The sequence below is a fragment of the Lonchura striata genome, chromosome 13, assembly GCF_050655825.1.
Source record: "Lonchura striata isolate lonStrDom1 chromosome 13, ASM5065582v1, whole genome shotgun sequence".
Taxonomy (NCBI): domain Eukaryota; kingdom Metazoa; phylum Chordata; class Aves; order Passeriformes; family Estrildidae; genus Lonchura; species Lonchura striata.
This window is the reverse complement of record NC_140715.1, coordinates 15,155,066-15,223,714: the sequence shown is the minus strand read 5'-3', so window position 1 is coordinate 15,223,714 and position 68,649 is coordinate 15,155,066. Positions and strand designations below refer to the sequence as shown.

The 68,649-nt window shown below is 49.3% G+C and overlaps 3 protein-coding genes and 1 long non-coding RNA gene across 7 annotated transcripts; 3 read left to right on the top strand and 1 right to left on the bottom strand.

The window, feature by feature from the left end:
- Nucleotides 1–13,557: 13,557 nt before the first annotated feature.
- MFAP3 (microfibril associated protein 3) lies at nt 13,558–23,780 on the bottom strand. The gene is made up of 3 exons (XM_021552215.3): nt 23,713–23,780; nt 18,897–19,369; nt 13,558–17,558 (listed from the first exon to the last, which is right to left on the bottom strand). Exons 2-3 carry the CDS (start codon nt 19,174–19,176, stop codon nt 16,813–16,815), a joined length of 1,026 nt encoding a protein of 341 aa, XP_021407890.1. The 5' UTR covers nt 19,177–19,369; nt 23,713–23,780; the 3' UTR covers nt 13,558–16,812.
- A 59-nt stretch (nt 23,781–23,839) lies between these two features.
- FAM114A2 (family with sequence similarity 114 member A2) lies at nt 23,840–33,943 on the top strand. Of its 3 annotated transcripts, XM_085591427.1 has the most exons (15): nt 23,840–23,936; nt 24,441–24,575; nt 24,701–24,906; nt 25,120–25,216; nt 25,658–25,753; nt 26,063–26,175; nt 27,127–27,261; nt 27,428–27,586; nt 27,941–28,064; nt 29,031–29,110; nt 29,714–29,842; nt 30,058–30,197; nt 30,925–30,997; nt 31,540–31,593; nt 32,320–33,943. In XM_085591427.1, the coding sequence occupies exons 3-15, from the start codon at nt 24,703–24,705 to the stop codon at nt 32,416–32,418; spliced, it is 1,503 nt and encodes a 500-aa protein (XP_085447553.1). In that variant the 5' UTR covers nt 23,840–23,936; nt 24,441–24,575; nt 24,701–24,702; the 3' UTR covers nt 32,419–33,943. The 3 variants fall into 3 exon arrangements, with proteins under 3 accessions (XP_085447553.1, XP_021407900.2, XP_085447551.1); XM_021552225.3 differs by lacking the exon at nt 24,441–24,575 and having other exon boundaries at nt 23,840–23,888; XM_085591425.1 differs by lacking the exons at nt 23,840–23,936; nt 24,441–24,575 and having other exon boundaries at nt 24,691–24,906.
- Nucleotides 33,944–36,772: 2,829 nt separating this feature from the next.
- LOC146766189 (uncharacterized) lies at nt 36,773–40,059 on the top strand. The gene is made up of 5 exons (XR_014958330.1): nt 36,773–36,905; nt 38,936–39,014; nt 39,109–39,227; nt 39,673–39,729; nt 39,886–40,059. It is a non-coding gene; the product is annotated as an uncharacterized LOC146766189 (long non-coding RNA).
- Nucleotides 40,060–49,113: 9,054 nt separating this feature from the next.
- LOC110482747 (LON peptidase N-terminal domain and RING finger protein 1) lies at nt 49,114–62,615 on the top strand. 2 transcript variants are annotated; one of them, XM_021552211.3, is made up of 12 exons: nt 49,116–49,574; nt 53,195–53,313; nt 53,736–53,858; nt 54,067–54,192; nt 54,833–54,968; nt 55,748–55,841; nt 56,975–57,089; nt 57,721–57,842; nt 58,241–58,399; nt 58,877–59,039; nt 59,122–59,268; nt 60,380–62,615. In XM_021552211.3, exons 1-12 carry the CDS (start codon nt 49,211–49,213, stop codon nt 60,563–60,565), a joined length of 1,854 nt encoding a protein of 617 aa, XP_021407886.2. In that variant the 5' UTR covers nt 49,116–49,210; the 3' UTR covers nt 60,566–62,615. The 2 variants fall into 2 exon arrangements, with proteins under 2 accessions (XP_085447550.1, XP_021407886.2); XM_085591424.1 differs by having other exon boundaries at nt 49,114–49,574; nt 58,877–59,268.
- Nucleotides 62,616–68,649: the final 6,034 nt, after the last annotated feature.

Below are 68,649 nucleotides of genomic sequence, written 5' to 3'. Positions count from 1 at the left end.
ATTGGCAGGCGCTGGGACCTTCATCCCCAGCTGGAATTGTATTGCTCATCACAATTAACCACAATGCTGAAGTCCCTCAGCCACACATGTGCCATTAGCTCAGTCTGGAGCTGCATCCTCGCTGGGCACTTTGGGGGCACCCTGTCCCCAGCCTCCAGCAGGGAAAGTTCCCACTTATTGCTGCAGCTGATTTTCTTTACTTCATGCAGTTTGCAGCTAAATGGGATTTATTTTGTGCATGTCTGGTGGGGGCTGCTTCTGCACGGAGGGAAGGCACCGTGCCAGCAGAGCTGGGGAAGCCAGGGGCAGCCCCAGCCTGGTGCTTGGCTGTGGCCATGGCGTGGGGAAGAACAGCCTGAGCTGGCACTGCCAGCCTGAGGGGCTGGGAGGGGCTGTCCTTAGGCTTTGCTGGGCTGGTGACATTTCTCTGTCACAACTCTTGCCCTCACCACGCTGCCCTTCCCCGCACAGCTCACCCCAGTGACACGGGAGCCTTTGTTACAGTCTGGGCTTGGGGTTTTTCCCTGATCTAAAGCAGTTAAACACCAACTGTGGCTCATCCTGGTGGCGTGTTTTCATCTGGGATGGATCTTCTTTTAGGGAGAGAGCAGAGAGCTGAGCATACTCTGACAACACAGCTGGTGTTGGTTTTATTTCCTCTTAAGTCTGAAGAGAGTCTCAGACTTCAGAGACTCTGTTCCCACTGGGGCACTTGGTGGTGATGAGGAGTAAACTCCTGGCCTCTGTGTTTGTGTTTCCCACCTTCAGATGTGACTCAAATCCCAGTGTCACAGACTGAGCCTTTGAAAGCACACAAACCTCCACCCACAACGTGTCCTTCAGCTGGAGACTAATTACTAATTAAAAATTATACTGGACATGCCAAAACTTTACAAGGCTTCAGAAAGTGATTAGACAAATTCTAGGAAGAAAAAAAAATCTATCAAGAGCTATTAAGCATCAAGACAAGGGACCCAGATGGGAGAAGGCCAGGAAAATGTCCCTCTAGACTGTCTGTTCTCTCCACTACATCCATCCACTCTTCCAGAACCAGTACTGGGATGCTGGGCTAAAAAGACCTTTAATCTGGCCCAGACATACTAATTTTGAGCTTCTCCCTCTCCTCTCCTCTCCTCTCCTCTCCTCTCCTCTCCTCTCCTCTCCTCTCCTCTCCTCTCCTCTCCTCTCCTCTCCTCTCCTCTCCTCTCCTCTCCTCTCCTCTCCTCCCTCACTAGGGATTATTTCAGGGTCTGTGTGCTGTGCAGAGCTCTTTGCCATCAGCTTCTGGAGGGTTTTTAATCAAGAGCTGGTATCTCTTGGTGCTGGAGCAGAATGTCAGGCACATCTGGAGTGCTGCGTAGAAGCCTTTGGGATGAGGATCTGTCATAGGGAAAGCAAAGTGTGGCTCTTCAGACAAAAACTTGTTGAAAAGAGGAGAAAAAGGAGGCTGGAAGAGACTTTTCTTGGTTTTCACAGCTGAGGCTGGCATGCAGGAGTGACAAAGCCTAAAAGCCCACAGGATGCAGCTGGGGAGGGCTGTGCCATCAAGCTGCACCAGCAGCTGGCTGGGGCTGGGCTTCAGCTGCTGCTGGAGAAACCACACCACAGGAGTGATGGCTTTTATGTTAGATGTGGGCTACAGAATCAGGTATCCACTGAGCAGCCACCTCAGGTACACTTCAGTACCATCTTCACTTCATTTTATATTGGATAAACCCTTGGTTCAGTCCGTTTCCCCCAGCTAGAGCTGTTAGCCTAAATAAAACCCTGCCCTCTTCCTGGCTCCAGGTCCTGCTGTCTTGGTTTCAAGCCCATCACCCTGCCCTGCCAGAACCTGGCAGCACAGTGGGATGCTGTGCCCAAAGCCACCCCTGGCAGCCTGCCATGCCCCCAGGAGAGGCAGTGTGCAAATCCCTTTGGTGCCCAGCTCCTGTGGATCCCCCTGCCCGTGCCTGCCCAGGGCTGCCCAGCACTGCACTCCCCAGTGTTACTTTTTTCCAAATAACTGAACCCCTCCTGTGTCCATCCCCCTTTGGAGGGTGAAATGTGGGTCACACAGGTCTGGTTCACTGCCTCTCCCCTGCCCAGCTGGGAGGTGCTGCTGCCTCTGGGCTGCCTGTCCCTGGCCCTGTCCCAGGAGAGGACTGGGGATGGGGAGAAGTGAGTGCCTGGCTTCTGCTTCTCATCTGGGTTTGAGCTGTGATTCCAGCACACAGCTCTGTGTTGGGGCAGTATTTCATGCTTGCTGGTGTTGGCTGATAAACCTTTGATTTTCACTTCTGGGAATAATAGCACAGTAATGAATTATATTCACAAGAATAACTGTAATAGTCATAAAACCGCAAATAGAAGAAAATTGTAAATCAGTCACCCCCTTGTAATGTGCTTGCTTCATCTGAATCACCCTCCCTGGGCAGATTATCAATTTTATTTGGCTTTTCCATCCTAAACTTTTATTAAGTGGGGTGCCTCATGCGTAAAGATACCGAGCACAGGCCATATGTTCCAGGGATTTATCTGTTTACTTTGCCTTCCTTCCCTCCCTCTCCCCTCCCTCTCATGGCTCTCAGGACCCACAGGCAGCTGACCTCGGCCCATAAAAGACACATGTCCCCAGTGTCACTTTACCTTTATTATGCAAAAAAAAAACCCAGGCTGTCAGTGATGCAGAGGCCTTCCTCTGTACCATGCAGCATTAGCCAGACCCTGCAGCTTGTTTAGACTTCCATGTAATTAAAACAGAAAGCCATTAGCATAGCTCCAGGGTAATCAAGAGGACACATCCTCAACTCCAGTGTATCCTGGGCTGTGGCACGAAGATGCTGCTGCTCCCAGTCCATGGGACAATGCTCATCCTGAGCCCTGTGGGTAGGTGGGACAGCCCCTGGGCTCAGAGAGGGGTGGGAGGCAGCAGGGAAGCATCAGGGGCAGGATGGTGACAATTTACCAATGTGCTGGTGACAATTTGCCCCTGTGCTGCTGGGACTGAGCAGATGGAGAGTGCAGCTCTGAAGGCAGAGCCATGGCAGCAAGTGCTGTCTGTGTCTCTGCTGTGGCACTCCCTGTGTTTTATCCTGGCCATGGAGGGAGGCAGCAGCAGACAAAACTTCTGCGCCCAAGTTTCTTCTCTTGCTGGGTGCTGCACGTTAATTTTTAGCAAAGTCTTCATCTTCTCCCTTTCTGTTGCAGAATCATATTTTTAAAAAATCCCTTTCTTTTTCCTCTAAAAGCCAGCTGTTCATGCCTTTTTCCTTGTCTTCTAACCTCCCCAGAAATCCTCTGGTTTCAGTTGTGTTCAAGGGGTGCAAGGCTGGCACACAACCAACTCTAAATCAATGCTGATGGGAAAGAGGTGAGAGCAGCCCAATGAGCTGGGGAAAGGTGCAAATTCCAGTCAGCAAAACACAGCTGTTGGGTTCAGTGACCCTTTTGGAGGCAAGCTGCATGCAGGAGTGGAGTTTGCTTCAGCTGCATGTGAACCTGCCAGGGCCTGCACGCTATTTCATGGCTTTTGGAAACACCGACTGCAATTTTCCATCATAACACAGCAGGGGAAAAGGGAAAAACCACAGACCGTGTGATTTATGAGATGCTTCTCTTGGATTTCCATCTGTGATCTGAAATTACCAAGCAATGTAGAAACCCCAAATTGTTGCTCCAACTGCTCCCATCGTGGGTGCTTTTGCCATGATTTTTCATGCAGCTCTGGCTTCTCCTTCCCCGTGCCCAGCAGTGCTGGCTCTGGCCCCTTGCCCAGCAGCAGGTTGGTTTTGTGGTTCACGATGGTCAGAGCATTTTGGGTTGTTACTGATGGCCAGTGGAGCTGAAACCATCTGCACCCATCAGGGACTCTTGGTCAGTCTTTTTAGAGCTTAGCAGGACCTGGAACATCTGTTGAGTGAAGGCTGTGCTGGAGACCAACATTTTCTGCTCTGGCAAATAGCTCCTTGCAAACTCAGGCTCATTTGGCTGAGCAACAGGGTCTTGGCAATCACTGGAGCTGTGAGTTAGTGCAGGCACCACCCTGGGCTCATCCTCCTGGCCCTGCACACGTGGGCATTGCCTGGCTTGTCATGAATGCAGGCTCAGGGGTGACCACAGAGGGGTCAGGGGGTTTTGTCCAGCTCCCCCATTCCTCCTCTCATCCCTTCTGCTGAGGGGCTAGGCCAAAGCCAGGCTTGTAATGTGGTTTTCTCAGTCTTCCTGGAGGGGCTTGCATTTTCAGCCTGGAGCTAGCTCAGATCAGCAGCCCTGCTCCTTGTTTGGGCTTTTCCAGAGCTCCTGTTTGGCCTCATCTAAGGAAAACCAGAGCCTGCCAGGCGTGCACCATCAGGAAAGCTCCAGCCCTGCTGTGCAGCTCAAACTGTTCCTGGCTTTGGCAGAGCTGGAAATCAGGCTGAGAGCACCTGAGCTGCAGAGGTGGCTGGGCAGGGGCTGGGTGGGGGACAGGCATGGGGCACAGGGTCACTGTGACTTGTGCAGGTGCCTCACTTGGCACCCAGCACCAGGCATTGCCTGCACCTCTGGGATCCAAGAGGCTCATCAGGGGGAAGAACTGTCACTGGGGCATGGAGAAGGGAGGTGGGAGTGGGAAAGCTTGAAAATACCACAGCACCTGCTGGCAGTTCAGCCCAAGAGCTCCTCCCCAGAGAGGGTCTTGCTTGCATTTTCCAGGTGATGGATTGAGATGTGCCCTCCAGTCCTCTGTTTCCAGAGATGCCAGAGGCTGGGGGGAGCCCATGATGAGAGCATGAGAGCAGAAAATCCCTTGTGGGATCCCTGCAGGGTGTGTGAACTGCCCTTGGTCCTCCAAAAAGCACTGTGGGAGTGAGTTGTTGCTCATGCTGCTTCACAGCACTGCAAGGGGTTGGGACAAAAACCTCACAGGAATTGGATTTTAAAGGCAAGTTCAAAGTTCAAAAGTAGCTGTAATAGGAACAGAAATCTGCTCTTTGCAGCCAATTAGCAAGGCTGTGAAAGCAGCAGGAGCATCTCATGTTTTGACAGCATTAAAAAGGCAACAAAACTAAACAGTGTGGATTGAGCGTGGCACCCACAAGAGCTGCTCAGAGCCCATCTGGTGGTGGCTGCAGCAGCACAGCAGGTCCTGGGACCAGCAGGGTCCCAGCAAGGTCCCAGCAAGGTCCCAGCAAGGTCCCAGCCTGCCCACCAGAACCAGCACCCCTGCCCTGCCCTGGCCTGCCCTGCCTGGCTGCTGTTGGCAGGAGAAAATAACACATTTTTTGTTGACTCCACCCAGAGCAGTTTTGTGTGCAAGGGTCTGTGTTTGCTCCACGTTGTCACTTCTTTATTCTTTTTGGGTTGGAAAATTTCTTGGGTGGAAAGGACTGGTTTTGGGCTGTCTCTGTGCAGGGCAAGCAGCATAAGGGGATGTTCTGTCTGCCTGGCTGTGCTTGCATGAACAGATGAGTATGCAGCTGTTTCACTGTCCCAGCAGGGTGAATCAATGAGTCTTTAATTAATTTATTAATAAAATAATTTTAATTAGTTTACATTAATTATTTTAGCAGGCTTGGGGAATCACACAGGTCTGGCACAGTATCCAGGGTGTCACCTAGGGAGGACAGAGGAGGGGGATTCTTCCTGAGAGGGGCTTCCCTGTGTGTAGGGTGAGGGATGCTCCATTGTCCTGAGGATGCAGGAGACAGGTCCTCAGGTGATTCCTTTAGGGCCTGTGAGACACTGAGGCTCCCAAAGAGACACATTTTGCTTCTCTCTTGCCTGACAAATAGTGAAAGAGTCCACTTTTGCTGTCTGGGGCTCACACACACAGAGTGCCTCTGGGACCTGCTCATATCAAGAACCTCTAGATGCAATCCTGTGGCAGCCCATTTCTCTCTCTCTCAGGATTTTTTATAGAGGTGCACAGAGAGAAATGAAAGAGAAAACAATTTCTATTTCTGCTCCTTGTTTTTCTTGTGTGGGATGTGTTTGGAGAATTGTTTACCTGGGGTGAGTGCTTGGTTGGATTCTGGTGAGGATTGTTTGAGCCTGGTGGCCAATCCAACCCACCTGGGGCTGGACTTTCAGAGAGGGTCACGAGTTGTGTTAGAGATACAGAGTTAGAGAAAGTAGTGTGCAGTTTTAATAGCTTCCTTTATATAGTATATTAATGTATTTTAGCATAGTGATAATAAAGAAATCACTCAGCCTTCTGAATTGAGTCAGACATAGCAATTTCTTCCCATTGGGTTCGCCTGCATTTACAACACAATCCCCTGTGTCATTTTTCTGAAAAGGGGCTGATGTGACCACCACCGTGGCCAAGCCAGAGGCTTTGGGAGCGGCACTCGGAGGCAGCTCCGGGGCCAGGCGGAGCCGGGCTGGGAGCGCAGCCCCGCAGCAGCCGCGGCTCCGGGGCGGATGAACGGGGAGCACCGGGAGCGGGCGGGGAGGATGCTCTCGGCGGCTCAGCGACCCGCTCCCTGCCCAGGGCTTCTGTTCTGGAGGTGAGCACTGGAAAGCAGCTCCCTCCTTCCCTCCCTCTACCATCCAAGCCAAAAAAAAAAAAAAAAAAAAAGCGGTGACAGCTTGATTTAGGGCTGGATAATGAGACAATTGTGAGGAGGATGGGTACAGCGGGAGCCGTCGCTTGCCAAATCGTTTGGCTTAATTGATCAAATATTTTTATGCATCGTTTATTCCTTTAAGGTGACCACAAGCCGCTTCTCCTGCAGCTCCGAAATGAAAAGAGCGAGGCTGGAATTCACCCAGGCTGAGCCCGGTGCGACAGAGAGGGCTGGGTGGCCCCGGGGACCCCCCGGCCACCGAGGGCTCGCCTGGCAGCGGAGCTGGGCGAGCGGACCCGGCCTCCCCAGGGCTCCGGGGCAGCTCCGCGGGTACCACCGGCCCGGCAGGGCTTGTGCCAGCCGGGCTGGGGCCGCCCGTGAGCCGTGCCCGCGGCTCCTGCATCCTCCGTGCCAGGGAAACACCCGGCGAGCCGGGGCGGGCACGGAGGAATGGCCAGGAAACGCGTTCCCCCTGCAATTAAGGCGCTGTGATCGCTAAATACTTCAGTCAGAGCTGGAGCGACGGAGGAAAAAAAAAGGACAAATGGAATCCGGTGCTTGGCGGCTGTGAGCTCCCACCCGCCCGGTGCGGGATGCCAGGGTGGGGATTGCTCTCGGTGCGGGCAGGAGGGGGGCACACACACAAATTCCAACCTTCTCCCTCGGGTATCGCTGCTCCCTTCAGCCCCGGAGCCCCCATGTCCCTGCAACCCCTCCTCCTTCTCCTCCTTCGGGCTCAGGCTGGCTCCCGCGGGGGTTTCTTCGCCCACCCAGGCTTTAACACGCGGGGTGTGGAGAAAAGCGGCTGCTGAGGGTGCCTGGGAGCCCTGAGAGCTGGGCTGTGGCTCCCGGCGGAGGAAGGGCCGGCAGGAGCAGCCCCATCGCTCCGGGCACAGCGCTCGGCTCCGTGCTCGCAGCAAACCAAGAGCTGCCTCTAGCGGGGCTCCAGGCGAGGAGCTCCTGCCCGGCCCGGCCCTGGGGATGTGCCTGGCTGAGGTGTGTCCCCATCACCCAACAACGGCACGGAGAGGGATCCCATCCCCATCCCCATCCCCATCCCCATCCCCATCTCCATCCCATCCCCATCCCCATCCCCATCCCCATCCCCATCCCATCCCATCCCATCCCATCCCATCCCATCCCATCCCATCCCATCCCATCCCATCCCATCCCATCCCATCCCATCCCCATCCCCATCCCTTCCCCATCCCATCTCCACCTGCATCTCCCTTTGCTATCCATGTTTCCCTGGTCTCTGGCACGGTGCTGCCCCTCCTGCCACTGTCAGCTCAGATCCTGGCTCCAAGCTCACCTGTGTGTTCTCATGTTTGGATTCTGCATGGCACATAAAAACCTTGGCCCAGGCTCCCTTTCAGCTGAACAAAAGAAAGCCTTGGCTGCTGAGATGAGAGCGGCAGCAAAGGTACACCTGGCACTTTGCTGCGTCACTCCAAGGACAGTCTGAGGGAAGAAAAGCACAGGTGCTCCCAGGAAAAGGAGAGAGCAGCAGGGATGGCTGGCAAAGTATAAACACGTGGAACACGTGTTCTCCTTTCCAGGGGTGGGTTGACTTGGTGGCCTGGGACTGAGGAGAATTGGTCTGTCTAGTTGTCCCCATGCCTGAGGGATCCTGCTTAGCCCTCAGCACTGTCCCCTCACACCCTGTGTCCTGCACTAAGTGTTGCTTGTAGGTAAAACCTTACAAAGAAACCTTCCAAACCTTGTAAAACCATGGCTCAGGCCTGCTGCTTTGGCTAAACAGAAAAGGATTCTGGGAAAGTGGCTCAGCTGAATTAGAGGGAGGAAAACAAGTCACGTAACCATTGTGTGTTCACATCGTGGTGTGTGGTGGTTAGATGAATGATGTTTGTTATGATTTAAAACCATGTAGCTGATAACAGCTAGTTGCTTTAAAGGTGGGTTTTTGCAGTATAGCAGCTCTCCTTTGCACCTGCCTGGGGACCCTGTGTCACTATGGACCCTCACCTCACATCTAAGGACACCTTTCCAAGCCAGGGGATGCTGGAACATGCTCTGGCTGAGGGCTAAGAGATGGGTCAGCTCATGAGTGCAACATCCCCAGGTGCTAATTTGGACTCTCACAGCCACCAAATTTTGTTTTCTCTTAGTCAAAAACCTCCCCATCACAAACCTCCCCTATCTGTCCTCTTGCTTCACCTAGAGAATCAGCAGGCAGAAAACCTCCTTGTCCTTCTGGAGCTCCTGGCCAGGTGAGCTCCACCAGCACCCATGGGAAGTAGAGATGTCCTCTCCCACATGCTGCTGATCCTCTGCACTTCCATCTTTGTTCAGAGCAAGTCAAGTGACATAAGATTGCCTTGATCACACACCCAGGGGTGCTACTCTAAACTTCTGTGCTTGAGGAATGAGCAACTAGACTGTGGGGCTTCAGAAGAAGGCTGGAAATCCTGGAAACATTGGAATTGAAATGCAGGGAAGAAGACAATAAGAGGTGAATTGGCAGCTGGGGCTGACACTCCCAGCCCAAAATCACAGGAGGAAGAGGAGTTGGCCTGTGCTCCCTGCTGCCAGTCAAGGAAGGTCACTGTGGTTGAGGCATGTCAAGAGAGTTGCCATCCTCTATGACCACTAATGGTATTTGCAGTTCTGCATTTAAAGATGATGATAAAGGTCATCAAACTGTCAGGAACAAAGACAGATGGGGAGCTCCCTGGAGGCAGGGAGGGATTCCCTGCTTCCAGTGAGCAGCAGTCATTTATATTTCACTTGCACTATGGACTCAGAGCAAGGAGCAGAGCAGAAGTCCTTTGCAAAAACACAGTAGGAAGGAGCACAAAGATGTGCTCGGACTGAATTCAGAGACTGAATTTGTCTCTGTTTGAGCTTCTAAACCTTTTAATGCCATCTTTAGACATCACCAGGAGGTATTGCAGGGGTTATAAACTTTTCCCAGAAATTATTTTGATGAGCAGAAGTCTCTGATGGGATAACAACAGGTAACTTCCTGCAGCCAGGTGCATTCTTCCCTTCCTTGTCCTCCCTCTCAAGGCTTTGATGAGGTCCTTGCCAGCAGCAACTGCAGCTCTTTAGATCTATCTGAGCTACAAGGTTCGAGGTTCTTTCAGAAATACAGTCTGCAACAGCAGTGATGGAGATGAAGGAAGGGGGGAGAGGTGTGAGGACTCCCAGGTGCAGAGCCATTGACCTTGGCCTGCCAGCCAGATCCACAGCTCAGGTCTTTGATCCAGGCTGTGGATCCAGAGCTGTAGAGTGGAGACCTCTCTCGCTATTCTCTGAATTCTCCCTTTGTCACAGCTATGGCACCCCTCCTGTCTTCTGCCTTCAGATGTTGTCTCTTTTCTCCTCTTACTTTTGTGTGCTGTCACGCTGGCAGCGGGGACAGCTGGCAGTGGGGACAGCTGGCAGCCTTTCTTCCTCTGTGACACAGAGTGATCCAGCATGGGGCTGTGTCTGTGCTGATACCACATCCATGCAACCCTGTGTTTGCTTTATTTCTGTGGATTTAAAAAAAAAAAACCAAGATGCAGTAAGAAAACAGCCTTGCTCAGAAGAGTTCTAGCAGTTAATTAGTTTCAGCATTGCAAGGCCCACTGCCCAGCAGCTAAAAATCATCGTGTTTGAATGGTGAATTAAGTCAGCCAAGCAATAAATCAGAGCAACAAAACAGTCCCTTTAGCTCAGAGAAGTTCTCTTTCCCCAAAACACTGAGAAATGGCTTTTTCTGAGAGCTCACAAGGTCATCGAATTAATAAAGCATTTCAAGTAATCTGTGGAAGTGAAGTGACACCCTGCTGCAAAAGATTTGCTGTTAAGGCCAACTTTCTGTAACAGAGTGTGATGCATATAGGATTTCCAAAGCAAACCTGTCCTCTAATTTAGGACAGTTGTCCAAACTCCTTCATGTCTGTTCTGGTCCATCGTCTCCCTCCCTAGTCATTATTAGGAGAGTTAAGCTTGAGAAAAACTCAGAAGAGAAAAGAAAACTTGGGATTCTCCCATTGACCAGGCAGGATACTCTGAATATTTTTGTGCATTAAAGTGAAGACACCAAGGAGAGAAAGTGAATGAAATGCTAAGAATCTCTTGAGATAATGGTGGGACAGGCTCATGTGCTTTGCAGTGGCTGCTTTCCATTCCCCTACCACATATAAATACAAAGCTGCACCCAGAATACTGGAGCTACTCCTTTGATATGAACAGCTCTGGTGCCAGGGACATTTCCATCACCCAGCACAGACAGCAGGAAAGTCCAAAGCCCAAGAAGCATCACTCAGACATCCAGGTATTAAATAAACAAAAGGAGTTTGACTTTCAGTTAAATTCTGCCAGCTTAGGCTGAACACAGAAGGATCTCTCCAGGCAAGGCAGGCACATGGAGCCAAGTATGATTTGTGCTTCCCTCCAATTCCTTTCCTGCATGTTTGGGGTGGCCCTGATTTGGGCTGCAGATGTAGCAGCAGTAGGCATGGAAATGATGAGATGGGTGATGCATTAAGAGATGCTTTGTGGCAGATATTAGGGAAATCTTTCCAGTAGTCTGGAGGGTTTAGCAGAACAGATTGCCTGGGACATGCCAGCAGCTGTTTTTAAGCCAGGATGGACATCTGTGGCTGAGAACATGTCCTAGGTGGCCTCTCATGCTCCCTTCAAACCCAGGGCTGTTCTCAGTGTCCTGATCTTTAGAGCAAGAGAAAGTAGGACAGGACAGAATTTTCACTTTCAGCTGTCACAGATTGCCCATAACAGGTCTTACAGGAGAGCAGGGAGCTCTCCTCATAGGAAGGCAGGAGCAAGGCAGGTTATCTCCAACCCCTTCAGTGTAAGTTTGTGTAATGGCAGCCTCTGCCTTGCACTTAGAGCCAAGTATGTCCCTTCACTTTCCACTGAAATGGCTTTTTGCACATTTGTAGAACCATTTAACATGAAATATATACTTAATAATATGGTAGCACGAAGAGGCACTGAATAGGACAAACATAAAGAAGAGATAGCAATAGCCCCTGCAATGTTGTGTCCACTGGGTCCCTTCTCCACGAAACCCTAGCTCAGGTTCCATTTGCCTTGGATCCACTCAGTACAAACCCCTCCAGAGAGTGGCCAGTGGCAGAGCTCTGCCCTCCCAGCACCACGGCTCACAACGCCCTGCAGGCAGCTGAAATCTGAGGGATGCTCATCCCTTCATCCTGACAGCGCTGGCATCCAAACCCTGCAGCAGCAGGACGTGGCTGCAGCCTCTGCACGCTCGTTGCCATGCAGCAGGACCCCAGTCCCATCTGGCTGCAGATGGATGGACACATGTGCATGTGCTCACATCCCCACTGATGGAGACATCCCCACTGATGGAGACATCCTCACTGATGGAGACATCCCCACTGATGGAGACATCCCCACTGATGGAGACATCCTCACTGATGGAGACATCCCCACTGATGGAGACATCCCCACTGATGGAGACATCCTCACTGATGGAGACATCCCCACTGATGGAGACATCCCCACTGATGGAGACATCCCCACTGATGGAGACATCCCCACTGATGGAGACATCCTCACTGATGGAGACGTCCCCCAGCAGCCCTGACGCTCGAGTGTGTGCTCCGCGTTTGGGGCAACAGAGGATTTTTCTCCCATTAAATAAATAAAAGACGTTCAGTGCAACTTGGGATAAAGCCATTCTAATCCTTTTATTCTTTCCAAAAGGAAAATGATTCCATATTCAGGGCACTGTGCAAACAATTAATTAGCCTAACGCAAATGAAAGGCCTAATTGCTTGGCATTATTGCGCTCATTGGCAGCCAGGCATGACCAAAGAATAGGTACTGTTTTACCAGGGATAAAGAACAACTTCCCAGCTTTTAGGGCTTTTTTGAAATTTCAACATCTAGCAGAACCATTTTTATTTTTTTTTTTTTGAATGATGGTGTAATTCTCACTTCCACATGCAAAAAAGCTGGCAGTATTTGGAGACATCTGAATGAGCTGCTATCCAATTAAAAAAACAGAAGAGAAAAGAGACTCAGCTGGTGTGAAATGACCTGGCTGAAGGGAAGTCGATAAAGCTGTAACTTGCCTGAGTTGAATGACACCATGGCGTCTCCAGCTGGAGACTTCACTCATAGAAATGCTGTAACATTGAGAAAAAAAAACGTGTTTTTTAAGGCGTGCACCTAAAATTAAAGTACAATCATCCTTAATGCAGTTCCCTTTGCAATGATCTGTTGTTACCAGATGGAAAAGTGCTCTAAATGGATGCAGATGAATTTGTTCACTGTGGATAGGATCATGAGGGATCAGATTACAGGAGCTTTAAAAAACTGAACTGTTATCATTAATGCATCTCTCACAACAAGGAGATAGAAAGCAGATGCTGACTGAGTACTGACCTAGTCTGAGGAGTATGGGTCCAATAATTCTTCCTTTAGGCAGCTGATTCTCATGGGAAAATCCCCAAATATTCAGCTGTAATGCCATTCTCTGCCCTGTGCAGAGACTGGCAACCAGAGGGTCTTCTTTAAAAGCAATCTGGGTGAATTCTACTCTCATTCACACTTGCACACCCCTATGGAAGGCACTACAGAGAGCTCCTCAGCAAGGTGGATTTTTGGAGTTTGGGGTGAGGGATTACAAAAAGAAAGGTGCTTACAATATGGAATAGTACGAGCCTGTGAAAAAGGTAAAAACAAGTAAAACAGATTCCTGGTTGAAGGTTACACACACAATGTGAAACAAAGAAGTAAAGGTTTGAGGGCCTTCCTGAAACCATTTCAGGTTTGCACCTGTTTGTATATGCAGCTGGGAACAATTATTAGATGCTGTTGAAGACTGTGAGACAAAAAAAAAAAAAAAAAAAAAAAAATCCAAAGATGTCATAGCAGGAATGGTCCATGGTCCTTCAGATGACTGAATATCCCAATAACCTCTGTCAGGCTGATTAACAACATTCTGCTGAGCTCAATACAGCTGCTATGTAATCTTAGGGAGACAGGCACTCCTCACTTGTAAAACAGAAAATTCCAGCAGAACAATTTTTTTTTTTTTTCAGTTTATTTTGCAAATCTACCAATTCATTTTATGAAAGTATGAAATCCTATGTGGTTACATTAAACAGTTACATTACAATCCAGGTAATACAAACAATCACTACAAAGTTAGTTTTGGGTACTCTTGGATAACAAGTAGATTTTATATTTTTTAAAATAAGTCACAAAGAAGAGATAGACTAGCCTTGTGATTGTCAGAGACTTTAGTTTAAAGCAAGGAAACCACTGTAGATTCTCCTCATCCTACAAAAAGCCAAGAAACACTTTCAATGTTAATGTTCAATTAAATTCATCAAAGACATTAAGTGCACACATCTACTCTCAGGGTAACAAGAATAGTTCACAACTTGTTTGGAAACTGGTGTCAAATTTCATTCTCTGGAAATCACTTTTACCATTTAACATCACCTTCGTCCTTGCTTTCAGGTCCATAAAAATCCTGTAAAATGCACAGAGCCCCAAATCCTCCCTAATTGAATTCAGTGGGAGTAGGATCAGTTCCTCCATTCAGAAAGTATTCCTGATATACTGAAATCCTTACAAAACAACCTCCTTCCCAGGAATGAAATTCATGTAAGGAACAAAACACTGTGGTAATTTAGGAAAACTTTCAGCTTTGCCATCCAGCAATTGGCACTGCAACTGCATTTCTGAGGACTTTATGCATGGTCACTCTTTCCTCTCAGCCAGCAATAGGATGTATGAAGACACCAGGAAACTGTGCTCAGTAAGAACTTGGAGCTACGTAAATAAAGTATAAAATCAAAAAAGAGGTCAAATCAGTCTTGAAACTGCTCTCCTGGCACTCATCTGACACACCTCCAGTGTCATTCTGCTGCCTGTAAGCTGCCACTTCTGATGTGACATCTGTCAATCACAACGGCTTCTTAGGAAGCAATTAAATAGTTTAGATCTTGTAGTGGCATCTCACACTCTGTGTGTATTTAGGGGTAACACATCCATATGTTGCATATCATGCAACAGTTCCAGAAGCAAGGAGAGCTGTTTATAGGGAAATAAGGCAGGTGCAGCTACATTCTGATGGTCTGTGGCACAAAGGAGATTGAAGCAGATCATTCTCTCTTGTAGCCTTCACCTCTTTGGACCAGTGCATCCTAAAGGGTGCAGCCTCCCAAATCTCCCCTCACACATGTGCAACAAACCTGCAGAACCCACTGCAGCACAGAAGTGAAGCCAGCAGCTTCCTTCTTCTAAGAGAAATAGATATTTATCCACAGAGTATCTTTTAACACTGATAACATCAAAAAACTTTAAAGAAACCAGACAGGTTGCACAAAACAACAAAATTTTCACCCGGGCATAAAGTGCCATCAAACTATGGAAGCAAAAAAAAGAAGTCACTGTTGAGGCAGCTACTCGAAGTATGTACAGAAGGTTTTATTCCCCTGAAACAAAGTTTGCTACAGTCTTGTAAATGGCACCAAGCTGGTGGGAATGTTACTGTAATAAAGGCTAGCAATTTCCTTCCTGACTAACACTACTCTTACCTGACAGGCCAAAGGCAACTAGGGTGATTTAACTGGTGGCTGACTGCAGGAATTTCCCCAGAAGGTAGTTTAGAATGGTAATAGATGCTGTCATTTCCCTGTCTCTGATATGGTAACTATAATTCATTCAGCCCCTTCTTTCTGGGCATGTATTACCACAGACAGCCCCACCCTGCTATTACCACTGTGCCTGCTTGTTTTCCACCTCTACTCATGTAAATGTAATGTCAAATCCTCTTAATCCTGAGCAGTTCTCCAGAATCACTTGTTAAACTGACATTTCCGTAATAATAAGGAAAGAAAAAAGAGTTGTGTGAAATTAAATGGCACTCCTGTTGCCAAGCTGTTAAAATTATATGGCAATATGCTTCCAGTAGTTGTAAGAAATTAATATGTGGAGTGCTTACAAGCTTTACATCTACTAAATCTCAACAGGATATAAAATGCTATTTAAGTCATACAAATGTTAAGGAGGAAAAAAACACAGCACCAAAGAGTGGAAGAAGAAAGTAGATTCTTGTCTGCACTCTGATTCCTGAAGGCTGGATCTCTACAGCTGAGGAAGCCAGGTGGGAGATCCTTGGTGAAGTACTTGTGTACATATGCCAGCAGCTGCAGCTCTCCCTTCTGCCACCTCTGCAGCCACCAGGCTGGGCTCCATCAGTGAGTCACTCCCCTCCTGCAAACAGTGGCTGCCAACAGCTCAGCCAGCCCCCACTCTGCCACTGCCTTCTGACAGGACCAGCTGGAGCAGAGCGACTCAGTGTCACTGCTTTTCACCTGCTTTATTATAATGCTGTTCAGGAAGATGTGCCTGAGACACCTGTCTGTAGATGATGAATTCATTTCTTAGTTTTGCCACGATGTGATTACTGTCATCCTTTTCTCACCACAACGTCAAATACAATATAAAACTTTGGATTTTCTACAGTGACTGAAATCAGCATAATGAAAAGCCAGGCAGTGCCAGAAGTGCTGTCACTGCTCCTTTCTGTGGGACAGGACCAGGGTAAGGCGCTTTGGCAATCAGCACCAAGTTTAAGCAACAAGTTTTTAAAATACCCACAAGTTTCCTGTAGATGCACAGAAAACTGAGACCTCCTGGTTGTTCTCTAAGCTGCTTTGAAACTACAACAATTCATTTAATCCAGCAGCAGATCCTGGTACTATTTTTTTCTAAGTACAGTACATTTTGATAGCAACACAAGCATGTGACACAAAACAGATTTGTTCAAGCTCACTGTGGTTCTGATGAGCTACACGCACCAAGAGGCAACTCAAAAAGAGCACAGAACTCAATTCATCAGGACAACAACACCGACTCAAAGGAATTTCAGCACAACTTTGTGAAGAAAGAGGGAGCTCACAAAAGAAAAGTTCTTATTGCAAGTTGTACTGCTCAGCTTGGTCACTTCTCACTCAGATCTGAAGTATCAAAAGCTACCAAGGAGCCAAGGACAAAGAATTCCTGTTTTGCAACTATTTTAAATATAGCAAACCTGCTTTAGAAAGAAAAGCCCCTGCACAATATTCCAAAGGGCTTTTTCTAAGCAGACTGGAATTGTTAAATCAACACTGACAGAAAATACACACTTCAGAACTACTTCTGGCACCTTGCAATTTGGAAAACTCTTGTGCACACGGGATGAGGCAGCTTGTTTGCAGACCCTTTTCCCACAGTACCCTCGGATCCCCCGAGCTTCCTTCCCCCGCTCTGTGCATCACCGGGCTCAGCAGGCGCCTTCCTCAGCAGGCACAGAGTGGCAGCTGCCGTGAGACACGGTGTCGATGCTCTGCCCCTGGGACTGGGGGTGGATGGAGACCTGCACGGCGATCTCCTGGCCCTGCTCGCTCAGGGAGCCATCGTCCGAGTCCGCGGCCGGGGAATCGCTGCGCTTCATCTCGGCGCTGCCGGGGAACAGCGCGGCCTGGGCCCCGCAGCCGGGCGGCTGCTTCTCCTCCTTGCCCACCTCGTCGGGGTCGTCCACCCGCACGGCCTCGAAGATCTCCTCCATGAACGCCCTGCAGTTAAGGATCAGAGGCGGCAGGGGAATGCTCCTGGCGAGCTCTTCGATGTAGCGAGCAAACTCCATGGTTTTAAACTGAGTGACTTTGGCCAGCTCGAGCGTTTTGGCAGACGTGATGATGGGGATACGCTTGGCTATCTCGAAAGCCTTCTGCAGCTTCTCAGCCCCTTCCGTCCGGAAGAACTCGTTGATGGCCTTCTCCGTTTTGCGGAGGTGGCTGCTCATCATGCACAGGCGGGTGATGTTCAAAATGAGGGTGATGGCAAAGGCAACGAGGCACACAATCATGTAGTAGATGCTCATGTCCCCCGAGGTGAAGATGACCCTCAGGGTGACTGTGTAGTGCAAGGTCTCGTTATGATTAATGCCTGCACACGTGTACCGGCCCCGGTCAGCAAAGCTGACCTTTGTGATGTTGAGGGAATTATCAGCAATCCTCCACCGGTCATCTGCAGAGGGGCAAGAAATAAACAGAGCTCATGAAACAAAAATCCCAGGGTAAACATCATCAGGAGTCAAAGCTTGGCAGCGAGCAGTCCACTTCTAGCATAGTAACAGTACACCAAGGACTGAAATGTCCTTTTCACGCTTGTGACACAGAAGTCATAACCCACTTACCCATCCTACTGCTTAATGGTAAATTATTCTGCATGCTTGCTACACTGCTTTTACTTCCTTCTCTCATTTGCACTTTCCAGTGTGCTTCTGTTTTTTTCTGATAGGGATCCTAATTCTTAACTAGGGCTTCTAGCCCTATGTTGAAAGACTGTCCTCTATAAAGTCTAATTTTCCATACGTTCAGAGTCAAAAGTCAAGTGACCCATGAAAAAAATCAGTCTGTAAATGGCTCTGTTGGCAAAAGAATCCAGAATTTTCTTGAGACAGTTTTCTGCTGAGCATGCAGTGCTGACATGCAAAACCCAAGTAAAAGAGAAATCAATACAAGAAGCTTTATACAGCATTTGCTGTGCATTTATAACTTAGGGGGAAAACTGTTTTCATAACTCATTTCTTCTAATTACTCTGAACTGTTTTCATAACTTATTCTTCTAATTACTCTACTTTGAACTAATCTCTAGATGGTATTATAACTACAAAAAGGTTACTGAATACTTAAAGCAGAAAGATGGCCTCCAACAAGATCCTATCAATTAGTTCGATGACCTTCATTAATACTAATAGAGAAAACCACAAGTATCTCTAAAACATTTTTTTAAATTAAAAACTGCAGGGATAAAACTGTAAGAGCCAATAGCTAGGAAAATATATTCCCCTTCAGTTCAAAAGGGTTAAATAGCATGAATTCCATGCTATTGGCCATTATATATTGTGTTACTTTCCACAATCTCACTGGTGCATAAACCAAAAAATACATGTATTAAGTATGTTTTAAAACATATCCTGTAACAAAATTAAAGCACAACTGTCAGCTCAAAAAGGTCAAAAGCAAGTTGTGGAGAATTGTGCTTAATTTGTGCATTTGGAAAAATATAATTTCAACCAGAGCAATAATAAATAAACCCATCAGTTAGTATTGGGTAAGATGAAGACTCATTTCTTCTGTACACTGTGAACACTGGGATGACTCTTGAACAACATCATTCTGTGGGGCACCAAAGCAGGGTGGATGGGCTGGAAAAGAAGTACTCAGGTGTAATTCCCATGCAACATTTCAGAGGGCAAAGGACTTTGTTTTGCTCTCTCCTTATCTCCCAATTGTAAAAATGGTTTTCCAATACTGTTTAAAAGGGGAATAGTGATGGATAGAAAACAGCAGGAAAACTCACCTTCATCTTTTTGTTCAAGCAGGTGTCCTCTGGAGTTATACCAAAGGATATGTTCATACTGGCTGATGTTCAGTTTACATTCAATTAAAACACTGCTCCCCTCTTTGGCTATGATATCATGGTGTGCTGGAGAACTTATTAAAGCTTGAGACACTGCATGAAGTGATGCATTGAAAGACCTAAAAGCAACTGTCCTGTTAAAAGCTACATTTTCCACTGTGAATCCAACTGAAAGACCAGCACTAACAGTCAAAATTAACAGGCAATAGCTGAGCTTCATGGAAGGCTAGTGAAAATTCTTCTTTCATTTAATTTGAAGAAATGAGGTCGTACGATATTAAGCTGTCTGTATTGCCCTGAGATAGGAGAGGAGCTCTTGATTTGTTCTGTGATGGAAAATGTCTGGGATCCAAATGCACTTTCAAGACCAGCAATATTTGAAGTGGAAACTGGAAGTAAAACTGGAAGTAAAACTGGGAAAAAAAAAAAAAAAAGTCAGTAAGTTTATTAACGACAGCAAGGTTACCATGTATTTAAATTTAATTTCCAGTAAACAGATTTCAAATATCATAATATAAACTGTCAGCTGAGAGGTTCCAAATCAGAGCTTTGCTCAGAACACAGTGATAAAATGAGGGTAAGAAGGCATTAGCACAACCTCCAGTCCACTAGATGTTCATCTTCCCAACCAAATAATCTCTGGAACAATAATCATTAAGGGGGAAAAGGTTTTACAAAAAGAACAAATTGTTCAGACTACTCGAAATGCACAATTATCTTTAAAAGTGGATTCTGCATTTGTTACCAGAGAAAAAGTGCTTTCTTAATAGAGGAAGAAAAGCAAGAAAGAGGATGTAATTTCTGCCTCCCTCTCCACCAACATCTAAGTGCTTTTAAGCCCTGGTTTTCTAAAGCCAGTCTTTCATTTACTACCCAGAGAAAAAACAAAGGATACACACACACATCTGATTTTCAGCATTTACATCTATGATGTAGGGGCACAACTGGTATTAGATGTCTAAATACTACATAATATGATTTAATTACTTGGGAAAAGTCTCCTGGTTGTTATCTTATTGCCAGAAGAGGAAGTCCCTTTCTGAACAGCAGGACACTGATGTCTACACATATTTCCTTTTTAGCAATATCTCTTGCTGCTGCTGCATTTTCTAAGTCTGCTCTCTGTTATTCTTGTTTGTTTTACAATGAGCTCCTGTTGAAAATCTTATCGGCCACTTCATCCCAGCAGCCATACATTCTTCACTGTCTTCTCTACCCAAACTTCATAAACTGTGAAAAGATTGTTTTGTCTAGGGACTCTTCAAATTAATGTGCACAAAAGATATTTTAAGACATTAGGATACAGCCTTTATTTTACTGTCTTTTGCATGCAAGCCAGAATAAAACCAACTTGCAACAAAATGAGATGACACTGATAAGAGACAATCTGTAATCAATTTTCCTGGAAGCCTGATTCAAGAAAATTTCTAATCCAATATATGTTCCCTGAAGTTATGATTCCATCTAGACAGCTCCAGAGCCTTAAAAAACATTTACAAAGTACAGAAGCCACAAGCTTAAATATTATCCTAAAAAATATCTCACTTCATACCACTGACTGTGTGACTTCAAATTTATCATTTTTTCTTTTACAAATAACAGATGTTAGTGGAAGGGAATTTCAAAAATATCACAACACAAAGGGACCCATTTACTTAATAAATAATGCAGACACTTTTCATCCTTCTAGAATTACCAGTTAACACTAGCTAAAGCACTTCTGAAAAATAATGTAACATGCATAAAACTAGGTGATTTCTAGTAATTGTCTTTCATCAGAGACAAACTAAGCATATTCAAAAGGGGAATTCTGCTGATGCTATCCAGACTGGGAATTTTTTTCAGTGAAAGTTAATTTGTCGAAGGTCAAACCAGATTCCAGACTTGACATCTGATGAGAAATGTGTTATCTGACCCATTTCCATTTCTGTTGCAGCTATTGCCAAAACCAGTTTAACAAAGAAGGCAAAGAAGACAGCTGCGTCCAACTCTCCTTCAAGCTTGACTAACCAACTCACCCACTGAATCCTGCAAGAGAAACTGGAAAACAGGCTCCCTACTTGTTTCTCTGTAAACAGCAATCTCTTCATCTGCTGCCTCCTTCTTCTTTTTTTTTTTAATCATTGGCCCCACTCTGTTTTCTATCATGCCTCTTGTTCTTTCATTTAAGATGAGACTAGTGCAGAGAACTCAATTATACCATTGTGCTGGAGGAGCTACTTTCCCACAGCTAAACAGTTAAAACCACTACCAAGGCCTCTTTCATTCCTGTTTTTCACCAGCTACAATTTAGGGAAAGTGTTACTGAGTCCTGCTGCCTCTGAAGAAGAGCATCCCATCCACAGCAACAGCACAGGTCTGAAAAAAAAAAATACTAAGGCTGCTGTTGATCAGCAACTATTCTTCTGTTTGAGGGAGTGGTTTTAACCTTCCATTTTTCAACCCCTGGTATTTTCAGAGTGTTTCAGAGCCTGCAAAAGGCTATCGACACTGACCTGCTTGTTTTATGCAGGCCCCACAGAGACAGGCTGTGGACTGGTAGTGGTTTGTGGACCACTGACATCTGGGTTGCTTTAAAGGTCTGTCACAGCTTGTGGTGGCAAGTGAGGTGCTGTGGTCCCAGACCTTCAGCAGACACCACCCTGTGACCCAGCTGCCTTCAGGCAAAAATGCACTTTTGCATGTAACAGACTTCACAGAGCCTGATGCAGTTAAAATTGACCACAGTCCTGCAGCAAACACAAACCCTCATCTTCACCCTTGAATCACAGGCACATTGTAACTTTCAGTCTTCTAAAACAATAACATCCCAACTCATACTTTAGATTTATTAGAGAATAATCCCAGTGCCTCTTGTACTTTGCCTGTGCTATTGTAATTTTAAATTATTAAATTTGAATTGTTAAGGTTTCCAAGCGTCTGTGACGTCTGTTCCTAAATGACATTAGGAATTTCACTCATTTATTTAACACAAGAAATACTCAGCAACATTTTCCCTCATAAGAATAATTATCTTCAGTAATTGCATATGCTCTCCACTATACTTGCACTGAGCCTGCATAATGCATAAAACATTGGTGACGGGTCATTTAATTTTACTATTAAATTCTTCGAGGTCTGATTTATTAGAAATTGTTTGTCTTTTGGAAAAGCCATTATTGCTAAGCAGACAATGATCTCTCACTGCCGAGTGCTGGGAACAATAAAATGATTTGCAAAATCCATATCCTTCATCCATTGCACTTATGCAAAACAGCTGCTAAAGAACCCAAAAAGGATAAAGCGTGATCAGTGCCAACATCACAATTCTTCAACAAAGTGTTAAGCTCAATCAAGATGAAATGTGCCAGAATAGAAACTGGCTGTTTTACAACTGAACTTGAAGCTGAACTCAACACATTTAACCTTTATTAAACCATAAGTTGCAACAACAAATATCAGTGGAAAGATAAAAATCTGTAATGCATGTGCTTGTATGAGTCATCCTTGGCTCCTACCCTGAAGAAGTGTATTTGTGTCCAACTTAGAGCACTCTAAGTAGTCCCACTGAGGTCACTGGAAGCACTGATAGTACTTAAAATTACACACATTTATATGGCACAGCAAAACTGGGGCCCAAGAGGTTGCAAGTTATATGGTTTTACATTCACTGCTTATAACATCACTTCATACCTGGAGGAACGTGAGGCAATAAACCGAGACACACCTGACAGAGCACAGGCTGCTGATGTCTTGCAGAAATACCATTTGCAAGCCCCCTCTGACCCTCTGTCAAACCAGGGAGGCGCATTTTGGCAGAGCCCTGCAAACAGGAACTCTTGGGAAGTTTATGAACACAGACAGCATACAAGAGCCATTCCAGGTGCTCCCAGCATGGGAGAAGCTGCAGGGAGGGCTCACCCATGGCCCAAAAACCAAGCTAAGGGGCAAATCCACAGCACCCCAGGGCCAGCCTCGCTGCTGTCTGATGGGGTTTGTTGTTTTCCCTTGGCTGCCCGACAGGACACAGTGTTTTGCTGTGCTTATCCCTTGGCTGACACCTGTCACGGGCTAACTCGCCACGACATGGCATCAACTGTGCACCAAAACAGGCTTTTTTGTCTGGTCAGCTAAAAACGACCAGGCACAAAGTTTCACTTAACATTACCCTGTCCTCACAGCCCCTGAATGCTCCAAGTTCCCTGGTGGAAAAGCCCTGGTCGCACCTGGTGGCAGTGGGGCACGCACTGCAGCCGAGGGCACCACGAAGGGTGTGGTGCCACTGGGGCACGACGTCATGCCAGAAACACAAACAATATTCTGAGTTGGAAGAAAAGCACAGGGATCATCCAGTCCAACTCCTGGCCCTGCTCAGGACACCCCTACAGTCCCACCCCGTGCTGGCAGCGCTATCCAAACGCTCTGGCAGCCTCGGGCCCGGCCCGTTCCCTGGGCACTGCCAGCACCCTTTGGGGAAAACCTCTTCCCGATCGCCAATCTAACCCCCTGGCACAGCCCCAGCCGCTCCCAGGGCCGCACGAGCAGGGCTCGGAGCTGTCTCTCCGCTGCCCCTCGGGAGGAGCCGCAGACCCGCCGAGCTCTGCCCGCAGTCTCCGTCCTCCGGCCTGCCCAGAGTAACCGACCTCAGCCCGTGGCTTCCCCTCGAGGCCCCCCACGCCCTCGCTGCCCTCCAAACCTTCCCCTATTTCCACGCCAAAACAGCGAGGCAGGCCGCGGCCCCGCGGCCTCCCCCTCCGCCCCGCCCTTGCCGGCGAACCTGGCGGTACCGCCGCTCTCCCCGGGACGAGGGCGCCCGGCCCGGCCCGCCGCTCCGCCGCCGGCCCCGCCGCCCGGACGCGCTTCCCCGAGCCGAGCCGCTTCCGGGGCAGCGCCGGGGCCGCTCTGCGCCGGCCTGGCTCGGCCCGGAGCGCGGGGCCGCGCCGAGCGCCGCCGGTGAGGGGCGGCACGGGGACACGGCGGGGGGCTGTGGGCACCCGGCGGGTGCGGCAGGAGCCCCCGGGGAGGCTCGGAGAGCTTGGGGTGCCAGAGGGGCGGCCTCAGGGGGCTGTGGGGCGTCCCGGGGAGGCGGAGGCACAGAGGGGAGGTGGGGAGGGTGCCGGGGGTCGCGGTGCAGGGGCACGGCCCGCTCCCGGAGCTGTCGCGTTCCTTCCTTCCCTCGAGGCCATTACCCCTGAGCGCCCGGCCGGGCACACAGCGGTGCCACCGCGGCGTGCTCCCGGCGACCCTGCGCTTCTCGGCTCGGCCCTGCAGGTCGCTGAGCCGCAGGTGCCGCCGAGGCCGCTGGAGCTCATCGCAGCTCCCGGGGTGCCCTGCTCATCCCCACGTTCAGGAGTGACCCCGGCGCTGCCTCCCTGCCCGCTCAGCTCTCTGATGCTGGCCCCTACACTCCTCACACCAGCCATGCCAAGCGATTTGTTTTCACTTTTATTTTGGTGGGGCATGTAATGGATTTAATTATCTGAGGCCTTTTCTACCGTCTATTAGTTTTTCAGGGTTAGCAAACTGGTTTATTTTCCTGTGGAGAGGGTGTGTCAGTCAGATAAAGCCACGTGTTCCTGTGGGACTTTAAACTTCCAACTGTGCCATTTTGGAGTCAGACGTAATTTGGTGTACACACATGTGGGTACATATGGCAACATTGTTGTGTTTAATTATTTAAATCACCAACGTGATGCTCTTGAACTAACGTCAAAGTGCGAGGGAGTGATTATTTTATATACTTTGCTTTCTATGAATGTTTGTAGTCATGTCTGAGAAAGACAGTTGTGAAAATCTGAAAGATGAAACCTCTTACGAAGCTGAAAATGAACAGAAGACAGAAGAGCTTGGCTGCTCTGAGAGCAATGAAGGGAGAGAACAAGAGACTGTGCCTGTGACTCGGAAAAGACCTGAACCCAAGCCCCCAAGCCAACCTGCTGCCACAGAAAAGCCTGCAGGTGAAACCATCAAGGTATGTTCCTGTGCTTGCTCAGAGAAATGGGACTTCACATTTCATGGCTTTGAGCACAGGAGATCTCTGAGCATAAGCCCCACTCCTTTCTTAAAATTCACATTGCTGTTCTCTGAAATGAAAAAGCTACACAAAAGTCACATGTCACAGATTGCTTGTGTTCCTTTCCTCACCATAATGCCTGCATCACTCTTCTGTTTTTCTTCATTAAAGGTCTCAGATCCTCCTGCAGTTCAGACAGGGTGGGGCTACTGGGGAAGCTGGGGGAAATCTCTTCTGTCAACTGCGTCTGCTACCGTAGCTACTGTAGGTAAGGCTCTTTCTGGTATTTGATAAATATTTTAATCATGTTTTGTGTCTCAAGCTGGTGCTTTAGAACTTGTTTGTAGAGAAGAGGATTTCAGTTATAGCAGCCATTATTGGAAAAATGTCAAGAGAATTGTTCAAGTAATGGGAAAAGCTTGTACCAAAAGGTACAGTGAGATTGAGGAGATATGCAGAGACAGAATTACTTTCAGGTTTTTAAGGTGTTTGTGTAATTTTCACCTGGTGTTTTAAACTAGTATTCTGCCAGTATTTACAGCCTTATTTAAAAGCTAAGATGAAATCTAGGTTCATTACATTGGTAGGTGAGCTTGATAGAAGGAGGTTTTAGTGCTGGTTAAACTGTTTTGAACAGAAGGAATCTGGAATAATAAAAAAGAATATGCAGTTCTAATCCTGTTTTTGTTCTGATTTCTATCTTCTCTAGGTCAAGGTATTTCAAATGTCATAGAAAAAGCAGAAACAACCCTTGGGATCCCCAGTCCTAGTGAAATCTCATCAGAGTCTAAAGATGCTGCAAGAGGTCAGTTTTGTACTGCATAAGAACAACCCTGGAATGTTTTTCACAACATAATGAGCCCCAAAATAACATCACCTTACTCTGCACTTTGCACCTTGAAACTGATAATAAAATCAGTTAAATAATACTCTCTTTATTAGTTCTGTTAGCTCTGAAAAGTAGAGAGGAAAATAATCTGAATTGTAGGTTGTAGGCTTGCTCCTAACTGATATTTGGTGTCTGTTGATATTCTTCACTCTGTGGCTGACAGGAGCTTTTTTTTTTTGTTTGTTTTGTGAAGTCAGGAAGTTAATTTTTTACCTTCTACTGCAGGTAGTGAGAATCCTGCTGCCAGCAATGCTGATGCAGCTGATGACGGCAGCTCTTTCCCTATTGCTGGGGCACTTGAAGTTTTATCAACCATCTCTACTGCTGTCCAAAGCACAGTGAGTGAGTTGGGAATGCAGGAGAAAATGAGTTTAAGGGAGCTTTGGGGTTTTGGCCTTTGATCTGAAACATTGCAAGAAGAAACTTAATTTTGGCATTTGTGGGATGCATGGTGATGAACTCTTTCAGCCTTCAGACAACCATTATCCTGGGCCTTGCTTCTAACTGGCTCCCAATGTGCAGGATATTATGAATTTTGATATGTTGGTACCTACAAAATGAATGTTGGTACCTAACAAAAAAATCCTAACAGTGGATTGTGCAGAGCATGCATTTCTGTACGTGTCACCTCTGTACTCTGTCTTTCCTTTGGCATAGTCAGCTAAATGCAGGGTCAGACTCATTCCTGGAGTATTTCCACTGATTTCCACAGAACTAGAGGTGAAATCCATTCTCCTCTTCAAAAAACCTATGTGAAACTGGCTCAGTTCACTTGGAAATCAGCTTGCTCCTGTGACCATGAGAAATGCACTTCAAAGGAAGCCATTACCCTTAGAAACTGCTTTTGTGATCTGCTGTCTTGTCAGTTTGCCTGGGAATCTGAAAGAGCTGCAGATGGAAAGCTGGCTTCTGTTTCTGCTTTTAAGGCTCGAACAAAAGTTAGCAGTCAAAATCCACAGGTTTTTTCATTGGAAGGATGAGAACTGAATACTGCAATGTGCTGAGACACAGCTTGTTCACAAACTAAAAAAATGTATTTCCCATCAGATTGCTGCAGCTGTCTGGGTGCTGTAATAAGCTGTTGGGTGATAATGTGTTGTGGCTCTTTCCATGTCCTGCTGCTCTCTTTGTGACGATTAGGGTTGAATTTAGGGTGACAAGGACCAGTTTGGCTTTTATGTGAGTGCCCAGCGTAAGATTGCTGATAAAACCCTCCCAATTCAATTTCTTCCATTGTGTAATCTTCTCTGAGTTTTTATATGCTGTCTTTATCCAAATCTGATTCCTAGGGTAAAAGTGTTATTAGTGGAGGTCTGGATGCTTTGGAATTCATCGGGAAAAAGACAATGGATGTAATAGCTGAGGGAGACCCTGGATTCAAAAAAACAAAGGGGTTAATAAACAGAACCTCTACATTATCTCAGGTACAGCACTTCCCTATCAGCACCTCATTGATTTCTCTCATCTCTTCTCCCTTCTTTTGTGGTCCTGTCATTAAGCAACCATTTTTTTGCTATTGAGCCAAAAGCCTTCTCCTCCTGTATTCTCTATCTCCTGGCACTGTCACGAGGCCTCTGCTTTCTTTTTCAGGTCTTACGAGAGGCAAAGGAGAAAGAAGAGCAGCAGACAGCTACCGAGGTTACCATGGCTACTGAGAAGAAAGCCCATTATGGGTTACTGTTTGATGAGTTTCAGGGTCTTTCGCATCTGGAGGCCTTAGAGATGCTTTCCAGAGAGAGTGAATCAAAGGTAATGGCCTTGAGCATTTTGCTTTCTATTTTGAGTTCAGCTGAGCAGGGGGAAAAAGATTAGAAGTGTATGTGTATACGTGTAAAATCAAGTGCTCAGAACTTGCTGTAAAATGATTACAGACCTTCACTTTGATCCTTGTATTAGGATCTGGTGTTTACCTTGGGAGCAGTTCGTCCTGTCCTCAGCTCCTAAAGCCATTCCCTTTACTTCAGCCAGTCTCAGTTTCTGTAGCTCTCCAACTTCTCAAAAGTTACTCTCCTCACACCTGCTGGTTTGCTACCTTGGCCTGCATTTTCCATCCTGTTGGATGGATTTATTGATTCTCTCTTTGGCTGTACTGTCCCTAACCAGGTGAAAGCAGTTCTGAATGCCCTCTCTGGAGAGGAGTTGGACACACTGAAGGAGGAAATGGAACAACTCAAAGAAGCATTTTCTTTACCTGAATTCTTTGAAGAAGAAGAGGAAGAAAAGAAGGGTAAGAGAGCCCCAGATTTTGAGAAGAGATGCTGGTCCTTAGTGCAGAACCAGCCAGCCCTGATCAGTAGCAATGGGCATGAGGCCAAATTGAAATTATTCTTTAGCTGGGTGTTTAATCCTAAAGCCATTTCTGTCCAAGGGCATGACAGCAGCACCCTTCATCTCTGAGAAGCTGTGCAGTAATTCTGTAGCAGGAATGATTTCTTGCCAGACTAGGGTTAGAGTTGTTTGACTCATGGGCAGTTCATACAACTGACCCTGAGTCAAGATGCTAATTTAGAGAGAGAGTGGGTTTCCTTTACCAGGAAGGGAAAACTCTGAACAGAGTTGTCCAACATGTGGGAGAGCAAAAAGCCTTTTTATTTGTTTTTTAAATGAGAGTTAGCCACACAGAGCAAAAGATTCAAAGATACCTTTGCACACAAGAGCCCTGATTCTTGAGAATTACATGGATTTAAATGTAAATTTCTTGCATTGCTTTTACCTAAATGCTCATCAGGGAGGGCTTACACACCTGCACTTGCTATCATTCAACATTTAATGTATCTTTTATATTTGCACATAATGGATCTCACATCTGCTGTGCCATATATAATAGGAGAACCATAGGCTCTAAGTGATATTTCAGACTCTCCAAGGTGATGTGCAAGTTGGTGTGTTGTAAAAGGCTGCCTCTAAAAAAATAAAAAATAAAAAATAAAAAAAGGCGGTACCTTAGCTACAAAACCAGAATTGAGAAAGCAGGAACTAACCTTCAGGCACTGATGTCTCCACCTTTGCAGAACTTACCTTAGAAATTGTGTTTGAAAAGACTGGGTTTGATGCATTCTTGCCTGAGGTGATGATTCAAAGAGAAATAAAGGAAACAGTTGACAGACTGGTGCAGAACTAGTTGTGCACTGAAGTGCTGCTTATTCCTGAATCTGTCGTTTGTGTGGATTCTTTAACCTTTCCTGTCCTTTAGGAGATGAAGAGTTCACAAAAGAAGTAACAGGGCTGTTTTCAGAACTGCACATCTCCTCCACGCCAGACAAGGTGATCACGGTGAGTTATTTTCCATTTTCTAAAAGCTGGAGAGTTTCCTCACAGGAAGAGCTTCTCATCACCTGCTCTGCTTGTGAAAATATAAAATGCATGAAAACAAGTCATATTTTGCCTACCATTTTGTCAATAGTAGGCAAAAGAGATGGGCCTTTATGGGGAAGCATCATGTGAGCCTTCAGTTGCCACAGTGAAGAAACCTACAGTCATGAACTGAAGGCCTGCTCTTGGTACAAAGCACCTCATTTTACTATGTTCAGGAGCTGGTATGAGGAAGAGTCATCCTTTTTGCCATCATTTCACTACCCTTCAGATCCAGCAAGTGGCAGCAGCATTCTGCAGACATGTTTTTAAAGCACCTCTGGTAGTTCGGTCTTGTTGGTAAACTCCAGTCCCTGGTGCTAGAGCCTTCAACTACATCAGCCAAACGTCTGCAAAATTCTGAAGGCATTGGGATCGTTTGTCCTGGTTCTTCTCAGAAGCTCAAAAGGAGTTGTAGCTGCTTCTTTCCTCTGTAGCTTCTTCTTTCTGCTTCTTTCCATTGTCTTGGCGTGTGCATGGGGGCTTCATTTCAGTTATTAAATATTATGGCACATCTTGCTTCAGGTGAGGACATCTGCTCATGAGTGGATAGCACGATTCAACAGCAGTCTTGCTAAAGAGGAAAAAGAAAATGAAGAAAACCAAGAAGTAGAATCCAGAGATGGTGACCAGGATGCTAAGAAATCAGTAGAGGTAACTGGGTAATCAAGGAAAATAACATCTGCCTGCAGAGTGTTTTATCTGGCTGCTGAGTTACAGTTGTGACTCACAGGGTTTATGGGTTTCTATTTTTGTGTGGGTTCTGAGGTCTGAAAGGGCAGTGATAGTATGTTGTGTGATTGACTTGTTTTAAATAATAAAAGCTACTAGTTTTTGTGTTGTATGCAGAATTTTTGTCACTCTTGCAGGATATTCATGCATTTGCCATAAGAAGCCTGGCAGAACTGACAGCCTGCTCCATTGAAATGTTTCACAAAACTGCAGCCTTGTTTCTCTACGGTCAGAAACAGGAGGTGACAGTCACAGACAGAGCCAAGTCCCTGTCACAGTGAGTGCATCTCTCAGTAAATGGATAGCATATAATTACTGATTAAACTGTCTTATAATTCTTTGGAAATCCTTAAAATGCAGGGCTCTTGAATTCTGCATAGGTGTTTAAATTTGGGAATTGGGCAAATCTGTGAATTTTTGATGGGTGGCATCATTATGTTCCAACAGAACTCAGCTGTCTCTTTGCAGCTTAAAGGCATTTCTTGATAAGAAAGAGGAAAGTCTTCTTGAAAGCTTTGTGTAGCCTAGAAGAACATTTGCATTAAGCTTGTGCTAGTCAGTAGGCAGAGATTTAAAGCATGACAAAACAGTTGTACAAAAGTGATTCCTGATTACCTCTTTAATAATTTAGTATGCTTGGTACAGGAGATGGCAAAATTACTGCACAGGAGACAGTTGGCATGTATCTGAAATGTGCAGTACTTTCTAATTCAGAAAATGACACTTGCCAGTAAAAAAAGGCAAGTTAGTACTGTTCCTTCTGGAATGGATGTGTGTCCTCTGAGTGCTCTTTAAGATCTTCTGCTTTAATTATTTATTTCCCCACCTTTTCCCTCTCAGTTTTATTTGGGGAACTTCTGAATCTTCATACACGGTTTATATAAATTTTGGTTTAATTTAACTTAGTAAGCATAGAAGTAGAGTATTTATGTGTTAGAGGAATGCTGAAAGAAATTTAATCTTGAGGATTGTCTTTACTTCGTTGTTTTCCCTTTCTTCCACAGACTGACGATCATGCTCTGCAAAGAACTGTCAGCTTTCTCTAAAGAGTTCACGACATGCTTAACGACTGCAGGGGTAAGAGTTACACCACAGTTCTTAGGAATGAGATGTGGTTATTTGCTAACAGCCTTGGGATCTTTGCCAGGAACTGCTTTTTGTTTTTGCAAGTTTATATATGCAGTTTTTAACTTGTGAACTGATCTTTTAGGCCAGGGTTCTTCAAACTGTGGCATCTGAGCTTTTGAGAGCCTGGCACAGAGTAGGGGTGGGAATTGATGCTTACAGTGCTGAGGAGACAGAGGCAAATAAAGTTTGTGAGCCTTTTGTGGATTTTCCAAAGCACTCTGTTCCTGAAGATGCTATCTTCATCTCTGGATTCCTCACTTGTTCCCAGTTCATTTGAAGATGTGATGTGTACTCATACCTGACCTGTGCTGGGCATGTGCAGGTTACTTTGTTCTTATTTGCATGTTACAAGGCTGCTAAGCTTGTGGCTTAGCTTTCCTCTAGTTAAGGGAGCAGTGGTGGTTTTAAACTTGCTGAGGGTTTAGCTTTATTTTGCTTGAAGAAATGTGATCAAATTTTCAATCAGGATAATATATGTCTGATCTCTGCAGGTCAAAGAGAAAGCAGATGTGCTTAATCCCTTAATCACTGGAGTGTTTTTGGAGGTCAGTTATGCTAATGTTAAAACTTTAAGCTAATACTTTAAAAATAGATGTGTTGGTTCTTCCCACTTTAGGATCCTTATGCATGCCAAGTTCTCTAACCCATGGTCTAAAATTGTGCTTACCTATCTTAATAACTTGAAAGTTTTGATAAATGTCTGTAGATTTGCACAAAAGATGAGTTACGTAGTGAGGAGTTAGTGTCAGCTCACAGTTATGATGGGTCAGGAGACACATATTAAATTCAACAGTCTGCATTTTTAGAATTCAAACGTCCAAAGTCAAATCTTAGACAAGTTCAGAAATTGGCATACAAGAGTCCCAACACTTCCTTACTGTTAAATTGGTTCTCAAGCTTGCAGAGCTTGGAGGTGTGGTAGGAAGGGGGTGTTTCATGTTCATTTGTTCTTCCTTCCTGCCACAGCATGCTCCACTTAGAAGTAAACACTTTTCTTCTCTTGCTGAGAACAGTATCCTGCATTTGGATTGCAACTGATCTTGTTTGGCAGTCTTTAAGCTATTTGCTTTTTTTTTTTGCCTACTGGCATAAAGCCCCTCAAAAACTTGACATAAAATTGATTTCTAGAATGAAGCCTTTAAAATCCAGCAAGCACTAGGCTTTTGTTTTTTCTGTGCAATAATCAATGCTGTTCGAAATGAGTATGTGGTGAGCAAAGCTGATTGGTAGCATGGCTATTTATGTGTGTATTCTGATTTTTGTTTTCACAGGCTTCAAACAGTGCTTCCTATATCCAAGATGCCTTCCAGCTCTTGCTGCCTGTACTGCAGATCTCTCTTATTGAGGCTAGAACGGAACTATCACAGTAATAAAAATCCTTCTAATTAAGAACTTTTTGACCTTCCCACTTCGTAGTTTCCATGCTGGAGAATGATGTAATGGCTCTTATTAAAGGGAAAAAGATGAACTCTGCTCACTGCTGCTGCAAGAATGGTGATTAAGTGCAGTCTGGCAATGACAGCTCTTACAGCACACTGAGAGATGTGATTAGCATAGTCCAGGCTGGTGGACAACGTGACAGACTTAAAGTGCAGATTGCTTCTCTGTTTCGTGGACTGTCTGTGTCTTTTCACTGAAATCTCTCTGCTGTATGTGTTAACAAGCTCTTTGTGTTCACAGTCCAGAGAGCTTCTCCATTGCTGAAGAGAGGAGTAGCAGCTGGCTAGTTAGTTAGCTAAAATCATGGTGTGATTTTTAAGTCAGACATAATTGGGTTCCTGATAGCTCTGCATTCGTGTTGGAGTGAATATTAGATAGGAGGTGTAAGAAAAGGTAAATTTTTGTGATTATGAACCTTGCAATTCCTAGACTGGGCAGAATAGAGCAGAGAGGATTCCTGATCCAGCTGGTGCTAAAGAGAAGCTCAGCTTCCTGAAGATGTCTGTACTGACTCAGGGATGTGGGACAGGGACTCTCACCAGGGTGCTGTTTCTCATTCTCTCACACTGTGCTTGCTTCAGCACGAGCTGGGAAAATGCTGATCTGGCCCTGAGAATGCAGGTACTTGCCTTTATAGCAATAAATGAGAACTGACTAAAAGGGATTGATTTGTCTTTGGGCACTTTAATGAGAGAATTCAGCAGGAGGATTCCAGTTTTTGAGTGCAGCTTGACATGTCAGCCACAGCCTGTTCACAGACTCGCATACTGCTTGTCTTCTCTTTCTGTGGAAAAACACTATAATGCAATGCTCCTTCTTGGAAGGTATCTATTAAAGTAGGGAGAGAGGCAGCAATTTGGTTCTGTTAGTAGGAGTCCTAATTTGCCTCAGAAGCTGCTCCACGTATGTTAACTGTTTCTTTGTGCTGTGCAAGTTCCCTGCTTTGTTCCTTTATCTTTTGAGCCTGCCCATGGGGAGGCAGCAGCCTCTGTTGGAATCACAAGAGCAGAAATGCACAACTGAAATGGAATTTCAAGAAGTCCATAATAGCTAATCAGAGGTGACTGAGTGTCACACCTGCCTCTGCACTTGCTCATTGATAACAATGATGCTCAAATCCCCTTTTGAAAATCCTCTGGGTTTTAGCAGGTCTTGCACATCTCTGCTATACTGAAGGCTTAGAACATTCCTCTGCTCTAGTTGTGCAGTAGAGAAGTATTTTTTTGTATTAGAATACCTTTTGGCTAATGCTCTGATTTTATATATATATGGAAAAAAATCTACCTTAGTCATGGTTAGACTGATCAGATCTCAAAAGGGAAAGCTTTTTCTGGCATCTTAAAACTGGACTTGTAAGGAGTGTGTCCGGGCTAAAAAAATCTGCACTAAAATAAAATCTGTATTTTTTTCTTCTTTTGGTTGATAGCATTATTAAATAAAGGATTTGTTTTGACAGCTGTTTCAGTTAAAAGCTATCAAGGTAGCAGTGGGCACAAATTAAATAAGAGAACTGTGGGTTTTTTTCCTCAGCCCTGATTGTGTGTTTTGGGACAGAGCTGGGTGCAGCTCTGGGGGCGGGACAGCTGGGATGTTTCTCATGGCAGCAAACAGTGCTCTGAACCCAGGCTGGGGAGTGAGAGCTCCCAAGATGAGCTCCCAGTTCCTGTGTCAGTGCAAAAAGGCATCTTTGCTCCTGCCAAAAAGCCAAAATGTACAGGAATGTCAGAAGAGAAGAAATAAAGGTAATAGAGTTTTATGAAGCAGCAGCTGCTTTTTTGCAGATAAATTCTACTGACCTGCAGTGCTTTAGTGTAGAGTAGTTTAATAATTAAAGGAAATGAGGTGATTTTTTTAAAGATGCAGACAGTAATTCCTTCAGTCATGTGCCCACATGGATTTTGTTACAGCAGCCAATAATCAAACGTGCACCAGCTTCATTTGTGTGCCAGTGTGAGGACTGCAATAGATGGACAACAAAAACAGTTCCATAGTTGCTGAAATCTTTCTACCCAAAGGATTCATCAGAATTCAGCATCCAGCTGTCTGGAGGTCTTCCTGCTTGGCCTTGCCTTCCATGTAAATCTAATGAGAGCTGACAGTAATTTGAACACTTCTGGTAGCGTTTGGGGAGGTGAGAGGTGGCTGAGAATAGATAAGAGTCAGCTAAGATGCTGGCAGTGACTTGGGGGAAAAAAAAAAGCTTTCCACAATTGTTTTCTTTCCTTTGGAGTGATTTAGTTGCAGCTGTAAAAGCTGCTTCCTGGCAGCTGCTGTGGAAAGGTTGAAAACATAAAAAAGACTTGGGCTTCCCAATGGGCTTTGGGATGTGTTCTCAGGCCTTGCCAACCACCTTCCCAGGGACTCCATTTCCATTGTTAAAATGCTGGTCAGTAGCAGCAGACCCCCTGGCAATTGTCCTGGTGTGGAAGAAGCAGCAGCTATGCTGCCACTGGTGGCCCTGACTAAAGGGACACCTGTCCCATGTCACCCACAGGACAAATTAAAGGGTCTGACTCAGAGGCAGGAACAGGGGAGCTCATGGCAGGAGGAGGAGGGCTCTGGTATTTCCTTCTAGGGTGTGTTCATTGAATCCAAAATAAAGAGTGGTCTGTGAGGATGTGACCTAAGCAGAGATGGGTGTTCTGTACTCAAGGGCTCCTTGGCACAGAAACAGGACAAAAGTGGCCTGTACTGTGCTAGTCCATGTTTTTTGGGAGTCTCCTGTGACAGTAGGTCGAGGCTACCATGCACTGGTGCTTTGGGTGCTGGCTAGCAGGCTGCTTTCCCTCCTTCAAGGCCAGCTTTGTGCCTGCTGCAGGGTGAGAGCAGAGCCTGTGCAGTCTGTGTTCTGGGATCTAGAAGTGTCCCTGGCTGTCCTGCAGCAGGGAGATGCTGGTGGCTGCAGCCTGGCCTGCTGGTCAGGATGGTCCTGGTTCCCTGGGTGACACTTTGTGTCCCCGTGTCCAGAGAGCAATGGCAGGGCTGTCCCCTGGGCTGTTCTCACTGGAGGATGCTGGAGGCATCAGAGACTGAGAGCCCAGCTGGGGCTGGCAGGGAGTGAGCAGTTAAAATAAGTTAAAAATGAGTTTGAGTTTGGTTTTTGTTGGGAAGAATCCTCCTAAGGTGGCAGGAGCTGCTCAGAGATATGGGCTGGCTGCCTGTGCTGGTCCCAACACCAAACAGATCCCAAACCCCTGGATCTGTTTTCAGGGTGCTCCATGTGTACATCTCCACCAAATTCCCTGGCTGCACCAACCTGGCAGCTGTGCCATGCTGGCACAGATGGGATTGCTGCCAGCATTTATCCCAAGACCAGTGCTGGCAGCAGGAGTTCCCTGAGTGATTTGTGTGTGAGCTGAAGCATCTCTGTAAGAGACCAGGGCTACTGATTGTAAACTGGGCAGCAACAGAGACTCTGCTACCAGCTTGGCTGAGCTGCTCCAGGGTTTATCTGCCCTGGATGTTGAAACCCGTCCCTCATTTCTGACCTAGACCTGCCTTGCTCTGGGTTTGGGGCCAGTGCAGGCTGAGGTGGAGCAGGTCTGGGGCAGAAGCAGCCAGGTTGTTGGGACAAGTGACTCCTGCAGAGCTGCTTGCTCCCTGCATGGGTTACCCAGAGTTAGGTTCACTCTGTCGAGGGGGCTCCACACACCCTGCAATTACTGAAAAGGAAAGTCAAGTGATTGTGGGAGCAGCCTTGTTGTAGAGTTGAAGGCGTTAAATGGGACAAAACACATGGGAGAGCTAATTCCTTTTATTTGGTATGGAAAACAAATTAGCTGGGTACACAAGCCCTTTCTGACACTATTGTTACTGTTATTATCCCTTACTGGTGCTGTTAGAAATGAGGGCATTGCATTAGAGGGAAGGCACATTATGCACGTGTTTAGATGTGCTGGTAACTGCTCTCTTCTGACAGGTATTTACTTAATGATATGTTGGAGTGAAAGCCAGCAGCAAGGACAAGATTTGGAGGGAGCTGGGAGTGCTGAGCTCTGCCTGGTCCAGCCTTACCTGGACCTCCTGGAACTGCCTAACACCTCCCACTCACAGTAGACATCTCCCAAAGCCCCTTTTCTGTACTTCCAGCAGGGTCCTGACCAGAGCACGTTCCCAGACTGCATCCTCAGTGCTCTCCCTGGTCCCAGGCCTGATTCCCATGGATGTCTGCAACCTCCAGAGCTGCCCTGACTTGCTTGCAAAAGGTCTTTCTGCTCCTGCCTGTGCTGGAGGCAATGCCTCCTGTGGGTTCCAGTGGGACTGGTCACGTTTCCGGTGTCATGTGCTGTCCATGACGGATGGCAGAGCCAGTTTTTCTGCTCCAAAAGTGGGACTGGGGAGGAGACCGCAACACTCAAAAACCCAGAGCCCTGGCTGCTGCCAGCCGTCGAGGAGATTGCTTCTTTTTCAGCTCCAGGTAAGGCTCTTCCCTATATCCCTTATGCCATGCAGGGAATTTACAGACTCACCTGTGTGTTTTACAGGCTGGAGAAGCAGAGCAGGAGAGCAGGGTGAATGAGGGTGCAGCAGGAGCATCTCTGGGACAGCTCGTGCTCCATGTGGTCTTGGGGATGGCAGTGGGGACCTGAGCTTTGTGGGAAGGATTTCAGTTCCCTGGCTGAGATGGGAGTGGGCTCACTGTGAGCCTGTTGTGCTTGGGAGGGTAAGGTCACACTAGAAGGGTGTGAATTCACAGGTTTGCTCCCTGATCCAGCTGCACCTCATGCCCAGCTTGGCTATGGACAATTGCAGCTGCTCCGTGGGGACCATCAGCTGGTCTCTGGGTTTTGCTGGTTTGTCTGCCTGGGCTTTAGGAAACCAGCTCATCTGGGGCAGGCAAACCTGCCTGTGTGAAATGCCAGGCTCCAGAGGAACAGGCAAAACCAGATCTGCTGCTCTGGGCTGGGATGGAAGGGGAGAAGCTGAGCCTTGGCAGCCATCAGCAGGCAGCACCACGGCAGGGGCTGCACAGGGTGCTGGGTGGCACCCCCAGACAGGAGCTTGGCAGAGCCCGCCCCATGTCTTGTAAATCAGCAGGGATAGAGGTAGCAGTGCAGGGGGGGCTTAAAGGGGTTTAACCCCCCATAGAGGCATTTCTTGGCATGGGTTGAGGTGGAGCTGTCCCTTCCCAGCCCTGGCTGCTGGACTTTGGTCTGGTTGTCCATCTCCTCGTGCAAAGCTCGATGTCCACCTCTGTGCCTTCCCTATCTGTACCCATCTGTACCTTGAGCCTTCCCTAACTGCTCCCCTCTGGCAGTGAAGGCACAAGGCAGGGGGATCCTCATGGATTCGGGGCTGGGCACACCATGGGAACCATGGGGCAGCTTTGGTGAGCAGGACCTGGGGCCAGAGCGTCACCTGCACCTTCTCCTATCCCTTCCCAGGGCTGCCTTTTCTTTTGTTAATGTTTGATTATTTTTAACGATTTTAGATTAAAATGTGATTATTTTCAATTAGTAGTTGCACTTCTTAATTACGGAGATGAATTAGATTGCTGTTCATTATTAATTAGATTTTAACTTTGCACTGATTACATCTTCTATCAATCACTTCCCACACTCCTTTCCTTCCCATCCAAACTCCCTTCCCTCCTGCTCCCCCAAAACCCACTGCTTCCTGCTCCCTTGCAGCATCCTGGGGGTTTAAAAACCTTCCTAGAAAATACAAATCAATAATATCGGCTCAGAGGCTGCAATTGTCTCCTTCAGAAGGGCCAATAACACCAACCAGATGATGTCATTTTGTGGCTAAAAACCATTAAAAGGAAGCATTAATATTCTGCTTCCCTCCAACACTTGCTGGAAGAGAAACTATTTCCTAATTACCTGCTGCCACAGGGGCAGATCTGCTCTTCCCAGTGAGCAGAAGGGACCTGATCCCCTCACCCTTGCTGCCCTGTTTGTGTATGAGAGGGAGGGTTTGAACTGCCCAGGCTATTTCTTAGGCTTTGTTTGGGCCTCCTGTTTTTAAAGCAAGCTGTTTCCTTTCCTTTCTTTTCATCTGTCACCTTTCAGGCACCTAATCAATGCTTGGGAGTTTTCTTAACCTTGCTCTTGGCTTCTTTGCTTGCTGCTGTCTCCATCTCCCTCTCTGCCATCACCCTGTCCCTCCGGGAAGGTGTCCTTTCTACTGGGGATTCTTAGGAGCCTGCTCTCTATTGTTTCTTCCTCATTTAATTTGAAATACTTCTGTAATTTGCACCTGCTCATGGTGGGAGGTTATGACATCTCCCTGCACATTTGCCCTGCAATTTCTCTGCCTCCATCCCTCTCTACTTGTTGCTGTCCTGGGCAGAGGGGGCTGCCTGGGTGGGCACAAAGTCTGGTCTTTCTGGTTTTTGTGTCGTCCACAGATTGTCCCTGCTGTTTGCGGGGGTAAGAATTACACAGGGAGGCATTTTCATCCCTGAAAAACTCATCTTCCTGCACTCTCTTGTTGCTCCTTCAGGTCCTCTCTGATCCATAGGTGTGACTGTCTCGTGCCCCAGAGCTCTTTGGCTTTGGTGACATGTCGACAATCCTGAAATGTGAGTGTTTGGTGTGGGCCCAGGGCACCTGCAGGGTTTGTGTGTGCTGGATGCTCCACGCTGGCAATGAACCTTCCTCTGTGCCCTGCTGTAGGGTTTGGACGGGAAGATAAGGAGAGAGAGGAGGACAAAAAAGAGAAGGAAGAAAAGGAGAAGACTGAGGGAGAAAAAGAGAAGGAGAAGCAGAAGAGGAGGAAGAAGGAAGAAGAAAAGGTGGGGGAATGATGAAGTTTTCTGCAGAACCATTTACATCCTGGCTGTAAAGGGAGGCCAAATCTGACCCATGGCAAACCCACACCTGTAGTAGATGGAGCTATGCTGCCCACAGCCTAGAAATCACAGTGTCCATGGCTTTTCCACGAAGAGACAGCTGTCTCTTTGCTCCCAGCATTTCTAGTTAGATCTCCCTCCTTTTTCTCTCCAGATGGGATGCTGGTGTGGCAGCAATGCTGCCTGCACTGCACACACCGTGCAATCCTCGCCCTTGGCTCTGGAAAACTCTGTGGTGCTGTGGTCACACGTGGCTCCACTGCAGCACCACTGGTGCCAAGCCTGGCTCTAGATACCCACAGGACCAGGAGCCTTTCTGCCTCCTGACTCTGAACTGCCAGGGTTCCCAGGATTCCCAGTGATGCTTTTCCCTCTCTCTTCACCCCAGCAGGGAGATGGGGAAGAGGACAGGAGCAGCAGCAGCTCTGACAGTGACTTGGAGGAGGTAACCTCACCCCAGCTCCGTGCTGGGGCCTGGCTCCCCCTTGCACCCCACCCCTGTGGGGTTTGCACTACAAACCCTAGCATGGATGCTACCAAATACCTGGGATGGGACACTCAGCACTCCCCCCACATGCTGTCCCTTTTATTTCTGTTTCAGGACCAAGGCATTGCCAAGGATGATGAGAAGGAAGACAAGGATTAGTCTTTCCATGCTGGAGCAGCAGCACACACCCTGGGCATGCCGAGGAGATGGAGATGGAAATAGCAGCTTGGGCTGGAGGGCAACTGGGCCACTCTTAGCCAAATAAAGATGTTGTGATCTCCAAAGAGAACTGCTATTCATTCACCCAGTCACACTGCCTACCCAATGCTATCTGTCCTTCTGCAAAAGGAAACACTCAAGGAAAGGCAATAATAGGTGGGGAGCTGGGACCTGGGTGAGCAGGTTTTGTACAAGACCGTCGGAGAGAAATGCAGGGACTCTGTCTGCCTGGCTCTGCAGAGTCCCTCCAGATTTGGCATCACCAACATCCTCCTGTGCCCTCCACGCTGTTCGTTGTGGGATGGAGCAGCGTGAGCAGGGACAGACACCTGGAGCTGTGCTGATCTGCTAAAACAGATTTCAAATTTATCGAAAACAAACGAAAAGCAGTTCTAGGGGGAAAACCCCCGACAAAGCTCTCTTTCTTTGCAGCGCTGACCCAGCGCAGGGGCCGCGCCTGTTCATCCCCAGCCCCGCCGCAGCCGCCGAGGGCTGGCATCGGGCGCGGCGCCAGGAAAAAAATAAGTGGGAAAAATTAGGAAAAATGAGCTGGCACTGCCATCTACCGGGAATGAGACGTCTGGCAGCGGGGCCATGGGTTTCATAACCGCTCGGCTGTTTTATAAGGCTCCCGCAGCGCTTCGGGGGCAGGGAGAGCATCGGGGACAGGGAGAGAATCAGGGACAGGGAGACAGCATCGGGACAAGGAGAGCATCGGGGACAGGGAAAGAGCATTGGGGACATGGATAGCTCCGGGGACAGGGAGAGAGGATCAGGGTCAGGGAGAGTATCAGGGACAGGAAGCACTCCAGGAACAAGGAGAGCTCCGGGGACAGGGAGAGCATCAGGGACAGGGAGAGGGCATTGGGGACAGGGAGAGCATCAGGGACAGGGAGAGGGCATTGGGGACAGGGAGAGGGCATTGGGGACAGGGAGAGCATCAGGGACAGGGAGCACTCCGGGGACAGGGAGTGCTCCGGGGACAGGGAGTGCTCCGCGAGCCTTGGATGCTGGCAGGGTCCAGCCGGCAGCAAAAGGGACCTCAGAAGGTGACACAGGGCCAGCACCCTGACCCACTGCTTCTGCTGGCAGTTTTAGGACAAGCCCAGAAGTCTCACCATCAATAAAAACTTCAATGCAAACTTGAGCATAAGCTCTCCCAGCCGTGTTGCTGCCTTGTTTTCTTTTCCTTAAGGAGTCTATTTTTATCAGTATTTTCTTGAGTAATGCAGATTTCAGGCAAACCCAAGATTAAAAGTCAACACCGCAGAGGATTTTACTTGAAACCACAGAATGTGGCTTTGGATGTTCTTTCCGTGGAACAAATGCAGCCGGCTCTTGTATAAGCACAACAAACAGCAGGAAAGATGCTGAGGAATGTTGTCTTAATTATCCAGCACAAAGATTAAAGGGAAACACGAAGATGGGAAAAAGCAAACAACCCCAAAAGCTAAACTCGGTTTCAGTGAGCTGGTTTGGCTTCAGCAGGAAAGGATTGATTTTAACTGCCTTATTGCTTCATAAACCCTTGGGTGCATTAATGTAAAATAATCCTGTGTGGGGTTATCTTACATATTTTACTTTTCCCTCAGTGCAAGTACACAGAACTCTTGCACAAGACACACACTACTTCCAAATAGTTAGATGGAGTTGCAGAATTTTACAGTCGCCTCAGGCCATGCTACTAAAGGATGGGAATATCTTGGAATAAATTCTGTGTTTGCACATGAAAAGGAGAGGCCTTGCCTTTGCTTTTCAAGATAAAGGTTGGAAACCTTTCAAGTATGGTGTGCCAGACTCTGAGGTGAAGCCTGTCCCTAGATGCTCAGCTGGAGCTGAGAGATGCTGCATCTCACTGGAGTGGGATTCTGCTTTCCAGCTGTCAGGTATTTAATCTAAAAGCCCTGAAATTGTCCTCTGAGCCTTGTGCTTCAGCTCCCAAAATGTGTGGAGCCTGCAAATGTCTGTCTGCAGCTGACCCCACAGCCATGTCCTCACCCTGCCCCAAATCTCAGCATCTTCATGTGCTCAGGGCCAGCGCTGGGCACTCCCTGCAGTGCTGGGTGATGGTGAGCACCAAGCCAGGTGAAATCTTCCTGTTTGCTGCTCGTGTTTTACAGGCCCTGCTTCAGGCCACTGCACCAAGCTCTCTGCAAATACAGCTTGTGCAGCCAGATCCCTGTGGCACAAGGGCAAAGAGCCAAACACACGCAGGGACTGGTTGTGTGAACATCCAGCTGTCTCCTCCAGCAGCTGAGCTTCTCCATCCTGCCTTCAGCACTTTGCCCTGCACTTAGCTCTCTCCCCTCTGCACCCTTGTCCTACCTTCATAGAACTGGCCAAATTTGCCCAAAAAGCTGTGGAGGTGAAAACCATTTCAAGTTCCCTGGTGTCCCTAATTCCTTATTGCATCTCAACCCTGCCTTGAAGCCAGCTGACAAGAATGGGCATAGAGCACAAACATTCGTGCCAGCCACGGGGCTTATGGCTCTAAAAACACTTAGTGGAGAAGACAAAAGGCAGGTGGAGCATCTGGCTTTTGGGGACGCTGAGGACCTTCAGTCACAGCAGTTCAGTAGCTGTCCTGAGGGACACGTCCCCCAGCATGACCTCGGTGCTGAGTGTTTGCCCTCAGACGTGCCAGCCAGCAGCTGCCCAAGTGCTGCTGGGCCTGAGCTCTGACTTCATCAGCCTGTTTTAACCACCTCCTTTGCTTGGAGCATCTGCAAGGTTCAACCAGGGGTTCCTTGGAGCTGCTGTGTCCTCAGCTGGCTGGGAGAAGAGCATGGAGCACAGAGCTGGGCCAAATGCCCATCATACCAGGCTCTGGAGGGGCAGAGTAGAAAAAGAAGACCAGCAAGAGGAACTGGCAGCAGTGGAGTTACTTAAGCAAGTCTTGTTTACACAAATGTATATAATAACAAAGTTATTATATAAATATGTACATAAATATTTATATATTGTAAAATATGTATTGCTGGTCCTGGAGGAGCAGGAGGGGTTGTGCTGCCCCTGCTCACAGCAGCTGGGGGTGCCTGCAGGGATCCTGTACATCATGTGGCTGTCTGGGGTGACAAGAGGTGCCAAGAGAATTTAGATGTGGAGAAAGAATTTTTTCCTATACCATTTCATTCAGATATGTCCCCAAATTAAGGCATTTTTCTATAAATGCCAAAAATTTCAGAACTGAAAGGCTGGGCCTTTCTTTTGTGATGAGACTTTTCATCTTGCATCTAGGGGCTTTATAATATAAAGTGTCCTATTAGGGAAACAAGGCTCTCTAAGGTAGAGATCAAAAAGAAATCTTTCCTCTGTTCCCAAGTGACCTTCTTCGGGGAAAATTTCATGCTGCTTTTTCATTCCACTAAAAAATGGGAACAGTTAAAAATCCTCACTTTCCCTGAAAAGCTGATTCCTGCAGTCCTGCTTATGATCTGCTAATCTCTGCAGAGTGCTGGGCAGAGGTTTCCTATGAAACCACTCTTCTATTTTTGAACTGAATAAAAAGAAAAGAAAAATTCAAATGGAACTGGAGTCATGCAAGTGAAGGCTGTTTTGGAAGGTGAAATCCCTGCTCCTGCTTCCTGCACAGCACTCAGACTTGCTCGTCTCTGCACTGCATCCTTCTACAACTTATCCCTTCATTCTGAATATCTGTAAACTAAGACTCTTTGCTATGTTAATTAGCAGCTAAAAATTATAGCAGAGCTTTAGCAATGGGATTCGTTTTAATGAAAATGATGCTAAGGATACACATCTTTCCCAGCACCTTTCCCTCCCTTGCAAACCTCTCTAGGATTCTGCATTTCTCTTTCAGAAGAGCAGAGCAGGCTCCTTACTCCCCAAACCTTCCTGCAATAGCTTCCTAAAACCCACAGTGGAATGGTGCCAGGCTTCTTGCGAAGGGAAACCTTCAATTTGCTCTGGCAGATTCACCAGGCCAGGTTTCTGGGTGACAAATGTTCCGAGCAGTAACAACTTGACCTCTTTAAAAGCCGTGACGTCTGTGCGTTATGAAAGGAGGAGCTGGTGACGGGCTTACCCAAACATGATTCACCTGCTGTTCAAAGTGCAGCAGAGGTGGAGGCCAGCCAGCCTGTGGAACAAGAAGGCACAGACAGAAATATTTGTCTGCTCCTTGAGCAGAAAGCTCTTCCCAGGCCACCACTGCTGTGAACAGGCCAGGGGCCCACAGCAGCTGCCCACAGCAGCTATTTATAAATGTGGGAGAGACACAAGCCTGCTCCTCCTGCCTGAAATCCAGCCCAGAGTGTGTTTAGGGCTTCATTCTGTCTGGCTGAGGGGAAGGGAAACTGCAGGGACACCCTGAGAGCTCCATTTCTCCTTGAGACTTCAAGGTGCTTCCTTCTCCACATGGTCAGACACAGCTGCTGGAGGGAACTGAGCCACTGGCTTTGCAAGAGCTCTTCTGTCCTCACCAAGGAGGACACACAGGGATGGTGGAGATGCTGGAGCTGAAGGAACAAGGGGCAGGGCAGAGGATGAGGAAGTCAGCCCCTGGATCTGGCCTGACAGCCCGGAGGCATCCCTGCGGAGCAGGCTGTGCCACCGGCAGAGCTGGCAGCCTCCCCTGGCAGAGCGAAAAGGCAGCGCTGGGTGCCCGCCAGCCCTGCTGGCATCTCTGCCAGGCAGGTGGGAGCTGCACAGGAAAAGTGGAAAAAGGAAGAAATGAGGGAGGCGGCACGTACTCGCTTCTTGCTGAGGCAGGGAGCCAAGGCCATGAGAGCTGGTGAGGGAGAGGGGCAGGGCAGCTGGCGGGTCCCCAGCTGCAGTGCTGGGCCACCATGGTGTCACCCCGGGCCACGGGTCAGGCACACGGACACACAGCAGCTTGTGAAGTGGGCAGCTTCTGTCTGCCCTGCAGGAAAGGCTGATTATGAATCTGCTCTCCCCATCCAGAAGATAAAGAGGGTGATGTGACCTCCAGGTCTGGCCCATGGGGATGCAGCTCCTCTGGACATCAATCTACTTGGAAGTGGTGGACATTGCTGCAATGTAGGGGTGTCCTCAGGGAGTTGTGTTGTTATGACTTTTCCTCCTTTAATCACTTTGTTATGTTATCCATAACATACTTTAGGTGCTGAACAAGCACTATTGACTTCAGACGCCTCCTTGGGAGTTCCTATAGATGGAGGATCTTCAGCTTCAATAAAAATACCAATAAAACAATTGCAAGGCATTGAGGCAAGCTTACAGCACCCTGCACCACAGCCCATGGTCTTGTCACCCATCCCAGGGATTCCCCCCAGGATAATGGGGACAGTTCTGGTCTGGTTTTGTATTCTGTCCTCAGGGGTATGTGGTTTGGACATGACTGCCCATACTGTGGAAAAAGACATCTCCATCTATTGTATGTGGGACTTGCTTCCAAGGCTGACTGATAATGTTCTGCCAACGTCTTTGCCAAGATGTTTGGCTCGAGAGACTGAAATGAGCCAGATAGGAATCTGGGCTGTCCTGCTGTGACTCTCCAGTTTCCAGGAGTACAGGCATAAGCCTAGTTACATGAACAATGAGATAATGCTCCTTTGCAGCTCTCTGTCCCACCAATACATGTGAAAGTCAACTCATTTCTCTAGGAATGATGCTGCCTCAGGCAAAGCCTGTATGAGTCAGAAGGAAAAAATATTAAAGTCTTCTTAATCCCCCGACCCTATTTACAGCTGATCCTCTGTACTGAGCGTCAGGACTCCTCTGAGCACTGAAGCTGCAGAGTTTCAGGACTTGGGAACAATACCATGGAATTTATATGATTGCTTCCTGCCCAGTTCTGGTCAGCACAGTGCAGAACTCGAATCCCAGCCCTCACAGAGCACTGTGGCAGTCTGCCTGCCTCCACCAAGAGAAAACCAGCAGCAGCTCCCCAACTACTCACAGAGACCTGAGAGCAAAGATGCAGGTTATAAAAGATGAGCTCAGGACAAAGAGTCTCCCACACCACCTGCTTCCACTTCCCTTTGCTCCACTTCCCAGGAAAGGCTTTGAACCACATGTAGCAAATGGGGAAATGTGGTGGTTGAATAACATCCTGGATCTAGAAATACTATGATGGAAAGAAAGAAAGAAAAATTCCAGGAAGCTGATGTGTTTGTTGACAGGTTTGGGGAGGGGGTGGGGAGGGGAAGGGGGGGATGATGCAAATAACTCCCTGCATGTTACAGGCACGTACTGAGGAGTAAAAATAATTCCTTAGGCTAACTCTCAAGGCTTGCAGACAGCCAGGATCCAGGTGCAGCACTGCTGGGGCACAAGTGTGCCTGCACAGGTGCTGAGGCCCTTTGCCTGATCACCCAGCAGGCTGCCTGGCACTTGGACATGCCACTGTGAGCCCAGTGCTGGCCCTTGTTGATAGCAACACTCCCCCTCCTTGGCTGGGATTCTGATGCTTTCCTCCTTGTGTGGGTTTAGAAATGGCAGAACTTGTTTCACCTCTGTGCAACAGGACTTTCAGGTCTGATGGTGCTGGAGGAAACTGGTGGGTAGAGCAGGGATAGCAGTGTGGAAAAGGGGTCATGACATTCAGGGTGCATGTTCCTGTTTACAAGTGCTTGTGGTGCCTTTGAAGACACCCTCAGGAGCACGCAGGCCTCCTCTCTGAACAAAAAAAAGGCAACACTGGGAAGGTGCCGTCACCTCAGAGCCACTCCTTAAACCCTAATGTGTCAAAAACAAATGTCAATGCTTGCAACAAATATTTATGCACTAAAAATGAGCAAACACAGCTGGTGTGCAATCCCTGATCCCAATGCTGGGCTGTCAGCAGTCTGGACCACATTAATGAGGCTGTGCTGGAGCCGGAGCACAAGCAGACGTGTGGCTGGGAGCCAGAGGAGGAGCTGCAGCAGCACCTGGAACTCCTCATCCTGCACTGACCCTGGGATATTTCCCACATCTAAAGTGAAAAAAAAAAAAAAATCCAGCTGTGCTTTGCAAATAGTTCCTACATACAATGTGGTCTGTCCTGTGTTATGCAACATGCGAAGTTCTCATCTGGCCAGCTGAATGGTTAGCACTAAGCATTTAAAGCTTTTTTTTTTCCTTATTCAGCTATGTAGTGAGTCAGCACAAACAGGGCAGTGACAAGAGAAAGCATTCAGAGTTCTGAACCAGCTCAGCTCTGGACAGATTGAAGAAAACAAAATGTTCTTGCACACTGGTGCTAATGAAGCCTGGTTTGCTATGGCCTCGTGTGTCGTGGTTGATTGATTTTAAACTGTATTATGCAAAGCAGCAGCACTTCTGCTCTGCTTGTGAGGCGCTGGAGAGCCCACACATGGCTGTGGAGTGAATCAGGAGGTGAGGTAAAGAATGAGGCAGGCTCCAGGTGAACAGCCTGGTGTCTCCCACAGGAACTGGCTGGGGTGATGAAAGATGCTGTGCTCCTCACCTGAGAGCAGCTGCCCCTGGCAAAGGGCTGCTGCTCCCAGGCTGAGCCACTCAAACAGGTTATTGTACACTTTGCTCCAATGTTGGCTAAAATCACCCTCATTTCATGACTCACGAGGCAGGAACGTGCCCTTTTTGAGGCTGAAACCCTCCTGGTGGCAATCTTTTTTTTAGTCAATAGCCAGGTTTTGGTGGAAAAACAAACCATGGTGAGAACCAAACCACGAAAGGAGAGTGTGTGGTGTGAATGAGCTTTGGCCCATGGGAGAACTGCTGGGGGAAGGGATGTGCAAGGTCCTCTGAGGCAGCGGGGAGGGGGGAGCTAAAGGTTGACCCTGCAGATGGGGACATGGAAAATGTCCCCTGCTGGGCAGAGTCCCTGACAGACTCCAATGCTCCCGGGGTGACCACTGTCCCTAATGCCATGCTCAGCTTTTCAGGGCAGTGTTACCAAATGTCACCTGAGATTTCTCCAGTCTGGAGGGATCACTTAAAAAGATAACGGAGAAAGCAATGAAGCCTATCAAACCCATTTCAAATGCTTAGTTGTTGAGCTTTTAAAACCACTTACGAGCCGTTTAATGTAATTGCAATAGATTTGGAAACAAAACCTGCTCTACAGCCCAAACCTCCCCCAGCCACTCCCTCAGTGGGGCATGGGTTTCACCAGCACTGACGTCCCACTGGTGATCTCCCTCCCTGAGCAGCCCTGCCAGTGTGTGCATGGGTTTGAGTTGTTTTTGGGGACACACAAACGAGCCCTTGGGGAATGTGTGTAATCCTTATATAAATTCTGATCTACTAAGCTCCAGAAGTGACAGATTTCAGCTGTTTTTCTCACCACCTGCTGGCTTTTTGCTGTATGACTGTGTGGTGAGGGGATGCCTCTCCCTTGTGACACCGAGCCCATCCTGGGGGTCTGTGAGTGGGAAGAGGATTGTCCACACACAGGGTCTGAATTCATTCAGTTCTGTGTGAGCAGAGCATCTGAGGGAGATGCAGTTTCGCGTGTACGTTGGAAGAGTGCTGCTTTGCACCCAAACGCGATGAGTTTCCATGGAGAGTAAATGCAAAGAGGCACCGGGTGCAAGCCAGCCTCACCAGCCTGCCCTGCTCTGGAGCACCACAACAGCCGGCACCCCACTCCCACTCTGGAGAGCCTCAGACAGCTGAGGGACCGCACGTATCCTGTGCCAGCCACTCTGCAGCATCCCACCCTCCTGTCCCCATCACAGAGCACCCCCACAGGACTTGAGCCCCAGCCCTGCTCCACAGCATCTCGGATACCCCAGGCTGGCTCCAAATTGCCATGGCCCCACTCTGGGGCACCCCGAAACACTCCCAGCACTCTGCACCTCGGTCCGGCTTCGGGGTGCCCCAGACCCCCTGGGCGCCCGTGCCCATCTGGCGCGGAGCTCTCCTCGCCCGGCTCGCGGTGTCCGGCTCGTACCCGCGCCCCGGCTGCTCCGGAGCGCCCCAGCATCGCCGCCTCCCGGGAACCGGCAGCGGAGCCCCCCCGCAGCCCGGCTCGGGAGACGGCGCCACCCGCGCACCGAGCCCCGCCGGGCCCCGGTCCCCCGCCCCTGCCCCGCGGCGCCCCCGGTACCGCGGGCTCCGTTACGAAACGCGGCCGGGGCGGGGCGGCCGGGCGGCGGCGGCCAATGGTGGCCCGGGCAGCCCCGCCACCGGCGCCTGCCCCGGGTCCCTCCGGCGGCCGGGCCGGGCCGGCAGCCGCAGCCCCGGGCCGGCCGGGGCGGAGCGGGGCGATGCGCGGGCAGCGCCGGCTCTAGGGACAGCTGCCCCGACCGCCGCCATGAGCCGCCCCTCCAGCCGCGGCTCCTCTCCGCCCGCGGAGAGCCCGTCCGGGCCGCCGCTCGGGCTGGACCTGCTGCGCTGCCCCTGCTGCCGCCTGCTCCTCTGGGAGCCGGTGACCGCGTCCTGCGGTCACTCCTTCTGCAAGCCGTGCCTCGGCGGGTCCCGCTGCCCGCTGTGCCAGGAGCGGCTGGAGCTGCCGGGCATCGGGGCGGCGCGGTGCAGCGTGGTGCTGTGCGGGGTCCTGGAGCGGTGCGTGCCGCGGCAGCGGCGGCTGGCCGCGCTGGCGGAGCGCGTCCGGGACCGCCTCGCCCGCGGGGACGCGCGGGAGGCGCTGCGGATGGCGCAGAGAGGGGTCGAGCTGGGTAAGGACACCGGGCTCGGGGCTGGGAGTGAGGATGGTGGGTGCGGGCTGCGAGGGGCCAGCCCAGCAGCCCCAGAGACGGGGATGCACGGGATGGGCTTTACAGCAGGCGAGTGCCGGTGTGGGTAACAATGTAGGTCAGCGTGTCCCTGCAGCTCTGCACGGTCCAGAGCTGGAAGACGTGGGAATCTGGAAGTGTTGTAAGGCAGGGCTGGTGGGGATGGGGATGGGAAGGGGAAATGCTGAATTCTTCCATATCCGTGGATGTCCCGAGGTGCTGGGAGCGATGGGGTGCCCGACAAACCGCGGTGCTCGTCCCCTGCCTGTGTCCCATCGGCCACGTGCTTGTGGAGGGGGAAGAGCAGCAGATACTCACATCTTGCAGCCCGGCAGTATTTCAGGGTCAGAGAAAGAGCTCTGCCCAGGAGGTGACCATTATGTAAAGTGGTTGGGACTTGTCCAGTCGGGGATGGACACGTCCTCTCCCCCAGAGCCTGGCGAGGACACAGCCTTGGCAGAGCTCCTGTGCCAGCCCCATCGTGCAGGTCAGCGCCCGGCCCGGCCCCTTCTGCAGCCAGCTCTGGCCAGACATCTGCCTGCTGGGCCAGGACCTGGCCCGCGGCGGGGGGGTGGGGGTGTGGGGTTTGATCTGCTTTAATGTGTGGCTCTAAGTGGATTTCTTGGAAAGTAAATAAAAGGGGTTATACAATGCGTCTGGAACAGGGGGCTGGGGCGACGGAGGCAGAATTTCCTTTCTGCGCGTCGTTTCTATGACAGCACTGAGCTCTCCTCCCGCAGCGAAGGCTCTTATTCATCGCCTGCTGCGAGACAAGTGCCAGAGGTGCAGGTAAGCCTGGAAACGAAGCGCTAAGCGGACCGGTCGATCCTGGTGTTGGCAGCAGAGAACAGGTCCTTTTATGCAACCTCCAGAGGCATCCGTGTCTCCCTGCACACCCTCCTTCGGAGGAAAGGCACATGCACACTCCTCTACTACTCATTTGCCAGGCTTTTGCCTGGTTGGGGTGTACAGTTACACTTTCCTTTAAAAATCCTTTGCTAGCATAACGAGGAAACATTGCAAACTCTGTCCTCACTCTTCCCCGCACGTTCTGTTCCCCGAAAGACAGGAAAAGTCTGGCTGAGGGCAACGAGGAAATTGCAGTCACAGCCTCAGCTCCAGTGAACCTGCGCTTGCTGGGGCTGCCAGGCTCAGCCACGTGGGTGGTGCTTTCAGGATGTGTTTTCCAACTCCTGCAGCCAGCTTTCAGCTGCACATTTTTTACGGGCTGCCTTTCACTTTGAAACAGAACCACCGATAAATGTTTGACCCATGGGCATGTTTTATTTGTGGTTCAGTGCGGTGTGATGGGTCACTTTGCAGTGCCCTGCTCAGCCCAGTTTATAGAGCAGCTCGATTTGCTTGGATGGAAATAAACTGTGAACTTTTAATCTTCATTCTTTCTGAGTGAACAACAGAAAAATGCAGTGTAATGTGTAGCACAGGAGGCCTCTGACATGCCTGGAGCGTGGAGGCTGGTGAGTCTCTGAGGCTGCCAGCTGGCTGATGGCCCCGGTGTGTAATGATATCATAGATCAAAAATAGCTGCAGCAGCAGAGAAATGCAGAATTCACTGCCCTGTTTTACACATCTGGGGTGGTGGGTTTTTTGTTTTTTTTTTTCAAATCAGTTGCTTTATTGCTGGGCTGTGCAAATGTTTGAATGGGTTTGCCCACATGGAACATAATCCTCTAGACTTTGTACCTATTTCTTCATCCCTACCCATTGTCAGGGGCTGGGATATTCCATCTCTGAATGGGTGCTTGTGGGATGGGGTACTGAGCAGCAAGTTCCCATGTTTTCTCACTTGAGGAAAAGTGTTGGCTAATATTACAAAGGCAAACAGGCTCCCAGGGACCATGCTCTGCTGCACAGCCCAGCATGGCCAGTGCAGCTTGTGGTGCAGGAGTGGCTGTGCCTGGCTCTGCTGCTCTCTGGGTTAGGCAGGGAGCAAAGTCTTGCTGTGCTCCATCCTGGGCATGGGGACGAAGAGGCAATAGCCATGGCAGAGTTTGCTCCTCTGTGATAAGAAGTGGTGGGTGCCTGGGCAGGGTGACAGCAGAGGCAGGCAGGGAAATGGGCAGATGCTTCCTGCACTTGGCTGTCATGGAGCTGCCAGTCCTGACCTGCAGTTTGCTGGCAGAGCTGCATCAGCACTGTGGTTGAACCGGGCCAGGAGGAAATGCTGCTGGGTTTGGAAGTGCAGGAGAGACATCACCAACAGTGATGTTTCCTGATGATTGCTGATCAGCTGCCAGCCAGCAGGGACACAGCTTGCCCCTGAGAGAGCTCCTGGCCCTTCAGCAAGGTGATGTTGCCCAGACCACATTTGCCACAGCAAATGCAGCAGCAGTGCCTGCAAATGGTGCTTAATTTATGATACGAGGCTGGCCTCAGTGCCAGCATCCTGCAGGCCACCACAAGTTACCTGTTCTGGACCTACCATCATCCCACAGGGAACTGGGAGCCCGTGGGAGGACCTGCATGACCTTCATTAAGGCCTCCCCAAATGGACCAGGAAGCAACAAGTCCCCAGCCCCAACCCTCAGCAGCTTTGAGCTGATGCTCAGAGCTGGGGGATGCAGGGCTGGATGCACAGACCTGTTACCTGAGCTGAACACCAGCACTGCCCTGGATGTAGGTCACCTCCACGAGCTGTGATATAACGGGGTGGGTCCGGGCATCTCTGCATTTCAAACCCACAAACATTACCACACCTGGTTACTCCATGAGTGTGGGCTCCTGGGGTGCTGCTTCCTCGTTCTCCCCAGCATCCCCCAACCCAATTTTGCCACTGGCAGTGCTGATAGGAAGGAAGGTCTTTATGTGCTTTGCTGAGGCAGGAAAGAAAATGATCTCACTGCCTGTTTTTTAGTAAAAGGCAGGTAATGCTTGGTGTCATGACTTGCAATGTCCATGGGACCTGTGCCCCCCCAGCACCTTAACACCCCATCAGTGACATCTTGCTGACAAGGAACTGGATCTTCAGTTCTCTTCTTCATTTTTGGGAAATCTCAGCCTTTTCTCATACTTGGGAGCCCCAGGTCATGTGCTGCAGGCAGATTCTTACACGCCTTTGGCTTCTCATCTGCTCCAGGAGAGCAGTGACAGTCAGGTGGGTCTGGAAATTCAGGTATCCAGCAGTGCAGTCCTGTTTGGTAACATGTTATTGTGACTCTGCTGGCTGAGTCACATCACAGAGCCTGCTCTGGCCACAGCCCTGTATGTGTAGGGTAGAGCTTTTTTGATACATCCCAAAAAGATGGATGAAAGCCCAGATCCCAGCATGGCTGAGCCCTGAGGCAGTGGTGGGGCCTTTTGGCTGAGGCTATTTAGGGGGAGAAAACAAAGGGAAGAGCCTTAATCAATTTAAAACTGGCTATTTAGGGGAAATAACTTCCTTGCAGAGGCTTAGAGAGCCAGTGTCTCCTGATGAAGAGCACTGCAGGCTGTGCTCTTCCTGAGGCAGTGGCACATGGACTGTCCCACTGTGGTGGCCTCTCCACGGGCTCACCCAGCCCCCCTGGCCCACCAGGGCTGATGTCACACATTTCTCCTTGCAGCCCTGGACTGCAGCTCCCTGCGGCTGTGCCGGGCAGAGGCCCTGGTGGCCCTGGGGCAGTACCCACAGGCACTGCAGGACCTGGATGCTGTGTGCAGGGCTGAGCCTGGAGAGCACGAGGTGAGTGAGGGCCACACGGGCTGGAGCCAAACCTGACTGCACAGGAGCAGCTTCCCCCTCTCCTCAATTCTCCATTAGATTCATCCTGCTCAGAAATGCACTTTGCAGACCCATTGGGCTGCTAATCAAGGTGGCAGGTGCTGTGCTGCTCTCACAGGAGAGGTCTGGCACTGTGTCTATCCTTCACTCCTCATCCAACTCTCCCTAGGCTTGGCTTTTGCAACTGCTGCACTTTGGAGAGTGCTGGTTTTCTTTAGGCAGATCTAATCAGGGGAGCAGCAACATGTCCAGGTGCTTTGGCTTGGGATGGGAGCAGGCAGGGGGCAAAGGGACATTTACTTGGGGCTGGCATAGGAGCTGATGGGGCACATGCTGAGCTGGTCACTGTGTCATAGCCACGACATGTATTTTCTGCTCTGCAGGCCTTCTTCAGGAAAGGGAAGGTGCTTCTGGAGATGGGGCAGAGAGCTGAAGCCCTGCTGGCGTGGGAGCACTGCCTGACACTCAGTCCCCATTTCCAGCTGGCTCAGAGAGAGATGGAGAAGGTGTGTGGGCTCTGCCATGTTCCTGTGCTCTCACATCACACAGGGAGATGTCCTTGTCCTCTGAGGGACTCAACAGTGTGCTCAGCCAGCACAGACACTTCCTGCAGTGAGCAGAAGGGTGCTTTGGGGAAAAAGAGGGAGCCTGGAAGCCCCCCACCTCCTTGCTTTTTCCTCCTAGCATCCGCCAGCCCTTGCTTTGTCTTTGCAGATCATCATGGAAGCTGATGCTCCTCAGCCATGCACGGCTGCACACCTGGGTGATGTTCACCTGAGCTCAGCTGCTTCCCAGGCTGATGGAGGGAGCCCAGTGCTCCCATCTGCCACACAAGCTCAGGTAAGAGCCTGCAATATCTGAGTCTTCAAGGAGATTTCATGTCCCTCTGGGACATCCCAGTTGCCCAGGGATGGGAAAAGAGGTGTGATGAGAGGAGGCTGTGCAGGACATGTAGCCTGGTTGTGTGCTGGGATGAGAATCTGCAGCTGGTGGAGGGTGGGAGAGCAGTGCCATCAGGGCTGATGCTGTGGGGACTCAGAAAACAGAGGAGACTTTATCTCTCTATTCATCTCACTACACTCAAGGAAAAAAAAAAGGAAAAAAGTGAGTTTCAATTTTTTTTCATCTAAAAGACACATTTGAGAATAGTTCAGACCATTAGCAGCCGTTAAGGAAGTTTTTATGTTCCTCTTTGCCTTCTAAAAAATAATTTAGCAGTCTTGGAGAGAGGAGGGAATTCAGAAGATGGGCTCAGATACACCCAAACAGCAGTTGGCATGTCTGGTCAGAGTGAACCCATGTTTTAACCGTGTGATGGGCAGCAATGTCTGAGGGCCACTCTCCTGCTGTCCTGCAGATGCAAGATGTAGATGTACAGCGACACAGCAGAAAACCTCCCATCGGGGTTGGTGGGACAGATGGGGCTGTGCATTCAGAGAGAGAAGAGGGTTTGGACTTAATTTCATCTTGCTGTGCCTAGGATCAGCAGGGAGAGCCTGCAGATGGCCGAGGGGGTGCTGGGTCTGAGCACAGGCAGGACACAGCCATCCTTTCCCAGCCAGGACAGGAGCCAGAACCAGAGACTTCGGCAGAGACTCAGGGCCAGGGCTTGTTGGGTGAGTGTCATCACAGGTACCACAACGTTGTGTCATGCAAAATACTTGTTTGAAATCCATTTTGGCACTGAAAATGTGGTGTTTGCATTGTGTCCAGCTCAACAAACAAATATCTCAGGGGCATATGATGGGGCAGCTCTGGCTGGGGCATTCACTGCTTCTCATGCACGTGGGGAGGATCCGCCTGATCCTCCTGTGTGAGCAGGTGAACTTACACCAAACTTTTGCCTGCAGCTTGCTGACAAATTCTTGCTAAAGCCAGCCATTGCTTGTTCCCTGTGTGGTCAGGGAGAGGCTTTCTTTGGTTCCTATGTGTTCAGATGGGTTTTAGTTTATATTAAATTTCCATGTGGGGGCAGGACATGCCATGAACTGGGGAAGCAGCACCTCCATCAGCATTAATTTGCCATCAGTTCCAGCCAGGTGGCTGCCACCTGCCTGGGTTTGCATAAAGCAGTGATGGCTCATGGCAGGTCTCCAGAGATTTCCATCCTGGAGCTTTTTGGGCCACTTTGCTGCCCAATGCTTCAGTTTCCCTGCCTGCAAAAGGAGGAGATATCACCTTCCCCTGCCAAGTACCATGAGACCCACTGACACATCAGCTATGGATGAACACAGATGGCTTAATAGAGGGGTTTATGTTGCATTTCCTAGTGATTTTGTTTTTCTTTGACCCTTTGAAAGCACTTTGTGGGGCAGTTATGCCTCAGAATGAGGTCAGAAAGCAAAGATCAATTTCCTATATTGAAATGGGGGATTGTCTTCTCTTTTACCACTAGATAACAAGGAGGAAACAGCAGCAGCAAAGTGTACCCAACCATGCCTTGGAGAGTCACTGAGCATATCTGACTTGGAGTGCTCCCTCTGCATACGGTGAGTTCTCCTGCAGGAGAGCTTTTAGGACAAAGAATTGGCACCTGCTGGGTTTTCTTCACTGATGTGCATCTTTCTTCACATCTTAATAGCAAGCTCAGTCCTGAGGACTGCTGAGATGTAGGTTTTTGTACAGATAAGAGGGGAAGGCAGGGCCATGGGACACCCTGCCGGCTGCAGGAGCACACCCTGTCTCAGGGTGCAGCATCACTGGGGCTGCATCCCTTGGGACAGAGATGTGGAGGTGGGGATGTTCAGTGGGGTCAAAGACCAAAAGCAGTGGTTGCCCTTTGTACCTGCAGGCTGGAACAGGAAAGTGTTGCCCAGGGAAACTCCCTCCGTGCTGGGGATATTGCACACCTAGAGGGGAGCATTTCAGAGCTCTTTGCCTGGTGCAGGTGGAAAAGGGAACGGGATAGAGCCTGTGTTTGTCTGCTGGCTCAGATGGGGAGGGACTGGTGTTGCACTGCCACAGGGCATGCTGAAGCCAGGCTGTTACTCCTGGTGTGTCCCAGGACATGGAGCAGTTGTGCAAGCAGCTGCTGGCAGAGAGCTGCGTGGGTGTTGCACTGCCAGACATGCAGGTTGGTCAAGGTCCTGCATGGCAGCTTTTTCCAGCTCTGTGCATGGGGGAGGGAGATTTGAGGCTGCATCTGATCTGAATTATGTGAATTTGGGTCTCTTTTGAAAGACAGAAACAGTGTTTAGGAGGAGTCAGGGCTTTCTTGAGACGTTAATTTAATGTCTGATCCTGGAGCTACCTGTGAGCAACTTGAGTACTTGCTGCTGGCTCTGCTCCTGGAGCAGGGGAGCAGGAGGAGGTTTCCTGTCACTGCCCTTTGGATTACACACCACTGCGGGTGTCTGGGGAACCACAAACCTGGCAGGATCAAGGGGTGCTATGTGTGTACTGATGGGGTCTGCTGGGGCTCCATGGAGACCCTGCAGAGAGGGGGAGGGAGCAGAGCTCAGGCCTGGAACAGTTCTCATCTTACATCATTGTGCAAGCCCAGCAGTCTGAGCCCTGACTTCCTAATTAAAGGGCTAATTAAAGTCTCTCTGTGCCAGACTTATCTGTGCTCCTTTCCCTTTGTTGCTCTCTGCAATCCATTGACTCTGATCATCCTTTGCAGGATGTTCTTCGAGCCGGTGACGACGCCCTGTGGCCACACCTTCTGCAAGGAGTGCCTGGAACGCTGCCTGGACCACCGGCCCAACTGCCCCCTCTGCAAACAGAGCCTGAGAGAGGTGAGGGCACGAGTGCCACGGGATGGAGCCCGAGGGGGAGCTGGGAACCAGCTCCAGCTGCTGGCTGTGTGCCCAGGGCTAGGTGGGAAGGTGCAGTGCTCTTGAGCAGCTCCCTGGCACGGCAGTGTCAGCTCCACTCACATGGGAATGACCAGACAGTTGATAATTAAGACCAAGAGATTCATTTCTACAAGATGCCACAGTGATTTAGTGAGATTGTAAACAGGAGAGGAGATAGAGAGAGAGAGAGAAGAAAATGCTAATGACTTTAAAAAATGGAAATGGATGGAAAACCTGTTAGCCTGGAGATTTGATTTAATCTTTAATGAAAAGGGATTTGGATGAGGCCATCAGGGAAATTAGGTTGTCATACAAGGGCTGCATCACTGTCAGAGACAGGATGCTGTGTTGGACGGGCCCTGGCTCAGAGCTGTGTCTGGAGGTCTCAGTGGAGCTGACATCCCATCCTGCTCAGTGGCTCAACATCCCCTGATAGGTTTTATCCTTGACTTTCTCTGGTCTAAAATTATCTTCAGTTCCAATAAAAGTGAGTGTGATTCAGGGTCCAGCAGGGCCTCAGGGCTTCCTCCCTGCTCTTCTCCAACCTATTTTTGGGTCTAATTCCTTTCAGTACCTGAAGGCTGGGAGGTACAGCCCCACAGTGCTGCTGCAGGACATCATGCTGGCCACCTTCCCCACACAGCTGGCTGAGCGCCGGGAGCTGCACCGGGCGGAGATGGCAGAGCTCTCCAAGTAAGCAGGGACTGCTTCTGTGTGTGGGGGTGCACATGGGGACTGGAAGGGGTCTGATAGGGCTCTCCACACCCCATACCATTGCTGTGGCTTGGTTCTGCTCAAGTGATGTCTGTCCCACCTCCAGGACCACGTTGCAGCTGTGCTGTGTGGGTGTGGACATGCCCCATGAGGCACCTGGGCGTGAGGGACCATCTTTGCAAGGAGCTGTTTTGTGGGCAGAATCTGTCCTTGGTCTCTTGGTGAGCCAAGTGGGAGCTTTAGTGTTGCTCTGTGCTGGAGCATCACTTCTTGTGTGGTTAAGGACACAGCTGGTTTAGGGGAGCAGCTGATGCAGAGTCATTGGGATGGGATTTGCTTGGGGAGGTGTCACAGTGGTTTCTCCTTCTGTCCCTCAGCCTGACCAAGAACATCCCCATCTTTGTGTGCACGATGTCCTTCCCTGGCATCCCCTGCCCTCTGCACGTCTTTGAGCCTCGCTACCGCCTGATGATCCGGCGGTGCCAGGAGAGCGGCACCAGGAGGTTTGGCATGTGCATATATGAGAACGGGAAAAGGTGAGCTCCTGGGCACGCTTCCCCCTGCCCCAGATGATTTGCCTCTTTCTGCTCCAGCCCCGAATGTCTAAAATACTGAGCAGTTCTGAAAGATTTCCTGTCAGTGCCATCTCGCAGATAAAATCAGCAGGGAGGTGGTGTGTTCCCCACAGTGCAGGGTGAAATGGGATCAAGGAATGAGGCCAGCACTGGAGCTGGACAGAGCCAGTGGTAGCTGTCAAATACAGTTCAGTACAATTCTTCAAACAGCTTCTGACTCAGGATGTCTTTGAGCTCCATGTTTCTCTGGCTGTGACCTTCAGCTCCTCTTGGTGAGCACTGGGAGGAGACTTGATTGAATGTTTGAATTTACCCCTGCCCTGACATCTTGTTCCTGGGCCTTTTCCTGCTTTGCAGACGGTACCTTTAGGAAAAGCAGTTCTCTTACCACCCATTACCCCAGCTCAGCCCCTGTTTTCTGTCCCTGTGTCCCTGCAGCTTTGCTGACTACGGCTGCCTGCTGGAGATCCGTCAGGTGGAGCTGCTGGCCGACGGCAGGTCCCTGGTGGACACCATCGGCCGGCAGCGGTTCCGGGTGCTGAGCCGCGGGCACAGGGACGGCTACCACACCGCTGACATCGAGTACCTGGAGGACAAGAAGGTGAGGGCAGGGCTGGGCAAAATCCTGGGCTGCAGTGGGACAGATCCCCACAGACACCTTTGTCCCTCTTGCTGGGGTTCAGGTGTCTGGGGAGGAGCTGCAGGAGCTGCAGTGCCTGCACGAGAGCACCTATCGCCTGGCCCAGCGGTTCTGCGAGCACGGAGACCTCACCTCCAGGCACATTCTGATGCAGCATGGACCACTGCCAGAGAAGGAAGAGGACATCCAGGTAATGCCCAGAGGGAAGGGATGCACCAAACAGAGCCTCTGAAGCAGTGCTGTTCCTGCACTAACCACCCTGCTTCCCTACTCGGCTTCCCCTGCAGGATGAACAAAAAAAATCCAGTTTTTCACCCCTATTACTGCATATCTCATTCAGAGAGTTAGTAGGGCTTGTTTTGCAAAACTGCTTGATGTTTCTTTATGGTTTTAAACTGTTCTTGGAAACTGAGCACTGAGTTCTAAAAATCTTTCCTAGAGTCTTTTTCTAAATGAGAACTGAGAAACTGAACTGTGTGTGTTTGAAAACACTTCAGGAAAAAGAAATCAAACAAATTGGCAAAGAGATCAATCTTACAGCTTGTTGAGCCTGCAGTCCCCTTTCTCACTGTGATCCTTTGAGATTGTCATAGCTGGCCAGAGGTAAGGAGTTGAGAAGACAGGATCGAATTTGCTTATTATACTGCTCTGACAAATTTAGATTCTGAAGGAAAAAAAAATTCCCCAAATTTAAATTTCACTCCTTTAAGAAAGCATTTCCTCTCTGGATCGTTATAAATATACTCTTGCTGGCTTGTCCCAGGCTAAGGCTGTCCGGGCCAGAAGTCAGGTTAATGATGTGCTCAGGAATTACAAAACAACTCACCCTCCTTCAGCTGAATCAAGCTTTTCCCTCTTCGTTTGGCTCAGGTTATAGAAAAGCCACTTTACAACAGCAGTGCCCAACAGCTGTGCCTGCCTGGCCTGCACCTCACCTCTTCAAGTGATGGCCAATGTCCCAAAAACATTGGCCATGCAGGATTTGGCCTGTGTTTGCAAAAAGCACCGGCTTAAGCAAGGAAATGCACAAGATATTTCATTGTCTCTTTAGTATAGACATTTTACCAGCTACATCTGCATCTGGATGCTCCCTGGGGAATGCTTGTCTGGAAATTGAATTAGTTTGTCCAGCAGTTTTGAGCTGGGTCAACAAAAGGGCTGTTCAGATGAGTACCTCGGCCGAAGCCAGTGTTGCTGTCCTGACAAGAACAACTGTTTGCCATCAGCGATGCTGCTGAAGGCCACCCCTGCATCCCCCTCGCAGCTCCTGACGCGGGGGTCTCTCCCTCTCTCCTCTCCAGGCTTCGGCAGACGGCCCGACGTGGTGCTGGTGGCTCATCTCCATCCTGCCCCTGGACCCGTCCTACCAGCTGAGCCTGTTGTCCTGCACGTCGCTGCGCGCCCGCCTGTCGCAGCTGCAGCGCATCCTCACGGCCCTGCTGCAGCAGCCCCCGCCGCGCCACCTCCTGCCCCAGGGCCGCGTCTGAGCCCACCCTGCCCTGCCCTGCCCTCCCTGGGACTCCACCCTCGCCATTCTCTGTGTGCTCCTCCACGCTCTGCGTGTGGTTTGAGCCCCCCCGCTGCATCCCCCAAAAAAGTGACCTGGGCGATGAGCTGGGCGCACTCTGCCCAGTGCTGGCAGCGACACTGTGCCGTCCGTGCCACCCCGGGAGCTGCTTGGTGCCACCAGAGGGAACCTGGATCCTTCAGGGGGACACTGGGCTGCACAGCTGGGTTGTGTCTCCAGAGCCAGAATCGCTCGCTGAGTGGCTTCTGCACTGAGGAGGATTCTCCTTAGGGAGAGGACTGAGGGCAGGGATTGCCTCGGTTTTGGTTTTCCTCTTTGAAGGACACCTTTGGGGTTTTGGTAGATGATCCTGATTCACACAGGAAATTTAAAGGCTGGGGAGAGGTGGCACTGGGAAGCAAAGTTCCAAAGGCTTCCCCCAGCCTTGGGAGGTGACGGCTCTGCCACTGCTTACAGCTTTGACTCAGTTTGTGTTTGAACAAGAAGACAGGTTAAATTAAACAATCTGAAACTCATGGTCTTGCTCCCAACCACCTCCATGGCCACATGGTGAGGAGATGGTTCTCTTTGAAAGCTCTCAGGTCCAGACAACCCCTTCCCACTGCCCTGCTCGGTGCTGTGCTTGCCAGACCCTCCCCTGGGACCCTGCCAGCCACTCCCCTCACTGCCAGCTCCAATGCTGTGAAGTGCCCTGGGAGGGGGGATTCTGTCAGCTTTGGTGCTTTTCCCCCTACCCAAAGGCTGCTGTTCCCCACCCTGGCTGGGTTCAGGTTACAGGGTTGGCCTGGGGGCTGGGAGGAGCTGATAGCACAAGGGAGTTGTCTGGAAGTTTTGTTGTGAGGCTTTCTGCTCCTTCACTAATGAAATTTTCCCCTGTTCAGTATTTCTTGTGAACTTTCTGCCTCCTCAGGAGAAAATCAGGATCTCAGCCGAGGCTGGACCCTTGCACTTGGGATCCAGAATAGTTCAGGATCCCCCAAAAGAGCACAGAGAAGTCAAAGGGATCCAAATCTCTGGAGAGGCAGGGATCAGTGACCCAGGCCACAAACCACATGTCAGGGGAGCAAGTGCTTGGCTGCTGCTTGTTTCTAGACACAAGGCAAAGACTCTCTGGACAGACTAGGAGAAATCCTGAAGATCTGGGACTTTTGTCTTTCATCCATCATTTCAGTGGCTTTGGGTTCAACTGTAGGAGTGACATCCACTTAGTTGTTGGATTAACGTTGCTTCTGGAATTTTATCCCTGCATTTCTCAAAGGCAGCACACCCCCCTCAGAGAGCTGTTGGATGTGTGTGTGGGAGAGAAAATCAGGGCACTTATCCTTACTGCAGTTGTTTCTGGATGAGCCTGGGTGGGCATAGCTCCAGAGAGGTCCCTGCTCAGGGTCACCACCTTTCCCTGTCCTTCTGTCTCCAGGAGTGAGAAGTCCCTGTCCCTCCTCTCCATCAAAGTGCCTCCCTGGAGCAGCAGCCAGGAGCAGAGGGCTCTCCAGGAACCTCTGTGAGCATAGGGCAGCTGAAGACAGCTCAGAGTTGGGTTTGCTCCTCTACCTTTGAGCCATGGTGCTGGCCCAGGAGCACCAGGACTCCCAAGGAGCCATATCCCTGGGATGTCAGATTGGGCTGGGGTGGGTGATGAAGGGATGCTTTGCCGTCCCAGGGCAGGTGGCAGGATGACACTGAAGTTTGGGAAGTGCCTTTCTTTTCCCCAGGCTCAGTGGGGGTTCACCCTGTGCCATCCCCACCCCAAGCCCCTCACCTGCCCCTTGAGCTGCTGTTTCCCCAGGGCTGAGAGGTCCCTGTGGCAGGGGGGTGATGCAGGGAGAAGTGTGGCTCTGTCACACTGGGGAGGAGCCAGGGGCCAGAGCCACCTCTGCCTGGCTGCTCTGGGAAGGATCTGTGCAAATCGCTCCAGTTTGCTTGGAGCACATTTGTGGTTTTTATTACTGTCTTTGCTCTTGGAATTACATTTTCTTTCAGGTCATTGAAATAAAGACATTTGTTGTTGTTATTGTTGTTTGGTTGCTGGTGTTTAACTTTAAGCTGCTCATTAATAAAAGTGCTTGGGCATCCCCAGGGAGATTTGGGGACACGTGGAGAGGTGACACCCTGGTCTTCAAACAGCACAGTAGGCCCAATGACCATGGTCCAGCAAAGGCAATGGCAACAAGGGGAAATAAAAAAGTGTTTTTGCTCGCAGAATGTGTGTGAAACAAGACAGGAGGAATGAGCTATGAGGACTGAGGAATGAGCTGACCAATCTGCCTGTCATTGCAGCTAAAGGCAGTGGGGAAGGATGGGATGGGAGATGAGCCCAGCAGAAATGCTGGCCAGTGTGGGATGACCCTGGAGGCAATGTCCCCAAATGCTGTGGCCAGCACCTGCCCCTGTCCTGCCTTTGCAGCCATGAGCAGAGGGCTGTGAGCAGGGAGTAGGTTAGCTTCTGACAGCTGCCATTAGGGATGAGAGATGATCCAGGGAGATGTGCATGGGGTCTAAAATGAGAGGGTGGTCCTGCATGGAATGTGGTGTCCTGCTGGGACAGCTCTCACCTGTCTCTGGCTCCCATCTCCTCTTCCCTCTGCTTCCCAAAGGTGCCATCCAGAACAAGGACAAGAAAACTGCCCAGCTGTTCTGTGCACCTTTGCTGGGAACATGGAAGAGCTGCAGCAGCAAGGGAGAGGGCTCAAGTTCTCTGAGAGGGACGATAACCCTAAACAGATGCCATGCCTCAGAGCAGTGCCCCTGCTTTGCCAATAACAACTGCCTCCATGAGGAATTACACCTTGAATTCCTCCCCAGCAGTGCTCTGCAGGAGCAGCTGTGCCCTGCTGAGGCCCAGCTGTGAGCTGTGGCTGGTGCCAGCCCACTTGGTGGCTCTGGCAGCCCATCCTGGTGTGTGCCCCAGAGCCTGGAGCTGCCAGGATCCCTTTGCCGTGTTGCCCTGCTCCCACTAGATGTCAGGAAGAGGCTGAGTGCGGGTGAGGAGGAAGGCACAGCAGAAGGGATGAGCAGCATTTGCTGTTGCCAGAGCCTTGGTTTCTCTCTCTCAGCTCCAAAGTCAGCCCTACTCCCAGCCCTGGCCCCAACCCTGAGCTCTCCATTAGCCCTGTGCAGGTCACTTTGAGTCCATCTCTCCAAGCACCCCAGGTCTGTGCTGCAGGCTCCTCTCCCCACTCCAGCCAGTTTGCTCTGCTGGGACTGGAGCAGGCACTGGGACATTTGGGGGTGTCCTGCTCCCCGTCATCAGTGCCCAGGCAGAAAAGGACCTGGGGGTGGTGGTCAACAGCCCACAGACCGTGAGCCAGCAGTGTGCCATGGTGGCCAAGGCCAATGGCTCCTGGCCTGGATGAGGAATAGTGTATCCTCTGTATCAGGAACAGTGTGGCCAGCAGGAGCAGGAGCTCATCCTTGCCCTGTACTCAGCACTGGTGAGGCCACACCTCAAGTGCTGTGTCCAGTTCTGGGCCCTCAGTTTGGGAAGGACGCTGAGACCCTTGAGGAGAAGCGAAGGATGATCAGGGGCTTGGAACAAACACACACCCTGTGAGGAACGGCTGAGGGAGCTGGGGGTGTTCAGCCTGGAGAAAAGGAGACTCAGGGGTGACCTCATCACTCTCTACAGCTCCTGAAAGGTGGCTGTGCTCAGGTGGGGTTTATCTTTTTCACCATGCAACACTGACAGAACCAGAGGACACAGTCTTAACTTGAGCCAAGAGAAATATAGGTTGGATATTAGGAAAAAGTTTTTCACATAAAGAGTGATAAAGTGCTGGAATGGTGGAGGTGGTGGAGTCACCATCCCTGGATGTGTTTAAAAAGAGACTGGATGTGGCACTTGGTGCCATGGTTTAGTTCAGGTGTAAACCAGTTCTAGCACTTGCCCCACTTCCATCACCCCAAAACGTGACCTCCCCAACAGCACCATTTCCTCCCTTCCTGTTCAACACCTTCAAATGGAGACATGGGTGACAACTTCCTTCATCTAACAGCATAGGCAGGCAATTAGATAAAGAAGTAAATAATTAATACAGCAGGTGTCAGACTGTGCCTCCTCTTTCTTTAACAAATGGTGCATTTCCAAACTAATTAGACCAGCCGGTACTTGAGAGAATGGAAAATCAACACAAGATTGTTCAAGCTAAGATTTTCTTCTCTAGCAATGCTACGTTCGTGCTGGAAGAGGAGCACAGTACATGTTAAAGTTAATGAAGGTGGGAAGAAAAAGGAAAAAAAACAGCACCTAATTTTTTCCACCCTTTAGCAATACCAGTTGGTGCAACGAAAGATGGGTTGTATTGTTCCTGCTTTTTCAGAAGAAAAAAAAAAAGCAAAGGAAAGCAATGAAGACAGATGTGCCGTCGCTTTCAAAAAACTCACCCACGGGATGTATTCAAAGCTGGAAAATGACAAGTGATGAAAAAAAAGTGACTCAAAGTCACTGCTGAAGCAGTTAGAGTGGGACCTGCCTATTCACCTGGAGAAACATTGAATATCCTTAGTTAGAAGGGACCCACGAGGAACATCAAGTCCAACTCCTGGCCCTGCACAGGACAGCCCCAAAAATCACACCATGACAGTGTTTGGGATCTCATGATGGTGCTGTCCCTTCCTCTGGCCAGGCTGCATGAGGGGGAAAATTCACCCCTGTCCTGTACAGGGCAAAGCGTGGTGATGCCAGGCATGTGCTGAAGGTGATCCAGGGCAGAGATCAAATGGCAGCTGGACAAATGCCTTTGTCTCCTCTGCAGTGGCATTTTGGAGGTGCTGCTCTGGCATTCCCTGGCTGTGCTGCACGTGGGAGCTGTGCAAAGCTAAGCCCTGATTCGAGCAGGAGCAGGAGATCTGGGATGATGCATCAGGCAGAGCTGCCTTAGCAGGATGGTTGGCAATTTTCTCCATTAATAAACTGATTTACAGTGACAGCCTTTTTCCAAAGGCTTTTCCAAACCCATTTAGCTCCCTCACACCAGCAATGCTAGCAACCTGCAACTGAGAAGCTCTGGATTTGGGACAGTAACGAGGAGCTGCCTCCCAGCCCTCCACACCTCCTGATTCAGGGCCACCTTTCAACCCCCAGGAGCACCTGGAGGAGGGATTAACCCCCGAGTCTCTGCCCACAGCCACATCCATCCCAAGTGCCCACTGGTGATTTGGGCTTTCCCTGCTGATTCCTGATTTCACAAACCCCTTTGAGCCCAGGCAAAATATTTACAGGACTGATTAAATATTGAGGGAGTGGGAAACTTGTTAAGACTGTGGAACTTCTACAAATACAGCATTACTAAAATAAAATGTGACTTTTAGCAAGGACAGCTCTCTCAGCTGGGCTATGTTTACCTTAATTGTTTCTCCCCATTAATTACAGTCTGAGAGGAAGACTTGTGCAAATTGAAATAAATTAATCAAATTTGTTTAGAGTTTTGTGTGTCTGGCTTATGGGGATTGCAATTAAGCTGGTATGTTCGGTGTATTAAATTATATTGCCTAGATCTATTCTTCCCTTTTCAAGCACCATGAACGTGAAAAGGCAGAAGTCAGTGACAATTAGAAGGTAAACAGGCAGTGTGAGTGATGGTTATTTTAGCTCCTGTGCCTCAAGAAGTTCACTCTTTGCAAGTATTGAGGCTCATTCCATAAGAAATAGATTGCCAGCACTGTGCCATGAAAGATAAAGGGGAGATGGTGGAGTAGAGACCAAGGCACATCCCAGCTCTGCCCTGGCAGTGGGAACAGTGACGTGGGTGGGAGTTTAGTCCATTTCTCCAGGAAAATCAGGCTCCGTGACTCAGCACCTTGAGTTTGTGTGTTCCTGCTCGTTCCCACCAGCAGCTGCCCAGTACCACCCACGTCTGACACAGGGGAAGAGGATTCCAGATATACCGAGGTCCTGGCAAGGTCTGTGAATCTGAGAAATGAATGGATAAAAAAATGCATCTTCCTAATGGGAAGGGGATGCTCAGCCAGCAGAGAATCTACACCACAGTTTTATTGTCAGGATGAGTATTAAAGAGGAAACCCTGCTTCACTGGTCTCATCTATGACTCAATCTTATCTGGTCTTGTCCCAAACCAGCCACAGGAGCAGGCTGAGTGTCAGCTTGCTCCAAGACCCTCTAGCTCCACAGAGAAGTGCAGACAAACTTCAGGAGGGATTCCAGCTCAGACTAAGGAGAATGGTGCAGTTTCCTCTCTAGATAAAAGGAATTCTGGGAAGAGGAAAAAGAAAAAAGGGACTGCAAATTTCAGTTGGTGGATCTGTGCTGTCCACCCAAGGAGGGTGCTGGGGGATGATTCTTGCAGCACTGACTCAGGCAATGGGGCCAGGCAGGAGGTGAGGAGGCTGCCCCCAGAGCTGGGGGGCACACAGACACCCAGGGAAGTGCTCTCAGAGACATGGCCAGGGTGTAAGGTGCTTCACTCCCTCCCTCGTGACTCATCTGTGAAACCACAGAGGATTCAAAACTCGCCCCCTGTCACTTCCCTGCTGTCCCTCTCCCTCCACTGCTACCCCGAACCATGCTCAGTCCAGAAGACCCTTTGCTTTTGTTTGTGCTCCTAGTAAAGCCCCTCCATCATGCCCCAACAGGAGCAAATTCCCCTGGGAATTCCCACTGGCATCACTGTGCAGAGCAACCCTACACTATTCTCACCTGCTCCCACTGCACTGGGCTCTGCTGGGAGGGCAGGAGGACACAGCCTCCTCCCTGGCCATAAAGAGAGGGTGAGCAGGGATGCCAGGGCCCAGCAGTTCTGGCAGATATGTTTCCTGCAAGCACACCTCTTCACCTGGCCATCGCCTGAGCCCCGATGATGTATGGAGTGGCTGGGCTGCAATAGGATTTCTACCCAGAATATTGGCTGGATGATAAAGGAGTCTGTCTGCAGTGATAATTGCACCATAAATAGCTCTGGGTTCGGCAGTGAAGAGTGAGGCATTAGAAAACCTCACCCTCTGGATTCCTCCCACTTCCTTCCATCTTCCTTGCTGCTAACAAGCGGGGAGAGCATCTCGTTGGCTTTTACCAGCCTCGAGAGGTTTATTGAGCTCAGACACAGCTGGGCACCTTCCTGCCCGTAAATCTTAATAGCAAGAAAGGAGAGAGAGAGGGGGAAAAACCAGCCCAGTTGGGTGATTACTGAAAAGCAGCAGGTAGGGCTGTGTTGTGGCACAGCTGTCCCTCCTCATTGTCTCCATTGCTGTCTCACTGCCTCCTCCAGGCTTCTCCTGGCTCTTCTGAGCACTCCTGGGCACCTGGGGGTAAACATCCTCCTTACTGCACTGATGGAAACTGAAAACCTTCCAGCCAACCCCAAACACTGAAAAATGAGCTCAAACTGGGGAGTACTATGAAAGTCAAGGTTGGAAAGATGATAAATATGACCAGATTGGAAGCTCTCTCTGGCTCCTGGCTTTTTGAACCTGCAAGAAAGCACATGGATGCCTTGTCTTCTCTTCCCAAAAAAAAAAAAAAAAAAAAAAAAAAAAAAAGATGGGAAATGGATTTGACTTCACTAGTACATTTACCTGCTCTTGAATTCCAAAAGATATTGAAAAACAGAGGGTTTAACCCCTCACATTAGGGCTTCTCACTCACATTAAATGCAGGTTCGCCTGATATCTGCCCTCTGCACAGATTTACTCACTGCTCACAGTCAGCCACCAGGTACTTTGGGGAGTGTGGTGGAAATGGAAAAAGTGGTCAGGACTGAATGGAGGCATCTCCTCATCAAATTTTATTCATGGGTCAGTGAATTGCTGTTGTGGTTTTTCTTTTTCTCATGTGCAGTGCCCAGATTTGCTGCAAATAGCTAAAGGATGGACTGTGTAGCACAAATCCTTTTTATAAGCTTGGAGAGCCTGCAATGCCCTGGTCAAAAGTTAAACCTTGAGGAGTCAGGTGTGACATATCCCAAATGCTGTGAAATCCCATTCTTCGTTCCTGGTCCCAGCTCAAACCGAGGGGTTACAACACCCCATTGTAACTCAGGCACACTGGCATCACTATTGTTTTCTAAGAAAGTGATTAAATATAATTTTTTT

Excerpts from the sequence above, each read along its gene's own strand:
- MFAP3 (XM_021552215.3), bottom strand. The coding sequence starts at position 19,176 with ATGAAGCTCAGCTATTGCCTGTTAATTTTGACTGTTAGTGCTGGTCTT. Across the intron at positions 17,559-18,896 it reads GCTTGAACAAAAAGATGAAG|ATGACCGGTGGAGGATTGCT; the intron begins GTGAGTTTTCCT and ends GCCCCTCTGCAG.
- LOC110482747 (XM_085591424.1), top strand. The coding sequence starts at position 49,211 with ATGAGCCGCCCCTCCAGCCGCGGCTCCTCTCCGCCCGCGGAGAGCCCG. Across the intron at positions 49,575-53,194 it reads GCAGAGAGGGGTCGAGCTGG|CCCTGGACTGCAGCTCCCTG; the intron begins GTAAGGACACCG and ends TTCTCCTTGCAG. Across the intron at positions 54,193-54,832 it reads CATCTGCCACACAAGCTCAG|GATCAGCAGGGAGAGCCTGC; the intron begins GTAAGAGCCTGC and ends TGCTGTGCCTAG.
- FAM114A2 (XM_085591425.1), top strand. The coding sequence starts at position 24,691 with ATGTTTGTAGTCATGTCTGAGAAAGACAGTTGTGAAAATCTGAAAGAT. Across the intron at positions 24,907-25,119 it reads CTGCAGGTGAAACCATCAAG|GTCTCAGATCCTCCTGCAGT; the intron begins GTATGTTCCTGT and ends TCTTCATTAAAG. Across the intron at positions 25,217-25,657 it reads TGCTACCGTAGCTACTGTAG|GTCAAGGTATTTCAAATGTC; the intron begins GTAAGGCTCTTT and ends TATCTTCTCTAG.